Source organism: Anser cygnoides, chromosome 2, assembly GCF_040182565.1.
Source record: "Anser cygnoides isolate HZ-2024a breed goose chromosome 2, Taihu_goose_T2T_genome, whole genome shotgun sequence".
NCBI lineage: Eukaryota > Metazoa > Chordata > Aves > Anseriformes > Anatidae > Anser > Anser cygnoides.
Window position 1 is genome coordinate 123,893,259 of NC_089874.1, and position 71,829 is coordinate 123,965,087.

The 71,829-nt window shown below is 39.3% G+C and overlaps 2 protein-coding genes and 1 long non-coding RNA gene across 6 annotated transcripts; 2 read left to right on the forward strand and 1 right to left on the reverse strand.

Moving 5' to 3' along the window:
• Window positions 1-1,280: 1,280 nt before the first annotated feature.
• Window positions 1,281-14,982, forward strand: SDCBP (syndecan binding protein). The gene is made up of 9 exons (XM_048072393.2): window positions 1,281-1,434; window positions 5,227-5,292; window positions 6,800-6,878; window positions 9,386-9,495; window positions 9,818-9,976; window positions 11,297-11,472; window positions 12,738-12,909; window positions 13,301-13,392; window positions 14,264-14,982. Exons 2-9 carry the CDS (start codon window positions 5,242-5,244, stop codon window positions 14,316-14,318), a joined length of 894 nt encoding a protein of 297 aa, XP_047928350.2. The 5' UTR covers window positions 1,281-1,434; window positions 5,227-5,241; the 3' UTR covers window positions 14,319-14,982.
• A 2,844-nt stretch (window positions 14,983-17,826) lies between these two features.
• NSMAF (neutral sphingomyelinase activation associated factor) lies at window positions 17,827-55,782 on the reverse strand. Of its 3 annotated transcripts, XM_048072390.2 has the most exons (31): window positions 55,558-55,782; window positions 45,967-46,056; window positions 45,791-45,869; window positions 45,631-45,698; window positions 45,507-45,543; window positions 42,571-42,621; window positions 40,070-40,141; window positions 39,641-39,688; window positions 39,490-39,542; window positions 38,864-38,993; window positions 37,824-37,895; window positions 36,848-36,956; window positions 34,813-34,989; window positions 33,813-33,892; window positions 32,344-32,434; window positions 32,187-32,250; window positions 32,006-32,057; window positions 30,933-31,053; window positions 30,513-30,644; window positions 28,945-28,987; window positions 28,391-28,548; window positions 26,798-26,906; window positions 25,380-25,438; window positions 24,666-24,733; window positions 22,884-22,951; window positions 22,531-22,654; window positions 21,714-21,797; window positions 20,469-20,619; window positions 19,897-19,999; window positions 19,160-19,269; window positions 17,827-18,194 (listed from the first exon to the last, which is right to left on the reverse strand). In XM_048072390.2, the coding sequence occupies exons 1-31, from the start codon at window positions 55,608-55,610 to the stop codon at window positions 18,100-18,102; spliced, it is 2,751 nt and encodes a 916-aa protein (XP_047928347.2). In that variant the 5' UTR covers window positions 55,611-55,782; the 3' UTR covers window positions 17,827-18,099. The 3 variants fall into 3 exon arrangements, with proteins under 3 accessions (XP_047928347.2, XP_066849116.1, XP_066849115.1); XM_066993014.1 differs by lacking the exons at window positions 17,827-18,194; window positions 19,160-19,269; window positions 20,469-20,619 and having other exon boundaries at window positions 19,905-19,999; XM_066993015.1 differs by lacking the exons at window positions 38,864-38,993; window positions 39,641-39,688; window positions 40,070-40,141; ... (4 more) ...; window positions 45,967-46,056; window positions 55,558-55,782 and having other exon boundaries at window positions 39,490-39,508.
• Window positions 55,783-55,845: 63 nt separating this feature from the next.
• LOC125183773 (uncharacterized) lies at window positions 55,846-56,754 on the forward strand. Of its 2 annotated transcripts, none has more exons than XR_007166346.2 (2): window positions 55,846-55,985; window positions 56,339-56,754. It is a non-coding gene; the product is annotated as an uncharacterized lncRNA (long non-coding RNA). The 2 variants fall into 2 exon arrangements; XR_010829691.1 differs by having other exon boundaries at window positions 55,936-56,074.
• Window positions 56,755-71,829: the final 15,075 nt, after the last annotated feature.

Consider the following 71,829-nt stretch of genomic DNA (forward strand, 5'->3'; position numbering starts at 1 on the left):
TGCATCGCCTGGACAGCAGTCAGTGGTATATCTGCCATCTCCATGCTACAAGGGCACTACCATGGTATGGATTCTCCAGGGTGGGTACAGGGCTTCACTGCATGTGGCTCATTGCAGGATGAAGAATTAAACCCCTTTTTGAGGTATAAATCTTGTAAACTTTCCACTTCACTTATGAGGACTGGAAAACACACATTGCAACAAAAATCTCCGTTTAGCGTTAATTAAGGTTTTAATTGCACAGGTAGGTCAAATGACGAAATAGCCTGTTAGTGCCAGAAGGAAGGGAATCCCTTCCCTCTCAATCCCATTTCTTCCTCCTCCTCCTTTCCCCTGTTCCTAGCCACACCCTCCCTTCCCTTGCTCTGGCTGGCGCTGGTGCTCACGAAATCCTGTTGTTGCTAGTTTAGCACACCAGCCCAGCAGAAAAATATTATTTTTTTTTTTTTTTGGGTGGATTAGCGTTGTGCTGGAGCAGTGAGTTTAAAGTGTCCCACAGAAGAGCCTGACAATTGCTGGGACTGGCTGAGGACCAGCCAGCAACTACAGGGCAGGAGAAAGGGACTGGAGGTGGGAACAGATCTCCCTTGGGGCTGGTGAGCTGTTAAACAACATTGTTGAATGCTCAAGTTTATTTAGTTTAAGGGAAGCTTTAGGGCACTCAGCATATTTAACTAACTGTATGGTGAACAAACTTCACCATCGGGCAGTCCAGTGAAGAAAGATTTTAAAGACTGAGAATTGACAGTAGCCAAGTTAATACTAGAAGCATGGCAAATGCGTAAGAATTATGATAATTAAGTATAAAAGCCGTATAAAATTTCTCTGTGTTGGGTGTTCTTTACGTGATGGTTTCTCTAGGGGAGTTTCTCCAGCCGAGCTGTGGGAAGCCCTGCGTTGGGCGGTGAGCCGCAGGCCAGGTGATGTGGTCACGGCAGGCTCTGCGACGTCAGGACTTACGAATGCATGACGAGGGAAGGGAAAACAAGACGAGATTAAAAATAAATAAATCAGTAACCGAAACGACGCAGCAGGAAGAATTTGATTTTAAAAAGGACAATGGATATAAAACGAAAACGAGCCTTTCCTCAAGGCAACCAAGCGATGAGAAGGCAGTAAGATGTGCAACACGCCGCGGGCAAGGCACCGCATGTAACGAGGGACAAGGGCAAAGCACCGATGGCCGGGACCCCTTCCCCGTGGGGGGCCGGGCCACCCCCAGCCCCGGGCTCCCCCCCTCCGGCCACCACCGCCGCCCGGCGGCCGGGGCCCGGCCCCTTCTCTCCGCCGCCGGAGCATGCGCGGGGCCGGGCCAGCTTCGCCGCCGCCCCCGCTCCCCTCATAGCGGCGCCGCCGGGAGCTGCCGGAGCCGCTGGTGCCGCCGCTCGTCCCTGCGCTGAGGGCCGCGACCGAGGGCAGCCGCCCGGGCCGGAGGTAGGGGGGGGGGGGGGGGGTCGGGGGTCTTCGCTCCTCTTTGTACTTGGGCACGGGGCGGCTTGTGGGGAGCGTAAGGGGGGAGGAAGAGGGGGAAGGGGCGCGGCGGTATCGGGGGAAGGAGGGAAGGAAGGGCTTCGCCCGCAGAGGCTGCGCGGCCGTCGCTCCGTGCCCGGCGCGGAGGAGCCGCCGAGCAGCCATTTCGTGGGGCCGCGGCGCGCCCGGTGCCGGGGGGCGGCCGGCTCCGTCCCTCCCTCCCTCCCTCCCGGGGCTGCCTCCCGCACCGGGCTCCGCTGGTCGCCGTGGAAGGAAAAGCGCGAATAAATAAAGTCTGTGTGCGCTGGCGTCCTCTCAGTGTTTTGGGATTGGGGGAGAGGGGGTTTGGGGTCTGTACTGCCTTCTTTTTAGGGTTTTAGGGCTTTTTAGGGCCTTCTTTTTAGGGCTGCATAATGTTGCAGAGCTGGTGTGGGTGTGTTGTGCCTTTTGGGGCGAGTGAGCCCTTCTTCAGGTCTGAAATGGAGGCAGCAGATTTCTGAGCAAAGTGCATAGCAAGAGCGAATGCTCAGAGGCCGATTAGATAGTATCAGAAAAAAAACACTTTTTTTTTTTTTCCTCTTTTATTGGAGGACACCTCTTGCAAAACAGTTCCTGTGTTCGTGCTGTCTCAGCTCGACCTTCGGGAGGTTTTGTCCTTTAAAGACAAAACTTCATCTCATGGCTTTCTAGCTGTTCGGGAAGCCAAAACCAATACCGTAGATGCTGGTTTTGTGGCCTGGTATAATCTCTCTACAGGTATAAAATGCTTTTATTCCTTCCCTTTTACCCCCTCCAAATACCGTCTGCTGCCACTTTCAGAGACAGCAGTTGCCACGGACAGGTCAGACTTCGGTTGGCTCTTAGCCTACATCCAGCTCTGTTGTTTCCGACCCAACCAATGTCGGGAAGCCCGTCATCTTCCAGTCGAACCACTGTGTGTAGTAAGAGCCAGCTCCTACATACAAAACTTCCTGCTGATAGCCCAAGATTGTCACGAGTGCTGCCTGTGTCTATGGTCTCTGCCCAGTGGTCAGGCACTTCCCTTGGTAAATAGGATCCTCTTGGTGAGACAACCTGCTGGCGGGGCTGGCAGCTGGGTTTCTGAGCTTGAGGGTACTCGGAAACTGGCACTTTCTCCTTTTGCTTTCATTTCTGCTTTCCTGGAAGCTTCAGGTTACTACTATGTGTGTCCTCCACAGGATGTAGGAGCCTGTAAACAATCAGGGCAAATAGTTCGGTGTCGGTGTAGACTGGGGAGTCGCCCACCTCCCTTCCTCTCCGCTTTGTGGTTACCACTCCCCAGATCCTGCAGAAAGCCATGGCTGTTCAAACTTCGTGTTCAAGTCTGTTTTTGTTGTGAGTCATGGACGGATTCTTCCTGAGATTACTGGCAGTCCCCGACAGTGACGATTGTTGCTAAACAGTCATATTTTAAACTAAATAGGGTATTTTGGGGCGTCTCACGTTACCTAATGAGTGGTTAGACGTGTACTTCGGTGTTACAACTGCCTGCGCGGAAATTGAAAAAGCTCCTTGCTGATGTAAAAGCAACAAAGCTGGTATGCAGAGAGACAGGCTCACTGAATGCAGTGACAGGGGTGACCGTTATTCTGGCTATTTATTGAAAAACCAGAAATAGTAACCAGTGAGATTTTAAGGAGGGAGCTGGCAGGGCAGCTCCTTGGTGGCCGTGACAGACGGTTGGATTTGGAAGCTTCCAGCTGGGGAAGGGAGGTGGCCTGGGCGGCGGTGCCAGAGCGGTGGGGTAAGCTGCTGGAGTGCTTTCTGAAGTGTTTGGGGAGCTAATATATGTTGAGTTTTGCTAGTACTCTTCTACAGAAAGCTCCACGTTCCTCATAATAAAGTAGAAGAAGTTTCAGATGACAGTCTGTGGCAAGTGTGACCAGAGATCGCAGGGCAGGATGAGAGTGGTCTGTGGAGGGAAACCAAAGCTGGTCCAGGTGGAAGCTTGCCCATGTGGACGTGGTCACTGGGACCAGAGACCCAGCAGACCCTGGGTGCGTTCTGCGCTACCGTGCAGATGTTGGAGCTCACGGTGGGCTTCTGCTCCCCTCGTTGCCCTGTGATGGGACCACTCTGTCCCGTGGGGTGCTGACTGCTGACTTCGAATGTGTGCTGCAGCTGAAATCACCATGACTGATGTAGCTTGGAAGGAGATGGCCAGCCTGATGCGTGTACATCTTTATTGGTATTAGCAGCAGAGTGCAGTGCCCAGGGACTGCGTACCCGAGCAAGGGTTTTGCTGGGCTTGGGTTTGCATTTGCTGTTACCGTTTTGGTTGAGCAAAAGCATTTAATTGCTTTCAGGCCAATGCTGCCTTAAAATAGAATTTTAAACTCACTTTAAATGTGTTTAATTTTTAAGGCTTCCAGGTCTTAGCTATGTTTGGTTTAGCTGCAGCAACTTGACAAAATTGTCAGTTGCACGTAATTACAAACGCGTGGCCAGTTATGTCAGGACAGTTCAGATCCCTGCCACATTTTGGGCTCTTTTGAAGTTTTAATTGCAGTCTGACATGATACTTGAGCTCCTGGGCACTCTGCTGAACAAGAAGAAAAGCTGTTAGTGACCTTGATGTAATGCAAGGAGACATCTATTGTGTTCCTGCAATGTCATGTTAGGCATCAGATTTTTTTTAATCAATTCAGCATCTGCATGTGAAGAAGCAGTAGCTCAAGGATTTATATAGTGGTCGCTTTTAGTCTGGAATTACAGTTAATTTGTTACGCAAATGAGGACCTCTAAAGTTTGGATGAGAAATTAATCCCCAAACCAGAAGCTTTTAGTAGTGCTGCCCAGTTAACTGTGTTCTCTGAGCCATATGTAACTTGAAAGACTTTGTCTTATGTTGTTGTCTTCTGCTTCTGTTCCTCTTCTACCCTTCCTCCTCTCAGTTAAAATGTTCATATAATTTGGGGTGAAATGTCTTATTACTCTCTTGAAAAGCTCTGTTGACCTTGGCGAGAACTTGAGCGAAGGATCTCTTGAAAACGGCATTTTCTACAGCCTCTGGTGCCCAGCTATAGCAGAGCTGAGTGTCTGTATGGTGCATTACAGGATCATGTGAAGTGTTTTTTATTACTTCCTGTTAATGGTGTCACAGGGCTTTCCCAACATCACATGAGAGGCAGGCTGAAGTCCCTGTGGATTTTGAAACTCGCCACTGACCGAATCTGGCTGGCTCAGGGTCTCTTGCTACAATTAATGTGGTACAAGTGGACATGGGAAGCCAGCTCTGTTGAGTGACTCCTTTATAGGAACATCAGAAGTTATCAGAGTGTTTAGATACTTCGGGGAGTAGTGTGAAAGCTTACGCAGTTGTATATAAATTACTGTTGTACTTGTGTGGAGAAATATGATTAGATTTTTCTTTCAGTCCTCCTCATTGTTGCATCATGGCCTCCTACGCGCTTTCTTTGTGATACTTACTGCGGAACGGTTTTCTCCGTGTAGGATTTCTCATAGCCGAGACCTAAACTTTGGCATCACTAAGTATAGTAAATAAAGCCTATTATACAAAGGCTATTATTGATAATAGATTAAATAGATAGCCTTAATGGAATTTGTCTTTAGTGCTGGGTATCTGTCATGCTGAGACTTGCAGGTCACAGCTGAAGTTATTTAATGCTTTGTCTGTCTTCTCTTTTTGTTTCTTAAGTTGTAATGCTAGGTAAATACCTGATGTCTAACCCTGTGTTGTTTGCTTTCCCTGTTCTGTGTCTTCCTGCAACCCAGTGAGACTGCATCAAAATGTCTCTCTATCCTTCCCTGGAAGATCTGAAGGTGGACAAAGTTATTCAGGTATGGTAGGCTTTCATGAAAATAGTGTTGGTGGCAATAATAGATGTGTTGGTATTTAGTACAGGGAAGGGGGCAGTTCTATTGAAGTTGTGATAAAATGTTTTACCATTGCACTTCTAAGGATCATTGGAGCCTTGAAGTCATAGGCTAGGATTGTAGTTGGGACTTCTTTGTTCCATCTGCCATGTCCCACGTGCTTCCTATGTGAAGATACAATTGGGTAACACTAAATTTACCCCCCAGACAAACCCACCCTGCCTGGAGCTACAGATCAACTGCTAGAGTTTGATCTAAATGCTAAGTGTGATCTCTTTACAACTTATCTTTTGTGACCACTGAATGAAGCAGTGAGGAAATGGAAGTAAGGTATCTCTGTGTTGAGTACTGAAAGAGAAAATCTGTGTCCACAGCAAATCAGTGAGTTTAAAATGGTTGCTGGTTTAAACGTAAACTTGTTGCACTAAATATTCTAACCTGTTCTTTCTGTCTAGCATTTGAGTTGGAGACACTTCTTCTAAATATGTTTGATAAATAATGAGTCACTCTTGCTCTGAAACTTCTCTCTAAACACAACTTCCTGAAGAGGACTATGGAATCTTCTATTTTTAAACATTATTTCCGTAAAAAACATTAAGTAATTCAATGGTCTTGTTGAATTAAGTGATTCATGTGTCCTGTACAGCATAGTTTTCATTGTGCTGAAACTTTTCCCCACCTTTAATCTCTATCTTAGAGATACTGGGATAGCTGTTCTGTCATACTTAGGTTACCATGCAGAGGCCTGTTATTTTGGCCTCATGTATTCATGATCAGTGAAAAATAAGTAGCTGAGATACTGTGAGAAGGAAGGGAATTGGCTTACTTTAATAATGTCTCTTCTATTTGCAAGTCAGTCAGCAATATAGAAACTAAACTTAGCGTTTTCACTGTAGGATAAGTTGTGCATTTGGGACCTCCTGTAGAAAACTCTTAGGAGGTCCATTTTTTTTCAGAAGGTGTTAAACTAGTACCACTGAATTGTGTGGAATGTGAATTGCAACCTGCAAGTGACTATGGCAGAACTCATGACTAATACCTGTAAGCAGTGAAAATGTAGAGCTACTGCCATTCAACTGAAAAAAAAATTAATTACAAAACACTCTGCAAAGGACCTTCTTTTATAATTTTAAGTTTTAAAGTTTGTCAGCCAAGTTTAATGTATCTTTCAGAGAGATCCTAGGCTCTTTAACTTGCTTAATAACAACTGGAACTGAGGTTGACGTCATTTGTGCAGCTATTGTGTTATTTGTGCAGCTATCTCAGAGGACAGTACAAGTTCCTGTTGACGTAACTTAATACAATATGCTGCAGTATTATCAAACTATTTGTTTCAAAGAAAACAGCTGACTTCAGAGCTTCAAGATAATGGTAACAATGTGTAAAATAATGCATAGTCTCCTGGCTGCATAGTAAAGATTTCATAATTCTTCTTTTCCAAGATAACATATACGAGTTTCCTTGCTCTTAGGCTCAGACTGCCTTTTCTTCAAATCCAGCTAATCCAGCAATCTTGTCTGAAGCTTCTGCTCCTATTCCCCAAGATGGAGGTAAGGTCATATACTGTGTGGTATCCTAACGTTTTGGAAAGCAGTTATGAAACTCTATAGTTAAAGTACAGTCAAATACGTATAAACATGCAGCTATTTGCTGAGGGTGAGGCCATGCCTTTTTGGAAATGCTTCCAAGTGCAAACAAAAAAAAGTGGCAAATACGAACTGTTTTTGTAGCTTTAAGAAGCCTTTTTTTTTTTTAAGTGAGCCTAACATAACAAGATCTGTTGCTGGTACTGTTTGATCACTCAATAATGCTTACCTCAAACACTTAAGTATGTACTTATCATGTGTTTGTAAGCTTCAGAGAGCAGCGTGAGTCTGAATGTCTTCCCCACCCCCAGCATATGAGCTTGCTGGGGAACAAACAAGCTCAAATCTCTGTCAATAGGGAAGTGGAACTTCAGTATTGTCATGCTAGCAACATAAAGCTTCCTGCAGATTTTAGGGTCAAATGTCTATTGGGAAATCCATCAGACCTAAAGTTGTATTGACTGATATCTCCTCCTGTTTACCTGATGCTCATATACATCCACAAATATGCATGGGTATGTTTGAATTCTGAGCTGTTAAGTTATGTTCGGTCTAAAGGACCTAAAATCGCTAACCAGCATGACCAGCTGCAGTGCTGGAATAGCCATCAAGAATGTTTGTGGATCAGATATTAAAGCATGGTGGGTGTACCTTTGTCTCCAGTTCTGCTCTTGGAGTTGGTGCATCTAAGATCACTTTAAGGATGGATTTTATACAGCTCACCTTAAATCCAGGAAGGATCTAAGTTCTTACCTGACCTAACCTCATTAGAGTAAGTTTGTTTCAGCAGTCCCTCTCCCTGGCAGCATTTTTTTTGACTGTCTGGAGTTTGAATTCTCCTGCAAATTCTGTGTCTACTGTAGTGCTGGCCAAATGACATTTTAACATCAGCTTGTCTGGAAATTGCTCAGGAGCTGCGTGTGGCTGAAGACTGCTTATCACTTAGATCACTTTTCCCTTGGGATATGTTATTAACAATCTATAGGACATGCCAAGCCCATGGGGGATCCCTGTCTTGGTAAAAGCAGGAGAATATACATCTGACAGCTCTTGGTGATGATTTCTGCTGTTTTGGAGACTCGTTTGAATGAGAATGTAATAACAATGTAGAATGAATCTTGTTGTCTTTTATGAAGAATGAAGGAGAAAAATCAAGTCACTGCAGAAGTCTTGGGAAGCTTTAATTGTGTGTAATCATAGGGGCTTGCAAGGCAAGCAGAAGACAGCCACAGAAGTACTCATTAGAGGCTTACTAATCTGTGTCAGTGAAACCAGTTTGGAAATAAGATTGGACAGTTCTCATATGAAACAGGATGCTCACGTGACAGCTGAAAGTATTAAGGGGCAAAAAAAGTTTCTCGGTGGGATTAGAATTCCTTGTAATGGCCTTTGAGTTCCTTCTTGGAAAAGTAGCTTTCAGTTTCTGGTCAAGTGTGGATTCTTATAATAGCTGTTCTTATACATATACCCATAAATGAACACTAAAAACGTCATCTGTGTGGATCAGGGAGCCTGCGTGCTTTCAGGGCTGCCCCTTGTATCACTTAGCTCTCTGAGCAGCCTTTTCTGTCTCCGCTGATTTGGTCAAAAGGGCGTGTGTTCTGGTAACTGCTTCTTGTTAAATAGCATCACTTAATTATCTGTGGAATGTCAAGAGCAGCATCAAGCTTCTTTCCAGAGTGGCTTGACTCAAGGTCCGACAAATCTGACTTTTCTCCCATTCCCAGCCACCTGCTCCTTCTCAGAGCGGAGGAATGTCCTGCTGGATATTTTAAGGTCCACTGTTCTTTTTCTGTTGGTATGAGGACTGTATCTAAAAAAGACTTCAATTTGAAGCTATGGGAAAATGACAGCTACTTTCTCATGAAGAATATTATAGTCATGTTTGCTCTGTGTGTGTTGCTTCTTTGTATAGGCTTCAGGGGTTTCTTCTTTTTTTTTTTAAGACTATCAGATACTACACATTCAGTAGCTGTTGGTTCCATGAATTCCTCTTGCACTGCACGCTCACTTCTGTCAATGCCATTCCCTCACATGCTGTTTTCTAATGTATCCCGTGTTCTCCAGCTAGCCTGATGTGGGGGTGGGAGGGAGAATAAGTAGTTCCCCACTAATTGCCCGTAAACTTTGGAGGAAAGAAGGGCTTGTCATCGTGGACTGGAGCACAACATTGGTTTTGGAACTCATCACCATATATCTAATGTTGCTTGTGCCATAAAAGAAAGGAATGAATGGAATTACTTAAAGAATGTGGAGAACTTTTAGTTATCTCAAAAGCACTGCTCCTGTAGTTGCTTTTCTCAGCTGGGCTAGAATAACAGTCCTGATTCAGGTGGATCTTCCACTGTAATTTTCAAGTTACGTACATTATGATACTGCAAGACTTGTTTAAGTTGTTGTATGTGTGATAGCAATATACTGTTCTGTTAAATGAACACACATTAACGGTTTTGTTTTTCTCGTTCATATAGGTTTATACCCCAGATTATACCCAGAACTTTCTCAGTACATGGGCCTGAGCCTCAATGAAGAAGAAGTGCAGAGAAACTTACCAGTGGCAGCAGCTGCTCAGCCACAAGGGGTAGGTATCAGTCAAGCATGCTTTGGAAACTGAAAGCATAAAGACTAAATGTATATCTACGATTCTAGATAGTAGACTTATTTATAGTATGTACCTCACCTAACCGGTAAATGATTTTTTTTAAGTAACAGAGCCTATTTTTCTACAGCTTTAAACTGAGCAGTATACTTCCAGTTTTGGGGGGGAGGAAGGGAAGAACTGGTGTCGTGACTTGCATTTTATTTTTGCTTCTTTTCTCTTTTTTTAATCACTTCATATAAACTGACATACAGGTATTTTAAAAAGTTGAAATTAAGTTGTCTGGCTATTTTGTCTTAATCAGCAACTGGTAACACGACCTTCTACTAATTACATGGTAGCTCCAGTGACTGGAAATGATATTGGAATTCGCAGAGCAGAAATTAAGCAAGGCATCCGTGAAGCAATTTTGTGTAAAGATCAAGATGGAAAAATAGGACTTCGCCTTAAGTCTGTTGACAACGTAAGTATACAAGTTTGTTTTTGCCTTTACAGATCCTGCTGATGGATTAAGATAGTAGTTGAATTAGTGTATGGTCATGGGACTTGCTTATCTGTTACTAGAATTTGAAAACCCTCTGTTAGATCTGAAACTAGGGCATAGACTAAGATCTGATTTTATAGCGGCAATTTATTTTCATATAACACCTGGAGAATACTTGTAGTATCTCTTCAGAGTATAAAATGACCTTGCAGAGCTGCTGTGAGTCTAGTTAGCAGTTTAAGTACTTCCCGGTGTTTCCACAAAGGTAGAGATAGAAGTCTTGAAGTTCTCAACAGTAGGCAGAGAAAAGTGTGTGGTGTAAAAATACCTCTCCTTTTATAAGCTCTTGCAATATGCTACTCATGAGAAAAGTTAGGATAGTGAGGGTTTTACCTACATACAAAGAGTAGTTTCAGAATCTCTTCTTAGCTGCCAAAAGATCCAGGAGGTTGTCTGCTCTAGAGCTTTCCTGTTTAGATATTTTCTGATTCTCAGTGTGAAAAATGACACTTCTTCATTGTCTGTCTGTTTTCTTGGGGGGGGGGGGGGGGGGGGTTTGGCCAGGTCATTTATTTACTCAAGGTTTCACATAGGATTAAAATGATTCTGTAGTTCTACCCCAGGAAATACTGGACTTTTCCTAGAAAGTAGTGTGAATTCCTCTCTGTTGCCTGCCCTCACCCCATGGGAGGGTTTATCTACCTTCTGTGTTGACCTCATTTATTTGGTTTTGGGGGTACTTTGACTGGTAATAGTTTCTGGTTTTTAACACTTTTTTTACTTGAGGTGCTAGCAGTCAGTAAAAAGTTGAAAACTAATGGGTTGAGAAAGCAGATTTTTCCTTCTATAGAGTTCTTAGTATTGCTGATCTATTTCTCGAGCTATATATAGACTGTCTTGCACGGGAATTCGTAGTCAAATACACAGGCAGACATGCAAATTTAGTACCAGTCTGTATGATCTAGTTTTTCAGATTTCTTGTTAAAACAACAGTATTTACTCCTTCAAGGAAGGTGTTACTGTGAAGCTTGTGTCTCTTAATTTCAAGAAATCTAAACAGAACAGACTTGCCTGTTTCCTAACTTTATTTTAATGTGAACGTCTGTCACTCTCTTAAAGACATCTATAAACTGACTGAAATTTCAAAAATGCATCTTAAGCACTTGTTGACTGTCTCTCCTTTTGTCCGTTTGCTTGGTATTACACAAAAACAGAAAACCAAAGGGCTGTGTATTCTGTGATTGGCTTTCACATTTAAGGAAGTACATCCTGTTTCTACCATGCCCCATTCTTTTGTAGGGTATATTTGTCCAGTTAGTCCAAGCAAACTCTCCAGCATCTCTAGCTGGTCTGCGGTTTGGGGACCAAGTTCTGCAGATCAATGGTGAAAACTGTGCAGGATGGAGTTCTGATAAAGCACACAAAGTTCTGAAGCAGGCTTCTGGAGAGAGGATTTCAATGATCATTCGGGACAGGTAAGGCTGGCTACAGATACAGACTGTTATCTATCTTGGAGGTGGATACTTTGTGAAGTTGGGTCTCCCTCACTTGAGAAGCATGGCAGGCATACAAAATGTGTTTGTCTGTATACTTTACTAATAAAGATCATTAGAAATGTTCCTTTTTATGAGGAATAGTCAAAATAATATTCAAAATGGTCACCAACTCAAAGTGCCATTGCACACCTCTTGCTTGGGCATGATGAGGCCTAACATCTTCAAGATAAACTAATGAGTGATAGCATAACTTAAATTCTGAGTTCAAGAGTTCTGTGCTTTTTCTGACACGACTTTTGCTTATACTTACTGAAGCTTCTACTTATTGAAATACCAATAAAGACAGTATCAAAATAGTCGCTGTACTAATGAGCTTAAATTTTTCACTTCCATTTTTATTTAACATGGTACTCTTTTTGTGAACTTCATTGCTTACATATGAGTTCATGCCAGGCTCACTAAAAGTATGCTTGATAAACCAGTATGTTTTTAATCAATATTGGATATTTATTGTATGTAGTAGTAATGGGACAGATGCAGCATGGTCTCTAGGCTGAGAAGACAGATGATGCATGATGTGACTAAGTACATGTCTTCAGAAACTTTTTCAATGTTCTTTTGTGTTTAAGAATCAAGTTTGACCCCAGTGGGGGGTGTATGACTTCTGTTGTATTAAATCAAAATACTGTGGTGGTAGATTCCCTACTGTCTACCACTTCTGCGCCCAACTTCTGCCCTCTTGCTGGATTTCTTAAGAAGTTAAGACAACTTAAAGGTTCGTTGTCTATAACACAGTGGAAAAGTTGTTGGAGAAGCCTTTAATCTCCAGAATCATGCAGTCACCTACAGTTGTCAAAATGGCCTGCAGTGTTTTAGCTACCTGCTAACATTTGTTAGGCAAAACTTAAGTTTGAGTGGCCATTTCTGTGGTTGGCTGTTGGGGGGTGGGTGGCTTATTAGTAATCCAGAGGGTGGAATACCTATAGAAAAGGGAAAACGTAAAAACTTTAAAAACAAATTTCCATATGGAATGTGACTTCAGCCTAGAAAGAAGAGATTAAAATAGCAAGTACTCCCAAAATGAAGTTAAACCCCTACCACTTTTCATTGTACTCTTTAGAGACTCATACATCAACTACATTAACTTTTTGCAAATCAAAGGTACTGAAATAGCGTGTGGTTCTCTCTGTGGTTTGGTAGACTGAAAATGTTCTTGCATTTTAAGATTCTTCTGTTTCTTACAGGCCTTTTGAACGAATTATTACGATGCACAAAGACAGCACAGGGCATGTTGGCTTCATATTCAAGAATGGAAAAATAACCTCAATAGTGAAAGACAGTTCTGCTGCGAGAAATGGACTTCTTACAGAGCATAACATCTGTGAAATCAATGGCCAGAACGTCATTGGATTGAAGGTACATTTCGAGGGTTCTGCTTCTCTGTGGTTTCCTTTCTATAGGCAAGGCAACTCATTCTCTTCCTCTCTACCTTTTATAGTTGGTTCTCAGTTTTTAAGTTATGTTTTGCCAACAGCAGAATAAGTTTCCCCTGCCAGCCTGTGTCAAATTACAGTAGGATGTCTGTATCCCTACTCCAGTGAGTTCCTGTAAGGGAACTGTAAGGGGTGACTCCGTAGGAAATTCATTAGCACTGCAGCTTAGTGATTTGCCCTGAAGGTTAAATACTGTAAGAAAGGAGTTGTGGGGCTGTTAAGCTGCATGAATGTGTCTAGATTAAGTTCCTGAACTGCTGCTTTATTGGTTATTTCAAGTGATGTTGCTCATATGATTTCTTGTTCAATAACAGGACCCCCAGATAGCAGACATCTTGGCAACAGCTGGAAACACAGTGACAATTACCATCATGCCTTCCAGTATTTATGAGTATATAATAAAGAGGTAGGTAACAATCAAATAAAGCAGCCATGGTGTTAATTATCTCAAAGCTGATAATTATTTTGCAGGTTAAATAAAATGCAATTAGGTCTTGCCATGAGAACAAACCTGATAGAAGGACTAGTTAAGGTGAAGTCTGAAAATGTACATAATCCAATGGTTTTAATCAGACTACTGTGATTTCGTTCTGTTTTTAAACTGTTGATAGGTTAGTGATGCTCCTTTGACTTTTATTCTCTTGAAAAGCCCTCTTCTAAACATAACTGGACTAAATTTGTATCTGAGCACTTTGAAGTACATGGATAATACAAGTCTTTGTTACCTTGCAACTAAAATGTTTCTAGTGCAGCTAGTTCTGGTGCTGTGAACATGATTCTTGGCAGGATATAGTTGGGTTTCTCTAATCCTTTGGCTGCACTAGCTTTCTACAGTTAAATCTCTCCTGGAAAAAAAGTCTTAAAGCTGCTAGGAATTAATTGTAACACGTTGAATGCTTAAAGTATAATTAAGTGTTCCTCCCCACCCCCACTGTACGCTCTTCCTACAAAATTGTTTCCAGAACAGCCATATTCCCTTCCCCTCCAGCCTTTTTCTTCCCTCCTGCTTGTGATACTGCTCTGCACAAATGTCTGCATCTTGAAAGATGTTTGTATCACGACCCAGCTGCTAACAAAATGTTGGGTATTGAGGCATCTCTTACTTACGCTGTTTAGTGCAGCTTTTCTATAGCAATGTATTTGTTAAAATGGTGGAGTGAGAGACCCTTTTTAAATTGAATTAAAGGGCTAGCAAGGACAAAGATACACTGAACAGAAGCTTTTAGCAGGCTTCCACATCTGTCTTAAAAAACTGAATGACTTTTCCTTTTCTATAGGATGGCAACTAGCATTATGAAAAGCCTGATGGATCACTCTATTCCTGAAGTCTAAACATGCATCATGTACATGTGTCTGTACGTACATATGATGAGAATTCCACTAAACTTGGGCTATTATACTCAGTGATTTCTTTCTTCTGCACATGAGCCTTTCTGGAGGCCAAGAGAAGATATGCTGCATCAAGCATTTGCATCTATAATGGCTGGGAATGTTACAGTTCAACATATCTTGTTTATTCACAAACTGTAGAACTTGTAGCCTTATATGCTTGACGAATGTGAAATTCCAATTGTGTTATGACTTTTTGTAGATCTCTTCCTTAGTTTACTACTCGTATAAGCCATTGCAACTAAAGGAACCAGATATCCCTTGCAAAATTGTGTTGTTACCTAGGGCAATGCTGTGCTTTGTATGTTTAAGAGAAACAAGTATTTTTACTGCTTTCTGTTTGCAAGCGTAGATATGAAATAGCCTATTTAGAAGTATGGCTAGTACTAGTTTATTTCTTGTTCTAGTAAATTCTGTTTACACAAGTATGCCAGCTAAGCTGAATATAGCTGAAGGCATCATTCAGTAAGTATATTAAATAAGGTAGTGTACAGATAATCAAATCTTTTTATTACTTGTTATACAAATTGTAACTGATACGCTTATCTCTCGCCTTAACCAAGTTCTTAAAGATTCAGAAGTAACCAAATAAATGACTGAAACTTTAGATGGTGTGTGCATCTTCTTAGGATGAGCTGAGACAGGTTTTTTCAAGGTCACTTTCAGCTGGCAAGAAAGACGAGGTAGGAAATAAAGTTTTAAATAGCTTTCTAACAAAGGTCCCAGGCATGTTCAACTCAGGTTTTTAAGTTAAGTGACCTGAAGTGAAATGCCAGGTGGTGAGCAGTTTCTTTTTTCATGTTCTATTCTAGCTTCTAGCTGTGAAGTTGTCTGTCTTACATGTTGCAATAGCCCAACGCAACTAATTTTAGTTTAGTATAGGTATTAATAGGTGTGGGAAATCAATTTAGATTTCCTTTTCTAAATGAACCAGGATCCAAAATTGGTTGGGGAAGATGGTACCTGACTTACGTGCTTGTCCATCTAACTGAAAAATATTTCAAAAGGTGAGTGCAAGTGCAATTAATAAAACAGGTCATAGCTGGACAAACAGTTCATAGCTTGACCCTGCAATAAGTATAGTCCCAGGTATGCTAATAAGGGATTGGCAGTGTACCTAGCTGTAGCTATTCCAGCTTGTAGGAAATGCACTGGGGGGGGTGGAGTTGGGAATGCACAGACATACTTTTCTTCCTGGGAACGCTGCCAAATTTAGCACTTCAAGTTCAGCCATTTCTGGCTTCTCCAATGGAGTTCTCTGTTACTGCGAGAGAAAACCAGTATCTTACTTCAGGTTGCAGTGGTGATCAAATTCTTCCTGGGAGCCACTTTAATTGGATTGTCTCTAAAAACTAGTGGGGCAAGCACTTACTGGCAGTAGCTGATGACTTCATGCAGCCTTGGTATGGCTCAGAAGCATGGGAGTTGAACCTGTGACCTGTAGCCAGTAACCTTAAGGAACTCTAGCACAGTAGCTTACTTAGCTATGAAACTGCTGTAGCCCAAAGAATGTATGGTCTCTATCTCTAACCAACTTCTCCTTAGGAGCAGACTGTTTAGCAGGGGACAATTCTATACCCCTTCAAACTTTAAAACCCCTTATTTAAGCAAACCTTTTCAAACCTGTAAACACCAGCTTGACCAGCTTTTCACTGACTAAATTCCTTCAATTCCCTACTGAGTGTAAGTGTTATGCTTATTTTATATTACATATATATAATTTAAACAGTTAAAAGTTAGAGGAACAAACACAGATGAGCAAAAAAAAAAAACCAACATGCTGCAGAGAAGGCCCTCTAGTGCAAAAGGAGCATGCCTGTCTGAAACTTGAATGAGACAACATGAAAAAAAGGTGTGTGAAAAGGGAAGGGTAGCTCTTTGTCATTTTTCAAGCCCATTATAGTTTAAACAAAAATTGTAGGCTAGTACCTTTTACTCAGTTCCTGCTAAAATGGAAAATGAATTGCAGTGCAAATGTTAAACTCACAGTGGTATTGTATGCAGAAAGCTTAACCCTGGGGGCCAGGGATGAAATACAGTAGGGTAGAGGTAAATGAACAATGACAGGCACAATTAAAACTTTTAACATGCTGCAAAATGCACCTGAGACCTCTCCAGGCACTTGTAGAATTTGATTTCCATGTTTCTTGACTATGTACAGCTCTGTGTGGGAAACACAGAAAAGGAAAAGCAAAGAAGCAGAGTAAACACCAACCATTCTCCTGCAAGATCGAGTCTGGTAACAGAACGTGCATGTGATATGGCTTAACTTTTTTGTTACGTGTGCCTTCACCACACAATAATTGATTACAAAGTTCAATTAATCCAAATGAGCACTGTAGATGAAATAAGTTTGCTTTAACTCTATGCCATTACAACACTGAGAAGAAGGTTTAAATCCCATCATAAAAAATGGCTAAATAAATAATGCCACTGACCATAAAACAATTATTTTACAATGCTAACTAAAGAAACAGTTGCCTCTTGACATAGCTGTTAAGTCTCAAAACCAAGGCATTCAGTCCTGAGACTCAAAGGGCTGACAGTGTAATTTAGAGGAATGTTTGTCCTGGAGACATTAGCAAAGCTTCTTAGTATGAGCCATAGAGAATACCAGAGAAATAATAATCATGGGTCACACTGATGAAAATCACAGCTGCAGGTGACTATTTCTTAAATATGCCACTTAAAGGCTATTACCTGAAGTCTTTACCCTCAGAATAGTTCCTTGCAGGGAAACATAGTCTTCAGTCCTACAGGGAAAATAAGCCCAATACAACACCACTTTGACCCTAGGTTAAGACAGAAAGGATCACATAAAGCCAGAAGTTGTAGCTCTGTTTGAAAGTTGTATTGAAATGCCATCCCAAAGCCTATTTGAGTTGAAAGAAGCATATAGAAACAGCACGTAGAAAAGGTGAAGATGAATAAGAAAAGGGTAGTAACAGAAGTGATAAAAGGCAGCAGTAATAAAACCCAATTATTAGGGAAGATTTATATCAACATATTATGTGTATGTATTACTTCTCTGCTAGGGGACCAGTTTTATACTTGCCTTCCTTTCAGGCTACTACAATAGGGTGGCTTTAGGTGTATCCTTCCCCCCATTTTCTTTTTAATAACAGGAAAAAACAATATAGAACTTGTTCTTATTCTTCTCTATGCCATTGCAGATAATGACAGTTGGAAACTAGACAGCACTAAACTGACCACTGCTCAGCCCAACAGCTGCCTTAGCAGTAAGTAAGTAAGTGTTGAAAGTAGTATTTTTGCATTTTACCCTTGTATGCATCTTCACTAGGAAGATGTTTCCTACACAAGGTACATACGTTATGTCATGAGACATAACACAGAGGTGCAAGCATCCTTAAAAGACTTGAGAATGCAAAAGAGTCTTCTTTTAAACCAGACAACATGCCATTGATACAGTCTATGTAAATCAAACAATGACTGCCAGTTAAGAGATCTTTAATTACAGAAAAATAGGTCTTTAATGTTATCTCATATCACTTTAGACAAGCATTTTCAATGATAGTCCATGAAAAATACATACACTGTGGAAGTTAAGAGCTCTCAGTGAAGTCACCATAATCTAGGAAGTTGTAGGTGAACAGAGCTTCCTATCTGGTCGAACTTCAGCAGCCATCATTGCACACAGTTAAGTTCCTTTAAAAGGTTTGGTTTAAAATAAAGAGTTCATTTAAATGTCTGGAGGGAAAGGCACTTAGTATTGCAGTTTCCAGAACATGATTTGTTTGTCTTCCCCTCCTGTAATAACACTGTTGCATTGTTCATTCATCCACATGGACGTTACACCACCTGGGGGGGGGAAAATAAAATACAAGTGGTACTCATGAGAATGGAACATATCTTTTAAAAATAGTTTAGCATCATCAATATATACTTAGTACATCAGTACATACTTAATGTCTATATACTATATACTTATATAGTGTGAATGTAATGCAAAGAAGATTAGGCTGCAAGGGAGCTGTTCTTATTCACAGTAGTAATCTCATGCTATACTGCCTCGGCTGATTTTTGGAATTGGAAGTGGAATGTAAGTTCCAGTGTACAATGCAGACAACACAGTGGCAAAAGGATTCATTGGGATAAGGGGAGAAGCGTCTCCAGAAAGAATTTTCCTACATCATCTAGACTTCTCATATTAAAAGTATGTAGCATCTTATAGCATGTGCCTAGAGGCCCACTTTTAAAGATTCTCTAGATGCAGCTTGATGTACTCTGGAACTTGAGCTGTAATAGACAAGTTTACAGAAGGGAAGTCTGACATAACTTCATGAAAGCAGCCTTAAAAGCAAACTGAATAAAACTGAGATAGTTATTCCTCCTTCATACATTTTGGTTTCTCATGTATTGAAGACTATGCACATACATGTAAGATATTTGTAAATCTCTAACCAAAACAAATTTCTTTAGCAAACTTAACTTAATTGTTGTTAGATTTACGGTCTGGACAGACTTTGATATAAGGTAGTCTATACTATATTTGTACTATGAAGTACAAGAAAATATATTTTTGATGCTATATGAATTAGAAAATCCCAACTTATCTGCCTCTCTTCAGTCTTGTAAAGAGCAGTACCATTCACTACTGTTACATTTCCTAGGAGGCTCATGTGTACCTCCTTCTGGTGTTCTGGTGCTTCAGGTAACATCAGGAACCACTCAAAAGCAGAGCAGATGACTCTCAAACTTGTCAATACCAACATGGACAGAAAATTGGAAACTTCAATTCGAGAACAAGAGTAGTTCAGGTATACCTGTATGTCCTCTGATTCTTTCAGTAACTTTTCCACCAAGAAGGTCCCAAATCAGTAATTCACCAGACTGACTTCCTGATAAGATGGTATTTCCATCCCATTTGAAACACCTGCAAAGTTAACTCTAATCAGTTCACTTTAAACTTTTGTGTAAAAAGAGCTGAACAATTCCAAACAAAGCCAAAAATAATTGAAAATTGAGGTATGGGACTGAAGGAAATTTACCATTTAAGAGTCTTTCTGGAAAGGTTATTCCACATCCGTTTTAAAAGGTCATGACCCAAACTTTCTTTTCTGACTGCCCTAGACCCAGCTTCTTTCCCTGCCAGAGGGATGAAGTGTATTCCCACAGCACAAGAGGACCCAGTCAGTTGTACACGTGTGTGGTACACCCAAGTGCTCCCATGAACCACCACTTTCACTTCCATCACTTCATGTTTCTGAAGTGCAAAGATGACTTTCAGGGTAATAACTGAAGAAGTTGGTGCTGAAAAAGCAGGAGTTATTTGCTTAGATACCTGTTTGTTTTCATTCCAGTTGGAAAGCTTGACTATAATGCACACAACTTACTAGAATGTCAGCCTTTGCACTTGAGTGAAAATTAAGTATTTGATTTAATTCAGTAAAACAATCTTCAATATTATTACCCTTTCCATTCTGCTATTGCCAACCATTAAGCACCTCCACAGTTAACTAAGCTGGCCATGCAGCTTCATAGTCTGTGTTCTCAGGATTACCTCTGTGGCTCATCAGCAGTTACAGAAGATATGAGCGTTCCAGTCTGCACATCAATCACTTTAAAACAACAGTCTTCTCCTGCACTGAGTAGATGTCTGCTGTCTGTGCAAAAGAGCAAACAAAACAAAAAACACAACAAAAAAGAGCATGTTTAAACATGCAGCTCTAGTTATCAAAGTAGTCTACAGTACAGCATGCTTGCTGTGACAGGCATGACCTGCTTATTTATACAAAGTTTACTGTAAATTGTCTTCAAGCATGCAATGATAAACATTAGTCTAGACCACTGGTTTACAGTCTAGTACGGCCTTGTGTAGACTTAATAAATTCTTTATAGTGGAGAATCAGAGAATCACAGAACGGTTTGGGTTGGAAGGGACCTTAAAGATCATCTAGTTCCTACCCCACTGCCATGTGCAGGGACACTTTCCACCATTCCCATTAGACTAGTAATTTCAATAACACTATTAGACTAGTAATTTCAATAACAAGAGTGTATTACATGAAATCAGGAATAAGATTCCCTTTGAAATTCCCAACAGTGCACATTAAAAACCAAAATCCAACATACCGGGACTAAAAGCAGCATCAAACACAGTCCCAGAATGATATGGCAACTGGTGCAACATTGTTGCTGTAGTAACATCCCAAATACTAATGGTACCCTCTTTGGTTCCAGATGCCAGTATAGTATTTGCAGCATTAAGGTCGATTGTATTTACCTAGGAAGTTAAACATCCCATGATTTTCCTGTTCTTTCATGTAAGCCATCTTGAGACAGGTTTTAAACATACACAAAAAAAATCTTAAGATGCCATTTTATTTACAAAAGCTTTTACATTTAATTCTGCAACATCCTTAATTAAGTACAATTATTACCTAGAAAAAGTGAAAAATAGGTCCCTTTGACGATATTTTAAAATACTTTTTCTTCACAGAGTAAGAAATGCAAATTGACATTTCAGACTCTTTGTACCCATACCCCCCACCTAAATGCATGACTTTACCCTAATGGGTAATATTCTCCTTTATTCCTAAAGAACTTCCTAGCCATCAGTTGTTTCCAATACTCTCGGGTACTGTTCTTAAATGTTATGAAAACTGTTTCAATACTTGTTTATCTTGTGCCCTGTTAAAAAAAAACTATCAAGTAGGCTTACAATACTTAAATATCCTTCTAGAGTGACTTCAGATGCTGTAAGTAAAAGCGCACATTACACATCATTTAGATTTAAGTGTCATTAGGTGCACAGAATGTGTTTATATAATTTACAGTGAAATTCAGTGATATATTTTATAGCATGGTGAACAATTCAGAACTCTGTTTTAGCTTGCCTTTGGAAAAGATACATTGAAAGGAAGCAGTAACTATGAAAATACTTAAAAACACATTTGTTTTCAAAAGCAAACAAAATCACCCCAAACTACTAAAAACAACCTCTCTCCCCCCACCCCCCTAATGAAAACTGTGCATACAAGCTGAGCAAGGCAAATTAAAATAATGAAAAAAAAAATAACCACAAAACAAAACTCTTCACACTGTTGCTTCAGTCCCCAGGGGTGGACCTTTCATCCAAGGAAGCAGGGAAAATTGGAGAGCAGTTCAGATTAAAACAAACAAAAATAAATAAATAAACAACAAAAAACCGTAGTAAACCAAACAACAACAACAACAACAAACACAAAACAAAACAAAAAACACCCAAAAGCTAAAACCTCACAGCTAAACAAAACAATCCCCTAAGACAATCCTTGTACTTTAACACATTATCTTGACTTTCGTTCTCAGATACTGTATCTCTATCTGCATACTTACACTAACATCATGTTCTAACTCTGCAAGGAGTTCAAAGTGGTGTTTTTTATTGCTCAAGGTCTCTCCAGGAACACAGTGCCACACCTGTAACACAGACATTTCAGTTTGCTCAAGACAGCATTAGTAAAACTCTGAATTAATTTCTCCATTACTGAATTCTCGTGCTAAGAGGGCTGCTTGTGTAACTGTGGGCCTTGTCTGTGTGGCACAATACAGCAACAACAAATTGAACCATAAATCATTTACACTAAGCAGAGCAACATATTAAACATGATCATTACAACTCCAAGTAGGTTACAGAAGCCTACCTAAGTGACTGTGTATCACTGCACTGAATGTATACTTATCAAAAACCATTGACAGAAGACTTTGGGAAATTTTTTCCTGTCTGTAACTTTTAATTTTAAATTATCTTTCAATCTAACTGTAGGCATGTTCTTTTGATTAGCAAGTTCCTGGTCCACTTGGCTGAAGAAATAAGCTACAGAACTATTAGACACTTTAGAAGCCTATTCCAGTCAGCAAACAATTGTCAGTCAAGGTCACAAAACATTCACATTCCTTCAACAAAAGCAGTTCACCCCCAAAAGAGCCAATTTATAGTAAATTAGAATGAATGAAGTTCCTTTAAAGTAACACTTCAGCTTTGAAACACAGCTGAGGTAAAGCTAATGAGCTTGTATTACAGTAAGATTATTTCTAGAATAAGTATTTATTCTACTACAACAGGTGCATCCACTCCAATGTATTTGTCTGGCTGCATAATGAAGTGTCAGCAATAAATAGTTATTGAAATATTAGAAATTTGTATACAAACCTTAACAGTGGAATCCCAAGACGCAGAATATAAACGCCCATCACGCCAACAAATCTTACTGACAGCATCATCATGTCCCATTAAGATGTCTTGACGTCTTCCAAATGCAATTGAATAAAAATATCTAGTAGGAAGGGGTTATAATAGCATTATGTCTTCAGAAAATTTAAACAGTTTTCTTTGAATTTATTAAAATAACTTTGCTTCTACAGTTTCTAACAGGAATCCATTGAAAAAAACATAGAAGTACAGATACTGCATGTTAACAGTGAACTTCTGTATCTATAACCATAAATATAATTACCAAGGTACTCAATGTAATTCAATAGAGTCACTAGGAAGTAAATACACACATATGATTGTCCCATGAAGAACTTATGACAGTGGTATCTCCTGGTAAGATTAGACAAGATGACAGGGCCTGTAGGGAAAAGGAAAAAGAAAACAATGTTGTATTTTTTACCCCGAGTCAAAGAGAAGTACATTAGCGTGCTTCTGGAGAACAAGAAGCATTGTAACTTCTTTCTTAAAAACATCATACAGGTGTTACATGAACATTACTTAAGTAAAACCTTGTAAGTTGGACACTGACCATCCTTCAAAGAAAGAACACTGAATGTCAGGTAAATAGAAAATTAAAGTTCAGAAACACATGTAGAACTGATGGATCTCCTTCTTCAAAATGCTGTTTTTCCAAGTACATTGGATGTGATTCCACACTCAGGAGAAACTGGGTCAGCTTTTCATCTTGCAAGCTACTGTCAATTCTAAATGCAAGAAGAAACCAAAAACCATAGGTTTCTTTTGATGCTTGTTCTCCAAGACAGCCACTTATCTGCTCAGCTCTTTTAAACAACAGATACCTAATTTCTATTATTCTCAGCAAGAAACATTCTTTACAGACAGGTGCTCAGTTACATTGCTATTAATGGAAGCAGAAGAAAAAAAAAAACACAAAACAAAATAAACAAACAAACAAAAAAAAACACAGCCCAGTGCTTCTACTAGTATCATCTAAAACATGAACAGTAAACTGTTCTAAAAAACAGGTAGGCAGCTAGAGTGTTAAAAGACTATTGCTTCTGGCCTTGCTGCAACAGATCTGCACTGAAACTACACAAGGGGTGGCGGAGAGAGAAGAGTACAAGAGTGTACATGGCCTCCTCATGAGAAATTAAGTTTTGGACTAGGATTCAGCAGAGCTCCCTTTCTATAGCATCAAGAAGTGGCATTTCTAAGTTTGCCTTGTTAAAGCATTAAGAATTCTTGTATATAATTTCACCTGCTAGTTTGTACCACAGAAGGCACCAACCAGGGTCTTGATCCTAAAATTTGTTTGGGGACCTGCTAGAGCATAATTATGGCTTCTATCTGGGCAACATATTTGGCTTTTCTCCCCCTCCATAGAGATGAGGGTACAGAGGGCTAATGCATGCTAGTATCTTGTCTTGACAAATTGCTCAGAACGTGACCGTAGAGAAGGAATCTCAATGACTCAGCTCTGGCCACAGTGCTCAAGCACAGAAAATCAAGTAGAAAATTCCTTTCCAACTTCTGGTTTAGAAGCATGGGAAAAATGTTCAGAGGCTGCTGAGATCGCTGCTCATGAAGAAAGGATACCTCGGGTTCACACAGCATGGATTCCACTTCCTGTCCTTGGCTTTCCTCTGCTGACTGACTCACGGACTCCAAACACTTTGGAGCAGTACGGCAATGGTGGGTATGAGAACACGGGCGGCATTTACGCTTTGTGAATCCGTTCTTATACTGAATGGCAGTTCAAGGTTGTTCAGGAAGTCAACCTCTGCTTATGCCAGAGTATCTTTGTCTACCACAATCCCTTCCCTGGACACCAGAGCAACTCAGAACAGCACTAACACAGATGTAAAGTGCAAGCCTTTAATGCACCCTTCCTGTGTTCACAGAATGTGCTCTCTCTCCCTGGAGGCCTGACAGGGAATCTCAATTCACTCTACTAAATTATTCACACACAGTAAAACTGAGGAGGCAGACAGGGGAAGGAAAAAAAAAAAAAAGGCAAAAAAAAAAAGCACTGAGGTATGCTAAGAAGTGTTTCTGTGAGTAGCTTTCAGAAGATTCTTAATGATGTCCTTTTAATTTTGACAGCAACTTACCATATTTGAAAAGGACACACTTCTTTGGAGTGTTTTTGAGTCTTTGGAAAACATCTTCAAAGTTGAATCTAAGGATAATGGACAAAACAGACAAAAGATAAAAAGGACTGTTTTATATTATAGAAGCTAATAATTTTGCTCCTGTTTGAATATTCAAGTATTTTATTATAAAAAGGAGGTACAGATTTCTCAGTCTTTGAACTGAGAATCTAAAGTGAGAAATTACCAACTTCTCAAGCCTAGATATAGACAATATTGAAATCTTTGAATTAAAGATCTAAAACTTTAAAATACATGTACTTAAGCTTTTTAATTACAAGAAATATACATATTTCAGTTCATTAATTTCTGTAGTAAGTGACTTGCAAATGTGACAATCCAGAAGCAAACAGAAGAAGCCTTTATATATTGCTTGATATGTTTCAGTATTCATAAGAAGTAATTGAGTGTGAACGGAAAAAACAAGAATCTTGCATCTAGCAGATTAGGGCAAAGCTCCTTTAAAGACTGTAAAAAAACCTGAACTGATTCTGGAAAAATCCCATTTAATGTTGCCTTCCTTTTGCTCTCAGTGAAGATATTCAAGGGATTCAATCTTAACTACATTTGAAAGTTTCACGCTGTTTTATTCACAAAACATTATTTGGTGTTACAACCTATTACTGAAGCATTTACACTGCAGGTTCTAGTAAATACCTCTGCAATAATACTCACCTTGGGATGTAGTGAAAACAGAAGACCCATTGCCTGTGACTGCTATTCCAGTAATTGCCCTGTTTAATACAAGTAAGCTTATAGGTGATTTCATAGGTTTTAAAACTTAACCACCATACTGTAAATTGACTATAGCTGAAATTTGTTATTTCATCTCTGTAACAGTTAAGACATTCAGGGAGATTAAAAACACTACAGAGGCGTTACATGCCTATATACAAAAATATACCTTGATATATGTGAAACACCAGTACAGGTCCCCCATATTGTTCTGCAAGAACTTCATCCTCACCAGAAAGGACATGCCCATGTGAAAGGATTAATGATTTCACATTCCATCTTCCCAATTTGGCATTAGCTACAAAAAGAGAGTTGGAAACCTGCCTACAAGCAGATATTGAGTACCTCGAGTATTGGGATTTGGAATTCATACATTTTTTCTCCTTGAATTTGATACTGGCAGAGTCGCTATAGTCTACATATTTACCCACCAACCAACTTAAGTCAGTGAGTTAGCTGTTAGGAAGCACAGAGCATTCTGTATTGCCAAAACTCTCTTATACAGTTCTGCTTCTATTTTTTAACTCAGTATTTTTGGAAAAAAATAATGTTTAGATGCTAAAATTAAAATTTGTTTTCAGGATTAGGATTTTCTTAACCCCTAACAACCTGGTAATGGGGGACCTTTCTCACTGCAAATACTGCCTTGTTTTCTGGACAAGGAAATACCTCTTTTCTATATTAGGTTATAATCACAGAGAAGGTAGTTCCAGTCAGTAAGACATCCTCCTACTAGTCTAGCCACTAGGAAAAGGGATGGGGCCAACGGAAAACTTGTTTTTGAAAATATGTTTGCTCTTGTTCATTGTTAGGTGTTTTCAAAGTTCACCTCAAACTGTACTATTGGCTCATGGCTCCCTATGAATCCATCAGAACAGTAGTATAGTACCTGGATTACCTGACAACCTATGGCTGGAGGCTTGTCAGACTGCTCACACAGGAGCAGCTCCAGGTATGCAGCAATTGAACTTTTAATTGACTTAAACTTTCAAATCAAATGCTATGAGAAATTAGGTGCTCCTTGGCTTACAAATATACAAATAAATGGAAGTATTTATCTAGCTGCTGCTATGACAAGTTTGGAGAAAAGTAATCAATACCTGCTTCAGATACTAAAATGATAATGAACTTGGCTGTAGATCTGTATAAAGAATAAAATTAAACTGACAAATACCTTTTCTAGATTGATAACTGGTCATATACTCAAACCATCTTTTGTAGCCAAATCAATAAGATGTCTCAAAAAAAAAAAGTCACCATAAGCCCTAACCCATCATTCAGATTGACACACGGATGCCCCTTATCCCCCAGTTAAATATAACAAAATATGTGACCGAAAGGCAGAGAGTAGTACCTACTCTTTGTGAATTTTATATTGCTCATCTAATTTTAGTTTGGCAATATTATTCCAAGCAAGCGTTATACTTTCTTCTGTCAAATCTTCAAACGATTCTTCATTTGCAGAAACTGCAATAAAATGTGCCACAATAAGAGTTTCATCACAAACAGAAGTCAAAAAGATGAATTTCAAAGAGCTAGGTAGTTGAAGTTGCAAACATAAATATGAAAGTACAGAAATCATGCAGAGTTTCAGGAATACAAATTTCTGGCTACTGTAGACAGTGACCAGATAATTTTTTTTCCAAACCTTTTCCTGAATACATAGGGCTACAGTAAAAAAAATATGTTGTTGTCCTGCTCCCCTTCCCCCTCAACTATGGCTTTTAAGCCAGAGATTTTATATAATACATTTCCAAAACAGAGGGAAAAAATAACCCTGAACACTTTCTGCAGAGATGTTGTGGTGTTCCTTTGAGATGCCAAGAGCTTTCCAAATGGAAAAGTACCAGGAGAGCCACCTACTGCTACAAAACAGCATGTGCTTTTATTATCTTATTTCATTCAGTTAGGAATGTTACAAATGTATTTCACTGCAGTGTTCTGAAAGTTAAGAGATAAAAAATGCAAAGAAATTGAGACAAATTAAATATCCATTGCTGTAAAAAGGCCAAGTCTAGCAAGAATTAGGTAGTCTACCACCATAAATATTTAATACGCATGACCATTATTACAACCATACACAACTTCCAAGGCCAATCTTGCCATTCGGATGCTTCAGCTTGCCATGCTAAGTAGTAACCAACTTTACTTCTCTGCTTAAAAATGATAGCCATCAAAATGTAAGTGAATCAAGGACAACCAACTGAGAGAAGTCTTTCCATGTTATACCTGGGCTGAAGATCCAGTCCAGTTTATAGTAGACTACTATTCATATGATGAGGGCCATAACATCTTAATTTCAGAAAAATGGGCAAAGTTTCACATGAACAGAAGCCTGTGTTGCCCTTACACATCCTTTTCTTGAAGTTATTCAACCAACATTTTCTTCCATACTTACTGTAGAAACAAAGTTATTTCTTTACAGATTTTCAGTCAAGTCCTGGTAGAGTGGGGAAAAAACAACAACAACACAACACAACAAACTACAGGTTTATATCCGGATGCTCAAATTAAGTTCTTAGGGTTCACTTAGACCAAGCCAATCAAACACCCCAAAGACATCCCTGTTCAAAAACTGAACAAATCTTTATGTCATTTAGAGTGCCTGCAGAGATAGTCAAGAAGTTGCTGTCATGTCAGTTTGATTCTGAAGTGCCATGAAAGGCCAGGGAAGATAGCCCTCCCACAGCTTCAAAAGCAAAGATTGAACAGTCCCAGAGGAGACCACTGGAACATAAGGCAAAATGCAGGACCAGAGCTCCAGGACAATGCATGTATTTTCAAATTTGAAACTGATCTTGTCAGTTTTTCCTTTAACAGTTAGTTCATGTATTTATTTTGAGTTTGCTTAAAGGGCAAGTGGCCAAGAGAGTTATATAATGAGATCCTGTGGGAAAAAGATACAGAACTCCAAATCAGTTATATCATCAGTTTATCTGTTATACACTTACCTGGAGACTCAGTTATGGAAACACTGTGAATAGATGTTCGAGAGGAGCTTTTCGATAATATCCGTTGGGGATGAGGAATTGTAAACAACTGTTTTGGCGTCTGTCCAAACTCCAAGATTTGTGTCAGCAGAGCTACTTTTTCATTAGGGTCCATAATACTTCAGAGGAACAAGATATTTAATTAGGGCAAGTTGTTTGTTTCCTCCCTGGAAGCATGGATCTGTACATACAGTTACTATGGCACTATCAGCAATCACAAACTCTTACAGAACAGATTTACCACAGATGCAACACACATCCATATGACAGTTCCACTATTTTAATAATACTAAAATTTCACAGAAGTCAGACTGAAGAATCACTCAAGTTACCATCTTTTAACATTTTTTAAAACTTACAACCCTGTATCAGTTTACTGTGTATTTGGGAGTCTAAAATGGAAGAGCTACACCGTTCACATACAGAGCATTCTTACAGACAGCAGAGAAGCTGTAGGGATACTGGCAAATGTAGCTTACTACTTTAACAAATGCATTCTGATTCTTGTTAATTACCTGTTTAAATCCACTCCTCCTTCATAAGTTAATGGGTGAAACACTGGAAAAAAATAAATTCATACAATATAAATATACAAGGTTCATTTTCTTTGTTTTACATATCTACTATGAACAACTTGTATTTTTACTCAACTAAGTTATATTTTAGTAACCAAGCTATTTCATTGAGCTAGGTAGTTTGAGATCATGTGTTTTAATCCTGGGTTTCTCACTTGAAATAAAATCCAGGATTTCTAAGACACTCAGAAAAAGTTTCAGAAGTCAGTCCTTTCATAATGGTAGCAGCTGCAAATACAGTGAATTAATTTGGGACCTCTGTATCTGAATACTTACTTTGTCTTTTGATGTAAGGTCATTCATACACAGAACCCTTCTGTCTCTTGTCTACTCAAGACTGTCTTGCAAATTCATCCACATTGCAACGAGAGAAGCACGCTGTGTTTTACAAGTTTATTTGTGAGATAACATATAGATGCCATAACTTAAATGCCAGTTTTCCTCATTCAAAGCCTCTGGCATATTTTACTTGACACTTAAGGCATCCAACCATATTGTAACCAGACCCTGCAAGGCTAACATACAGCCAATCATGATTTAAAGGCATGTGAAAAAGCATATTAATATATATAAATATTTAAAATCACATCATCTGACTTTTAAAGTAGAAAGCATTGACAACCAAAATTAAGAGGTACTTATTCCTTCCCTCCCAGTATTTGAAATAAAGAATAAAATTTATCTATCTTGTTGAGTGCACGCTATCTCACATTGTCTCTTACTTGTAATCCTTCAAAAGGATCAGGGCTTCTGAAATAAACAGAGTATCTTCACCCTTTAATACAAATCTGCTAATGTTCTTTTACCAAGACGACATTTCCTTATCAAACAGTAACATACTTAAGCTAAGTATCAGACCACTGAATAGACTGATCGTTGGTATTCCTATTAGGTCTAGAGAAATTAAACATGCCAACATAGCTATCCCAGAATAACATCCTCTTTTATAAGCATTTACAATGGCTACATACATGTTCAGCATATATACCGAACAATGAAACTTTCCACAAAGTATGCACATTACACAAGGACAAACTCAGTCACCACGTATGTTTTCCTCCATTCTCACTCCTAAACAGCTGTAGCCCATTAGATACTTCTTTCCCTTGACAATTCACAGAAGAGGAGGGGGGGGAATTTTAGAACTGAAAATCTTACACTGTAATTACAGTGTAGGAACGTTAAATACACATTTGTGTGGAGGCTTCTACGAACTCCCATTCTTAACTGGGAAACACTACAACTTCAACACTACATTGCCACACCACACTGTATAAGCAAATAACTGCAATGCTGCAGAATCTTCTTGCCTACCATTTAAAATACATCTTCAAAGATGCCAATAGATTTTACTGGATAAGGCACCATTTCCAGTAAAGAACTGTATTTCCTTAAAGGATCAAGAATTCCAAGCATAATTATGAAAGCTCAAAGCAAATCAAGCATTACAGATGGCTGTTAATTTACCTTTTTTTTGGTTTTGCTAATTCAATAAAATGTATACTTACCATTGTGAGCTGCAACCGCTTCAGTTCCCTTCTGCTTGTAGCCAAATACAATGTCAATCCATTCATGAAGATGTTCTGATACATACTGACTCTCTAAAGCCTCTCGGCTCTTCTGAAGAAAATCATCAGGACCTGGCAAGAAAAAGGTTAATTAAAGAAGATATCCCTCTCAGTATTGGTATCCATTTATGTTGTTCTTCACATAGAAACCTGGGCTCTAAACAACTACAACAACAAAAAAAAACCACCAAATTCAAATTTGCTATGAAAATTAAATGTAACTATTATACCAGTGTTTAAGAGCAAAAGTTGCTTCAGAAGAAAACCGAGTAAGAGCTTTTTAGAGGAGAATAATCCCAGGAACCTAATAATAATGATAATTTAATTCATTCATAAAACAAGAAGCTTGACTATTACTACCTGATGCCCAAGGTGGAAGCTCTACGTCTTCAACTGTCTTTCCACCTTGTCTTTTTCCCAAGTCCAACTTCAAACTGTTTACTAGAAAACTAGAATCATTTTCATAAAATTCTGGAATCAACTGGTAGAAAAGGAAAAGAAAAAGGAAAGTTCTAAGATCAGCTTAGCTTTGATCATTTTAAGTACAATACAGTTAATAAAAAATAAAAGTTATTGAAATTCATATATTAAGCTCTAAAGGTGGATAGACATTTCTCCAGGCTTTCCTCTCTGTCAGAGAACACTGGAAACTTCCTTCTGTTACCCTTCCAACTAGGCTTCCTGCCTACCAACATGGTAATTGTCCAAGTTAAATTCAGAGTAGCATAAATATTTTTAACATTATATGTATGGCATACAAATCCATAATATCTAAGAGTAGCTTCAGAACTCTAATCACATAGCTGCCTTGTTACTTTTAAGACATCGGGTATGATTCAATACAAAAATCTAGAATAAAAATAGAATTACAAGAACAATTTGAGAGGTTAAGTCAGTTACTTTAAAGACCACCACAGCTAACCATTCTTAATTCCACTATTAACTATTAAAAAAATAAAAGTAGTATTTAAGTATCACTAACCCTGTTATCAAAGAAACGTTATTTAACAGTACCCACAATCTGCCAATCATTCAACATGCTCCACAAGTTTTTGTCTCTAAAATGCTCAAAAACCTAAGATAAAATTTCTGTAGTCGAATCTCTCCAGATATACTGTTATAATGCAGCCAAATCCTAATGAGATTCCAGCAGGTGAATCCAGTGCATAAAATTGTATTTTTCACCCTTAATACACTTTGATAATTTCCCTTTATTCAAGTATCATTCATACTGACATTTGTCTTAAAAAGAACGTAAAGACAAACACGGAATAACGCAATTATAGAGAATAAAAGTTCAAAACTTTAAAGGATTCATAAAATGCAGTCGATAGCCTCAATAACATATAAATTCAAATCAATGGAAGGCATCTGAGAACAGAAAGCTCAGCATAAGCACTAAGAAGGACTTGAAACATTCTCTGGCCATTTACCTCTTTGAAATCTGTGGCACCATCCAAACAATTTTTCCAGGTTTCTGCAAGACTAGACAACATGTATCAATCACACATTTGTTAAACAAAACAAAACAAAAACCATGTTAAAAGCTTTGTGCTCCCTTGATACCTATTTTAAAATGAAAACAACTTTACTATAGACAAAACATAAACACACCTGTTAAACGTTCTGTCAGCATGATCAAACTTTCCGTTCTGCAGACAGAGCATATATTCTGGAGCTAGGGAGAAAGAAAAGGTCATCAGGTGGCTTCAAACCTTGTCCCCTTCTGAGGCAATTGTCTGCATAGAGAACACGTAAAAAGCTATCTTACCAACTCTAACAAGATAAAATAAAACATAACCCGGAGATGAATAGTGGCTCCCATACATGAACTTAGGTTCTGGCATTTCCTGATAACGTGTCTGCAACATAATAAGAAGAAAAGAGTTATGTTTAACATCAGCACTCGTGCTTTCTTTCAAAATTGTACACCCATATACTGTCCCTTTATCTATTTATTAAAAAAGAGAGAGTTGAGGGTCACCTCCCAGATTTTTTTTCCTAAAGAGAAAACATATTCTAAGTACTAATAACTATGCTGCTTTAATCAGATCAGTAAATCAATAAGAAGGCACAAAGGTTTTTTATAACTTATCATCCAGAATTATCAGGTCTTAGGCTTTTTTCTTCTCTCACTTTCCACACACCATGGCAGTGACTTAACTTCAAAGTACTTAATATTTTTGTTTTTCACATGAAGTTTACTAAGATTATGAAAGGCACATATTGACTGAACTCAGCCTGGCAGATTCCCTCCTGCCTTAAGCTCCTATGTGTTACCCCCAAACCCAATTGTATTCTAAATAAAAAGCTCATTAAGTATTTGCTGTTATTGAAAAGGTGAAGAGTACAAACATCATCAGTATTACAACCTTAAGAACCATTTATGATTTTAAAGTACTTAATATTTTTATCAATAAAATGCAGCTAGTCTGGCAGTATTTTCTTCTCTAATACTTCATTAAGGACTAATGAAGACTCCAAAACACGAAACATTTTCCATAAATTATTTTGGAAGAGTCAACCTACCATAGTAGAAAATAATTTCATACAAAGAATTAAGAGCAAAAAAACTCGGGACCTTCTAACTGTAATTCAGTATTTGACTGATTATGAAAGGAAAGCGTGCCTATTTTGAGAAATGGAAGAAGTTTGTGTACTGCTATCTGCATGTGGAAATTTCAAGGAACTCTGATCTCCATGGATCCATTTTTCCTCCCCTTTACAAATTCTCCCTCAAATTCAGCATTTTTCTAACACGGAAATATTTAAGATTTCTGTTAGTTTGCCTTGTGTAATGCATACACATAGTTTACATTGTGTATTTCAATCCTTTGGTCTTGAAGTTTTGTATTTCCATGTATGTTAACAGTATTTCAGTGCCTGCCATACAAATGCAGTTACAATAGTGACAAGTTGGTGATCTTACTATTAAAAAACAAAACCAAAAAAAAAAACCACAAAAAAAAACAAACACAATATTTAAAAGTACAATATATATGATATGTTAGTAAGAGAGATGAAGCAGATTTAAATAATTTTAAATTAGTACCAGTAAAATCAGTACTCATAAACTGAAAATAAATGTAATACTGTTTATAGGCAAGTTTGCTTCTGATAAGGTTTATAGTATTTTATACATGTGCATTAACTCCCAAAGGTTGCTTGACAAATCTCCTTTTATTTCCAGTATGTACAAGACACAAAATGTTCAGTATAAAAAATTCAAGATATACATACCAATAATCTATCCAGCCTTTCCTTATTCAGGGCACCAATTGGTTTACTAAGATCACGGAATGTTTCAGGCTTTGTTAGATCTAAAAAAACATAGACAGACTATGAATTGCTCCTGCTAGGCACAAATTTATTCTGATCAATAGTAAAAACCACAACTATTGCAACAATCACCACAGAAACACCCCAGTAATTTTTCCTTCTCCCCAGATGCAAAAGAATAAAATTCTTGCTCTATGTAGCTACTCAACTCCTTCCTTCCTGGTAGACTTGCTCTTAAACCACTTGCATAAGAGCTAGTAGTTATACATCCTTGGCAGTTATTGCAACTAATGTCTTCTATATTAGACACAGAAGCAGCTGGTATTGCTTTCTTTCTGCTCAACTATTCTGCATGCTACAGTTACAACCCACCAAACAATCAGATTGCACTACCTGAGCAGGTGCTCAACACCACGACATTCCTCTACTCTACTGGTTTTAGAGGGACAAGCTTCCAAAACAAATTATACAAATATCCTTAACCAATGAGCCTATTTAGGCACAATCCTTGTTAGCCTATTCAACTTGAAATATTTGGAACTGTGAAAGAACACCTGAATCCTATACATTTCAATACATCCAGATTGTTCCACGAAAGGCCATTTTATCCATTCTTACACACTGAATGTTCAATACCACTGATTTTCAGTGACCAAGCAAATGCTAAAGAGTCTTTACGTGAAAAGTGAAATATTTAACAGAAAAGTGAAATATTTATATATTATATATAATATATTATATATAATATAACGTGAAAAGTGAAATATTTAACAGAAGTGGAAGTTCAGTTGTCCACTGAACTCCAGGATAAGGGTAAGTGCAAACAAAAACATCCAAGGCCACTAACACCAAGTGCATTTTGATGTACCTGGAACTTTTGGCAGTGTAACACCCACCCCCCCACACCTGCCCTAGAGATGTTAGGCATGATGCCCTAACATGCCTTCTTGTATACACATACCTAATACTGAACTAGAGTAGTCTGCTATGATCCAGGGAAATACAGGATACTGGGAGAGATCATTGCAGCTCCTATCAGCCAGATTGTTGAGATGAAGAAGATATTCGTAGTTTGATAGATGTCCTCGCTGCCATTGTAACATGTAACTTTCAGCTGTATGCTCTGTAATATGATTTTCTAAAATAAAACATAGCATTAAGGGGTTTTGAGGTTTGGAATTCCACCCACAAAATTATACTGTAATTAATATTAATCAATGTAAAATAATTAAGGGCTCAGTTGTTTAAAAGAACCAATCAGAATTAAGTAGAAAATTTACGTTTCAATAGCTATTATTCTTTATATATTTTGTAATACCTGTTCAGATAGGCCTGAAGTGCATTCTACGTGTCGTCCCCCCCACCCAAAAAAAAAAAATTTAAAAAAATGACCCAGAAGGAGTTTTGAAACTGAATATGGACACAATAGGTGGAAAAGAACTTGAAAGTTTATGAAGTAATAGAACAATATTTGCAGACCATGAACAGCTTTCATGGCAAACAGGCAATCTTTAAGATTTCAGGTTTCAAGAAGCAGCTCTGCTAGGAAGCAAGGAAAAAAATAAATACGTTTTTCTACTGGACAACTCAGGACGCCCACTGACAATAACTTATTGCAAGGAGTCACACACTGTAAAAGGAGTTCAGTATCAAGACAACTGAAACAGAGAAACTAGTGGAAGACAAAACTTTACCACCACTCAAGAAAGTAGGAAGTATGTACCTGAAGCATCCAGCCACTGAGATGTTACAAGCACCTTTAGAAATTATAAAAGGGTGAGCCCTATCCCTAAAGTCCAACATTGACAAAATCTTCAAGACAGAACAAAGAACTGCGCTGGAAGCGGAATAAAAGAGAGAAGACTGATTTTTCCACTCCACCCCCTTGTACATCTTTTGACCTCTTTGGAAAGTAGAGTTGGACTCAATTTATTTCCATGGAACTGGAAGCTTTGACTTCATCAGTCCCTGCACCTGGAAACTTTGTCTTTGGAAAAAAATACAGGAGAAAGTTATCCAGCAAAGTCTGAAGTGGGGTAACAGCATGCAATTAGTTTAACAGCAGAGAAAATCATGTCAAACTCTACTTCCTTTTCAAAAGGAAAATGTAAAAGACAAAAAGGATTCTCAAGTTAAGTGATCATTTCATTGTGGATTTTCCAGTTTTCTTTGTGAACACTCCAAGTTTTGATGAAGTGGGGAAAATGTCAACTGATATTTAGGCAAATTCATTATAACAGAACTACAGTTCCGGTACAACAACGAGATAGTACAAAATTTACATAAACACTTTCAATATTGGCAGTAAACATGGAGTTCCAGTGTTTCAGTTGTAGTAGCAGTCTAGAAAAAATAACTATTAGCTTTTCCTTTCATTTTCTCAGTGCACATACTAGCATTTTAGAAAGTTTGTGTTCATGATCTGCAAAAGATATGCACCACTTTCTAGGAATTAATGAATAAAAGACTTAATAGAAATGATAATTTAGTAGTTTTTGAAAGGTAATTTTCATCAACCATTGCTGCTGAGCTTGAGGAAAGTTCAAATATTTGTGTGCACAAAAAAATCCATTCACTACAGGAGCTTTCTCAACACGATTTATACTCAGACTTAACAGGGGGTAGGAATGGAATCCACCCACAAGCCTGTCTATATTCTTTCAGCAAAGCACAGTTTAGCTGAGTGGATCTTTCTTACTCCTTGCTTTGAAGAAGCTCTATTTTATTATTTTGGTTTTTGGGCACTACATATCAAGTTGCAGATTAAAGGAATCAGTTTCACTTTAATAATGTTATCTCAGCTTTCATACTCAGTTCTTCAAATACAAACAAAAAACATGCCACTTTGCAACATTCATTTTGAACTTTGCTTGCTTCTACCAAAAATTTTTAGGGCCTATTCTTCCAATTCTCCCTACAAATCAAGAAAGCCAAACCCAGACAAATTTCCCCTCACAAGAGACTGCAAACTACATTAATAAATAAATACTGCAAACCTAGATATGTTGCAATAAGGAAATAGAGCTCATCTCGATCTTGACAGCTGTAGAATTTCAAGTAGATATCAGAACATAGATCATTTTCTGTGCAAAATACTTCAAGTCCCTTAGAAGTTAAAGGGGAAGAAAAAACAAATTGAAAGCGGTTACTGACAAGGTATAACATTCATGTTTTTACAAAATATTTCAGTTACTAGTATTTAAAGCTTAAGACTAATAAGCTGGGCAGTAGTTTTGCCTACATACAGTCTAACATCTTGATCTTTTCTGTTTCCAACCCTAAAAGCATTCAATTTACACCCAACTAAGCAAACAGATTTACAGCTGTCCACAGACTGACTCCATCTAGCTTGTTTAAGGACAGGTAATATATTTTTTGTCTTAAGTGAATGAAGTGAGGCAAAGAGTTAAAGGTCCATTTAGTTTAAAGGTGTTTTGACATGCGAATTTTGTTCAATATTGAAATTTCAGTGATAACACTGAGAACACACAACTGAGGTTCCACCATGGCACTGTCGGTATCCCTCAGTCATGTACAGCAGGGCTCATCACTCCACATTAGTCTCAAACTAAACTAGTGATCAGACTCCCTCCATGAATCAATCCAGAGAGAGAAAATACACCATGAGAGGGCAATTCATTCTATCATAAGACAGGTGTTTGAGATAAACGGGATGAATTGTTCCCTGGAGGTACTCCCTTCTCCCTTCCCCTACACCGACTGCTTATGAAGGAAATTTTTCATCCTTGACAGAGTTCAATTTTCCTGTTTCCATCTTTCTGACAACACAGGTAACTAAAACACCTTCTAGTGTTTTAGATTTAGTTTGAGTGCTGTTCACTAAATATTCCACAGTTTTTAAAAACATATACATTTTACCTAATGATGCACACAATTTCAGCTGGTCAGTTTAACAAAACATATACACAGCATGCTGTTAAAATATATGTATATATATATATTTGAGCTTACCAGTGGCATTAGACCATGTCTTCTTTTATAGATGCGACGTACATTTTGCAGTGTTATTTGTACTACTGGTTTCTGTAGGGGGAATGGGTAGGGCGGTGAGGAAGAAATGACTGAGGTATTCCAGGAGATTTATATTCTTTTACATTAACCTTTCCAATCAATCTGAAGTTTCTCTGAACTAGAGATACTAGCAATATCAAAGCAATATCCACCCACGTCATTTTAGAAGTGAAACAGTGGTTTTAAGCAGTTACTTTAAAAAAAAGGAAGTTTGTCTTTGCTGTTGGTCCTTGTCTGAGTAGCAAAGCAGCTTAAGAATAAAAGAAGAACAATGCATTATCGCCTAAATCTGTTGCCAGTAAGAATAATCAAGCAAAAGATGCGCAGAACACAAAGATCTGTATTAAAAAATAAGGAAGCCATTGGGTTGCTAGGCAAAATGTTTGCCAATGGTGCCATCTAATGGACGAAAATTGAATGGCATTTTGTCATAAAAAGATGTGAAACATTTTACTTGTCTGGACACATTTTCAGGATTTTAATAGCCTGCTAGGACTATTGCTGCTATTTCTGTGACAAAGTTCCAAAGCAGTGAGACGCTGTCAATTTTCCCCTAGAGAAATAAATGCTCAGTTTAATAGAAAACCTAGCTAAAATCTTCCAATACGAAGTAAATGTATATAAAGCTCTCACCAGGTAGGAACAACACCACAGAGTAAGATTAGAACTTTACCTTAAATGAATTTTTACAAGAAGTTATTGTTAAATATTAATGGAGAATGAGCAAAGGACATTTTGTGCTTTGTCAGTAAGAGGTAAGTTTTAAGCAAGTTAGCACAGAGTCAGACTACTGAGATATACTGAATGAAGTCAGAGCAGCATAAATTAAAGGAATGCTAAGGAACTTTTTATGAGAACTGAAAATACAGTTTTTTGGAGATGTGCTGCATGTGCATTTAAGAGGAATAATGTAAAAAAAACTGTCCACTAGAGGAGCAGTGTGCTCACACCATATGCAAGACCATCTATGAGGCACTTACAGGATATCCATTAAGAGGCTGGAAGTACAAGTTAGCATCAGTAACACACACATGCCCTGGATTAGTCACCAGTGGTGTCACCATTTCTGCTTTACATTCCATATTCAGCGTTTCAGAAATGCTTTGAAATCTACAAGTGAAGAAAGGGAGTAAGTTTACCTCTGGTTCTTACATACGCAGAGCTACCCTTAAATTCTTCAGATTAGTTTATAACCATGGGATGTCAGAATGGGGACTTCGCTATTTTAGGAAAGAAGAAAGTTCTTTGTTGAGACCTCTAATTTACCAAGTCATGTGTTCTGCACCATTCTCAGAGCAGTATACCATTTCTATGTTCATTTTTCTATACAGAGCTTTATTCTGCATATACCAATGCCCAATTTGCAAAAAATTAATAGGTAAAACGAACAGTTTGAAGAGGAAAGAAATGGGGGGAAGTAACATATTCACCTTGACAAATTCTGTATTGTAGTTCTCCATTCCAGGTGGTTCAGAGTGTAAAGAAGATAACTCTCTGAATTAAAGAACTTGTGCTTCCCCAAGGAAGCACTTAAGTACTGAAGCAGGAGACTAATTGACCAGAAATTCAAATATATTTTCGCAGTAGAAAGTTATTAGAAAAATACCTGTTTTTATCAAATGAAGTTCTAGCCAAACGGGATTGCAGTATAGCAGTTATCTAATGTGAAGAAAAAAGAAAATACAGTCTATGATCCAAATACAATTAGAGTTTCATTAGTAACTTTGATATTCTGATAGAAATAATGAGATACTTACCATGGCAGCTTGATCTCCCATCTTATCTAGACAAGAAGCCCTGTAGAGCTGAAGGACATTGAACTTTAAGTGAAATAGCACAGCATTCCCACACAAGTCACAAGTCAATAGCAACTGGGAGGGCATTAGCGTTCTTAGTGCTGGAGTACTAGAAGAGTTATTATTCTTTCCTTTTAAAGTAGAACATGTTTGGTCGTTGTTATTAATTTGTCTATACACTACCACCCCACACAGTAAAAAGCTATTGAGAGTAGCTTACAACAGCTTTCAGAACTAGATGCTATGTTCAACTGCTGCATTTTAAAAAAATAGATACTCCCATAATTTCACTTCGAGAATAAGTTACTCAAAATATTTAAAGAAAGCTCCCCATCAAATACCAAAAAGACACTCGGACAAAGTGTGTGGTGATACCAAATAACCACGTACCTGATGCAGAGTTTGCACAACATCTCCTACTTTCCCAGCCACATCCAGTTGAAATAAGTGTTCTGTGGTACCCTAAAACCAAAAGGATATTTACTACAAGTAAGTTTAAAATAAAGTGCAATGAAAAAAAAAAAAAAAGGAAAAAAAACACCTAAAATTAAAATACACGAAAACCTTGTCAAATTGTTTCCATAGGTTGCAGTATACATTTGAAAGACCTATGTTAAACTCAAACTTTTTTTTCTTTACAAATCCATCTTCCCTGTAGTAAGCTTTTTGCATAGTAATTGGTCAGTTATTTAATATAATGCAACATAATAGCTTTGAAGTGCTCCATTTAATATAGTGAAAACATCAGTAAGTGTAGAACTAGTACATGTTCTAACTACTTTAGTATCACAAACATGTAAATATAGAATTAGTAAATGCTCTGACTAGTAAATGACAATACATTTGGACAGCTACTATATACAGTTTTTTAGACAAAATATTCCAGACCATTCAATCTTGAAAGACCTGGCTTTAAAAGTCATCATTCTTCTCTACATAAATAGTTTTAAACTGGAATGATTCCAAATGTAATCACATGTTTGGACTACTCATTAATAAAAACTCTAGGAAACCTGCTTTGGCAGGGGGGTTGGACCCGATGATCTCTCGAGGTCCCTTCCAACCCCTACAATTCTGTGATTCTGTGAAAACTTCATGAACATCAACCAACTTGTGTGGTATACTCATTTCTTTCCTCTACAAAGTCTTCCCAGATCTCTCAAGTGTCATTTCACTAACATTTCTCATTTTGACTTAAGTATATTAAAAGTATGCGCGTGGATCAGCTGATAGCAACTCTTACACAACTCATCTTTAGCAAAGGTGTTTAGGATCCCTTGAAAGACCCGGAATGTAGTATAAAACTGTATTAACACATTTCTGTAGGGTTTTGTTTTATCTTTGGTTAGAGTTTTAAAATAGTGATTAGTAAAACTAATTCAAGACATTGATCAGTGGGTACAACTGGATTAATTTAAAACTTAAGGAAACAAAACAAAAACCTAGAATTGCAGCAGCAATTTGGTTAAAAACTTTGTAACATTTTACAAGTACACAATTTTCCTTCAACAGGGGAAGCATAGCTCTCATAGTCTAGTGGATGGTCTACGAGGGCTGCTTATAGCCGACAACGTAGAAGCTTTCATGAGCAGTTCTCTGTCTAGCTCTCCAGCTGTATGCAAAATTAGCAACGCAGTGTTTTGTAATTGATCTCAAACAATCAATGGAAGACATGGAAGCTAAAATGTACTACCAGATTCCAGCACTCAGTGAAGCATCCAGAACTGGAAATGATTTAAGTGTAAGATACCTAGCAGCAATAAAAAAAAAATATTCTGAAGTGCAGCAATAAAAAAAAAAATATTCTGAAGTGACTGAAGGCTAACTGGACTTCTGTTTTAGTTCACAGAAACATACCTGCACTTTTGTGAAGGAAGTTGTATTGGTTAACTTTCAGGAATGATTTAGGTATGAATGACTCTTGTCTTGGGACAAACTAAAATGAAAAACCTTCCCCAAAAAAAACACTAATTCTTTTATCTTTTCACTGTTTTGTCAATGTGATAGTTATAAGATATTTAATAAATTGTGCACTTGGAGGCAAAACAGAAAATACAAGGAGCAGAACAGAAATCAGGTTTAGCACAAAGAACTAATGGCATAAAACAAATGAAAAAGGAAATTTAAGAAAAAAATAAATAAAATAGTTGAAGAGACATCAACAAAACAACCCAAACCAGTTGTTTAGAGAACAATTCAGACAATCTTCTTGTCTCTTATAGCAGTAATACATATTTATGGAGTCCATGACTCCTGAAATTTTTTACTTGAATGAATATGGCAAGAAATATAATATAATAGCCTGTTTCAATTCTTGCCTTTGGAAAGAATTTTTGGGCAGAAATAGTGTTTTAATGACTCTGCATTTTCATTTTGTATTTGTATCTTAACCCATCTCCCGTTCCAGCTGAAAAACCCTTATTTGTGCACTTTGAGGCCTTCAGGCTCAAGAATTGGAGCAGACTCACCCTATCAGCAGAAAGGAACCAGAAGCAAGCTCTGGTTTCTGCTGTGAGCAGACTTATCTGCCATTCCTTTGAACCGTGACGCATTCAGCTGGGAAATATCAGTTAGGAATCTCTCATCGCCAGTATGCTTAGAACTGAGGAGAAGCAGTGTCCTCTAAATACTAGTGCCCAGCTGACAGCTCTGTTCAGCCCACAGAGCTGCACAGCAAGGGTCAAATCTGCAGTATATCCTCCAACAAATAATACAAATACACTGAAGAAGAATTCAAACACTGTTTTTTATCCAATATACACAATTATTTATTTTTTAAGCTTTATTGTCATATTCCTCAACTTATACTCATCTTACTCTTTCCCAAATAAGAGCATAGGTCTTTGCAGAACATGAGTTCACTAAAAACAGTGAAAAAAATGTATACTTACTCTGACCGTTTTATAGGGTGCAATGATGTTTCTTTCTTTAATGAGAAAAGCCTGAAAAAGCAAGAATGTTAGTTTTAGTCTGAAAAATAAAAAAAAAAAACAAAACAAACACCACCCTAAGCAAAAAAGAACATATCCAAAAAAACAAAACAAACCCAAACCCACATCAATAATAAACATAAATCCTGATAAAGGCAGAGCTAAAAATACTGTTTAAGCAATCAAAATACTGGGTTGCAATATCCTGCTTTAACTACCCTACATGAACTGCAGAAAAACAATGACCTTTTGTAGCTGCTAACCACAAAAGGGACAAGTGTCCAATGCATTTCAGAGGCTTACTCACTTATACAGTCAATTAGTGAGCTTTTATTCCCATCATATGACCTTCAAGGAGCTGCAAGATTAAAGGCAGTAAACACAGCCACCAGTCTGGCCCCATTCAACAGAATACTCCTCCCCACCTTTTTGTCTGGCAGCTCATGTCCCCAGGGTTCTGCCTGAAGGGAATGCCCCTTCCCACAGGGGAAACTCATGAAATACCATGAGCCTTCTCAAATGAGCTCTTTCCACTGCCAAACATCTTGCTTCCTGTTCCGACAGCCACGAACCTCAGATTTCCTTTCTCATCCAATAGCTCGCTTCTGAACAGTTTTGTTTCTCTGATGCTACTCTCAGACCTGGAGAGGACCTTCCCCCCCACTACACCCCCCCCAAAAAAAAAAAAACAAAAAAAAAACCCAACAAACACATGAAACCTTCAGATCCTTCTCTTCACAGCTCCTACACAAAGGCTTAACTGTTGGCACATTGGTTTATCACCTTATCATCTGCTGTCTGAAAGGTGTCAAAAGCCAGAGAAGTCATGTTTTGCCCTGTCCATAGGAAAGGCTCAAACTTGTTAAAATCTCATGCCTGATTAAGACTAAATCAGTCCTGAACTCCACGAAAGGCACCAGACTGCACTACCAACTGTATTATTCTACACCATGGCCTGAGAGCCTTTCAACACACCAGGCATCCACATGGCTCCACCAGACCCAGTGCCTTCGTTTGCTTCCTGCAGAGAGCACCATGCCTGTGGGTCTGCATTCAAAGGCAAATAAAGAAAACCATAACCAAGAGAAATACTGTTATCAGCCTGACAGATGAGGGTAGAGCAGTGGACATTGTCTACCTGGACTTCAGTAGGGCTCAGAAGCTAACATCAGAGCCGACCTTTGCCACGTAACAACTCACAGTACGGGCAACCCAGCAGAAATTGAGCGGCATGCTTAGAAGCTTGAAGACTCAGCATGCCTCTCTAAGTGCTACATCAAATAATAATGGCAATTAGTTCCTTACATCTGACATCAGCTTTTACAGACCTGAATCAGACTATAGGAGAATAAAAATCAGAGTAAGAGACACCTGCTTTATACTCAGCACTTACTTCTGTACGATAACTAAATGTTATTCTACACTGAAAGTCCCAAATTCCAAACTATGAGGGAAAAGTCAACAGCACACATCAAAAAACATATGGAAGCAGAACAAAAAAATTAGCATACTGCATTAATTTCATATTTTGGAGGACTTTTCTCCAATTCTATCTTAAGAAAAAGTATCAGAAAATAAGTTAATATAATCTCCAATTACTATTTATATTTGCTGTTTTATAGTAATTATTTTTTAGTTTTCTTGTTACATAAAGCAAAGCTTCTTATCCAGCTATGCATTAACAAATTTGAACCCAAAGAAAAGGTGAACATGTTTAAGATGATCCAATTATTCAATATGTACAGTTTCCTACAAGACAGAAATTCTACTAAAAAAATATTCAGAACTAGATCATGATTTATCATCAGTACAACTACTGAGTGAGTATTTTATACTTGAAAGTCCCTATGCCTTTTATATAAAATACCAATATGTATCATCACAGCAAAATGTTTCAGTGCATTTCCCCAGTGACAGAAGGATGACTGGCACGCTACACGTAGTGGGACTAACAACATTTGACACTTTAAAAGTTAATTCTCTTTTCTTCATGAATGTTTTTATACTCATCTATTCTTCAGAACATCAGTGTATGGTAGATGGGATGAATAAAAAGCGTAATGAAATAAAAGACAACACTTTTTTTTGACCACCTGCAAGTTTGCATGGAACAATTAGAAATACCTATAAACAACAACTGTAAAACACTCAATACAAAAAATAGCATAGACAAAATTAAATGCTTGTGTACCTCTGACTGCCAGAGTACAAAACACAAGGCTTTCAATCTTAACTCTTGGTAAAAACATTTTACCTTCTCAAACATTCTAGCATATCTGTATTTCCCACCTCATCTCTGTTCTTTCCATAAAGGAAAACATGAGGGGTTTCTTTGTTTGTTTGTTTTAAGCATTGGAACACTTATCAGCCCCAATTTTGCAAAGCTTGAAGTATATTCTGTTGGTTAACATTAAGTACACATATGTTTAAGTTAATCACAACTCATGACTGAAACTTGAGCCCACATTTCAGGATAGCTACTGAAAATGACTTGGTGGACATACAGTAGAGTCCAATGATTTCATAAAGCTGAACTGAAAGGACTAAGATGGCTTTGCCATTACCAATACATGCTGCAGAAAGAAAAAAAATCTATATAAAACTATAGCAAGACGAAAACAAGGATGATTAATAACCACTTTGAAATCAGTCTATTTGCCTTTTTCATTCAATTCTAAAATTGCCCTAAGCTCTTTTATAAAATGCAGTGTAAAAAATTCTTTTATAGTTTGAAATTTCCAGCATCGATAATCTCATGTTAATGCTAAGGATTTTCCACACCAATTAGTTGTGTTTCCAGTCAACTCACCCTAAAATTCCAGCTCTGAGAACAACAACAATAAAGAATGTAACCTTTCATATTTATACATCAAGAATCTGTTTTATGCAGCTCTTACCTGATTACATACAACAGAAATCCCTCCGGATGTTTCCCTAAAATGTAAATAAGATATTTAAAGTGATGGGCATTTCAGCTTTTTAGAGTTAAATGCATATATACAGTAACTCAAATTCACATACCGAGTGAAAGGATTATTTGCTTCATTGTCTTCTGGGGCTTTTATACTAATGCAGTCTCTCAATGGTATCTGCAGCAAGTAAGAAAAACACATACCCCTTCTTAAAAGGTTTTTAAAAGGTATCTTAATTTATCAAGAACTTGCAAGGTTACACTGCTTACCTTGATAATGGGTTGGATATTTTCATCAGGTTCAAAAATGATTGATTTTGAACAGATTTTTAGAGAACCTCTGATTTTTCTAAAGGAACAAAAAAACAAGTAGTAGTTGTGTGCGTTTTACAGACACATGAGACTAGAACGACTAGAGTAAATGAATATACGTAAAACTTTCGTACCTTTCATCCCTGCAACCTTTATTTATGATATGATTAGCTGTGTGCTGTTCAAAGTAATATTCTTCCAGGTTAAGAAGCAGCAGTGAAAACCTACAAATAAATAAACAAAAATTATTTCTTCAAAAAGAAAACACCATAAAACAGTTAATGTTCTTAATAAAATATATCAAGTGTTTCGGAAATCTTCACTAATATATATATAGAATCACTAAGGTTGGAAGAAACCTTCAAGATCATCCGGTCCAACCACCCCCCTACCACCAATGTCACCCACAAACCATGTCCCTAAGCACCACGTCCAACCTTTCCTTGAACACCCCCACGGATGGTGACGCCACCACCTCCCTGGGCGACCCATTCCAATGCCTGACTGCTCTTTCTGAGGAGAAATGACTCCTAATTTCCAACTTGAACCTCCCCTGGCTAAACTTGAGGCCATTCCCTCTAGTCCTATCCCTAGTTACCTGTGAGAAGAGGCCGACCCCCAGCTCCCCACACCTTCCTTACAGGTAGTTGTAGAGAGCAGTAAGGTCCGCTGTTGAGCCTCCTCTTTTCCAGACTAAACACCCCCAGTTCCCTCAGCCGCTCCTCACAGGACTTGTGCTCCAGGCCCTTCACCAGCTTCACAGCCCTTCTCTGGACATGCTCCAGGGCCTCGATGTCCTTCTTGTAGTGAGGGGCCCAAAGCTGAACACAGTACTCGAGGTGTGGTCTCACCAGAGCAGAGTACAGGGGGACGATCACCTCCCTGGTCCTGCTGGCTGCACTATTCCTGACACAAGCCGGGATGCCGTTGGCCTTCTTGGCCACCTGGGCACACTGCTGGCTCATGTTCAGGTGAGCATCAATCAGCACCCCCAGATCCTTTTCCTCTGTACAGCTTTCCAGCCACTCTCCCCCAAGCCTGTAGCGCTGCATGGGGTTGTTATGGCCAAAGTGCAGGACCCAGCACTTAACCATGTCGAACCTCATCCCACTGTCCTCTGCCCATCAACCCATCCTGTCCAGGTCCCTCTGCAGGGCCTCCCTACCCTGTATGTGCCCTGTCCCCCTCCCAACCTCCAAGAATGAATTAATTTAAAATAACTTTTTAAAAGAACAAACCTGTATGGAAACCTTGTATTTACATTAAGATGATTGACTGATGCTCTTCCAAAACAGTCAAGGTTAGGTATTTCAGTCTGTTCATATGTCTGAGGTGGGAACTATCCTAGCATAGCCAGTCTTTAAGGAATAATGCTAATAATAACACTACATTTAACTCGGATCAGTGTAAGCCAGTCAAAATACGCAATGACACAAAAGGTGGAGCAGGAACTAACAGTGCGGAACGGAGAAGATAAGATCTTTCCAGAGCAAAGCTAAGTGACATTGGTTTCAAGTGTTAAGTGCAAACCACAGGCATGGTTTTTACAACACGGCTGAGCCACTCTATGGATACCCTCTAATAAAGCATTCTCCAACTACTTTTTGGCATTTTGTACCAGTGCCAGTGTTGGTTCAAACCCCCAGGAAACCTGTTTATGGGCTAATCCGATAGAAAACAAACCACCACAACAACAAAAATTGAAGACATCTTCTAAAGCATTTCATTGCAGGATCACAGTAATGCCAACACTCACACAAGGTAAATGCAAATAGGTTAGATTTGATATAACATGAAACTACATTCTCTAACAAATTAACTTAACTGCTGCAAGTAATGAAAGCTCATCAGCTCTACTAACAGGGTGAACACAGGGTCACCTATGCATTTCAGCAACAGGGAATGACAGTGAGTATCAGCGCAGCAGGCAGAGCAGCAACGTCTTATTTCCCTTCAACATACAACAGCTTGTTTGTGTGTGGAGCCAGCCAGATCTGCAGAAGTACTTAACATTTATTCACATCCACGCTTTGAGCTAAGTTCTGTATTGTGTTCATGAGGTGCTTTACAAGAAATGCTCGTGACAATGCTAATAAGCACCAAGTGTCCCCAGAGCATTACGGCACGTTTAAATAGCAAGCAGTAAACATGTTGAGAGTTCAAGAAATGAACTACATACTAAACAGTCTGCTTGCTAGGACAGCATAATTCCTACTAGAAAAAAACAGCATTACTGGAAAATACATCCTGTTTATGTAAGTTTCATGTTGTGTCTGTGTTGCACTAAATGCACCAAGACAAAGGTTTGCTGTACTTACAAGTGGATCCACATGCTCAACACCTCCTGACACCCCACGTCCAAGACTCTCTGCCCTAACACCCTACTGCTTCTACAAAAAGTCCAGTGCATTATCTTTGCCCCTGTGTTCTTGAAAACAGGTGTTTTGTGATGCCATTAAGAAACACTAATGTTAAAATGTTAGAAAACATACAGGTTACAGCAGTATAAGCCATACAAAACTCCTTAAGAAAATTCAATGCAAATCCACAAAGGTCACTTCAGCCTTTCCCCCCAGTTACCATTACTGTGTTTCTTGAATATCTCAGGTTTCCAATGGAGTTTCAGGGGCTTTGCCATCACATATCGTTTCTCAGAAGACACGGTATCAGTTGCCTTCTGTTTCTCATAGAAGGTTATTTTTCAAACTTACTGCAACCTATGAAAGCACGTCCTATCAACAGGTGTAAACTGAATTCCCAGCTTTCAGAGGCTTTGGTGCCATCACTCGCCTTCAAGAAGCTAAAATAGAAGCTCTAGCTCTGCATTTTGAAGAAAAAAGCTTCACTAGGAACATTCTACATCCCAAGGGGGTAGAGGAGTATGAAACCATAGCAGCTTCCACACAGCTACCATTAAATCCCATTTTTCAACATGTCACCTAATTGAAGTCACACGGGACAAACTTAAGTTTTCTGGGCTTTTGCAAGCTCAGATCTAGCAAGTGCTATCATATTTTTATTCAAAGCTTTTTAATAAAGCTGTGTCAGGATATGTAAACCAGTTCAACATCAGGATGTTTTTCTTTCTAGTATATATAAGCATACACACTCAGATGATTATCCACAAGCCAAAATACTTAAGAACAAAGGTAACGCCCAGATTTGTTTGAAAAATCTTCCACTTTTTTTGTCAGGGAACAGACACTATGGACACAAGGAACAATCAGCTTCACAGCAATGATGTTAAAGGTCCCATAAATCTTCTTTTGTGACAACTGGTAAATCATGTTCGATAGAACTCATTTCTGAAATACCGTAAATAAGTAGAGCCACTAACAGTAATTGTATCAACGGGGTCCCTCGTGAGAGCCTTCACCACACACGATGACAATTCAGGCTTGCCAGGAGTTTTAACAAGTATTTACAGGTATCAGGGGAACAGATCACTCTCTGGTACATGGCATCCGCAGGCAAACATGGTGTTGTGAAGGTCTGAAAAAACAGGAAATCGATAGCTATACAATTATAGCAGTGGGGATCTTCAACATGCAGCTAAGCAGATGGACTGCAGAAGAACCAGCAGGGTGATTGTCTTCCAAAGAACTACAGAAGGTATTCGAAAGACACTTGTGGTATCAAGATGACTGACACAAAATTTATGTTATCAGCTGCTACATAGTCCTATGACAGGAATTTGTACATATGTTTGGTACAGAGCTAGAATAGTAATTTGATTCTTCTGGGCATGACAAGAGAAAACAAACACACACACAAAGGAAAGGAACGATGCCCAAGATAAGAAACGGATGAATTACATAGCAGTGGAGAACTCTATCTTGGTCTCAAGCCACCGAGCAGCTGTGCTAGTCTCTGTGCTGCATAAGCCTATGACTTACCATGCTGCCCTGGAGAACAGCCTGGCTCACAAACCCAGTCTCAAGTCACGTAAGACTAGGTAAGCCTGTTCCTTTTTCCTCAAGTCTGACCCTAAGACATCAAGAAAATTCAGCCTCAGCCATTAGTCAGGCAAACATCTAAACAAGGTCTTCCAGTGAGAAGAACCAGACTGCTTCAGTAATACAATTGGTTTCACACCCCTCCCCTCCAGAAGAAAAACAGCAAAATCTATTTATGTCTAATTTTTCCCCAAAAAGCAAACCATAAGTATCAACTGAGAAATGTACAACACCACTGCCGAATCCAAAATGAAAAAGTTTTTTTTTTTCTTTTTTAATTATCACCAAGAACTAGTATCTGGAAAAAGAGGTTTTGTTCTAATGCAAGCACTTGTGTTTTTTAATAAAAAGCAAAGGATCTTCTACGTGTGGCCGCTGCTCTCAAACCTTGTATTCCTATAGCACAGTAACAATGAATACTGGCAACTACTGTTTCAGGCAAACACGAAAGGATCAAGTTTGCGGTATTTTTCTTAGCATCAGCAAGTGGCTCATTTTAATCCGCTTTTGAAATGTATAACCTCTTGGTTACTTGAAACTTCCTTGAAGTTGAATCACTTGAAACAAGTGATTTCATTAGCATTTATTAAAAATAGCATTACCTTTCTCTAAGTAGCTATCCTTTCTTGGAAAACTCATGGAAACCAACTCAAATAGCCTTTGAAATCAAGCAATGAAACTCATACCCTAGCATATTGTATGATGCATTTATGCTGGCTTCCTAATAAAGATACATTTCACAGGCTTACGTTCACAATTTTTGTGGTCACCAGGCTATTTAATTGCTTACAACAGATTGCTAAGGTCAGTAAGCCACATTTCTTCAGAAATTTCTTCAGGCATTTCTTCAGATACAATTTACTATTTTTTCCTCATACATTGAACTTGACACATTAAACTATTTTTAAAAAGCGATATATTGATTTGAAAGTGACAGAGAGGAACAAAACAGACAAGATTTTCAAAGGAAGCTCAGATGCCATTAAAATATCTGTATGGGGTAATGCTCAGTGCCTTATGTTTTAGCTTCTTAGCAGTCTGGTCTTTATCCTTGGATAAAGTCTTGCCAACAGTAAAAGAAAGCTTCTCAGAAAATGATATGTGCTTAATGCATTTGATCACTTCAAAATCTGAAGGAAAAAAGCTTTAACAGCTTCCCTGGTCCAACCCAGCCTACCAGCTTCCTCAGAGACTACTTACAGTTCAGGAGACAACTCACTTCAAACTGCAGAAGCCATCAAATTAGCAGACAGAGAAGAACAGCAGCTTCCAGTCAGAGCTGTGGAGTTCCCTCAGGATAGTTTTGCACAGGTTTAATAACCTGAATGAGTTCATGGAGGGGAACAACAAGTAACACAGACTGTACAGCATGAAGGGGTCAAGGGCAAGAACACCGTGGCCAGAAACAAGACCTTTCTGCTCAGAGGGCAGCAGCCCTGCTGTCAGAGTGAGAAGGCAGCAGTGCCCCTTCCAGGATGAAACGAATCGGCAGCCTCCACGGCCACCAGGGCAAAGCCTCGAGCTTTAACATGGGTGGAAGGGCATTTGAGCTATTACAGTTCAGATTTAATGCAAACCCTGTATCTGAAATCAACAGCAGAAGCAGCTAGGAGGGAGAAAAAGAAGAAACTTTAATGAAGGCCCTAACAGCTTTTTTGTTGGAATATCTTCGATACCCATCCACTGGTGTTTGTCCATTAACTCTTTATTCCATGAGGATCAACCTTTTAATAGCTGTTGCTTAAAACCTAAGTACCTACACTTAAGCGTAAATTAAAGCACGCTAATACAAATCTGCTCGAAGGCTTTTTCATATTCCTGTTTTTGTGTTGTCCCTGAAAAGTGACATTAAGAAAATCTGAAAAAGAGTCAAATTGAAGTGATGTGGAAGGTGTTCCCTTGTGATGAGAATCGGTATTGGTTCAAAAAGTAGCTTCAGGGAAAAAAAGAAGGAAAGGAAAAAGAGAAGGCAAGCACCTTGCCAAGACAAACAAAACTTAATCTGTAGCAGGAAGAAGAAAGAGTACCGCAGGTAAGGCTGGTACACAAACAAAGCAGTGAGAAACTCTGGTTGCTCTTTTCTAAAAAAAAAAAAAAAAAAAAGTATTGTCTTGCTTATTTTTTGCCTTTTTCAAAAAGCTCCAATATAATTGCCACTCCAAAAAAGGGCTGAGGACTATGAGTCAAGAACACACCCTAGACGCATACAAAAACTAAGCAGGACACTAAGCAGCGGGAGAACACTTGCAAAACCTAACCTCATGTGATGTCACCTCCTATGCACAAGGTTTGGGAAGCCAAATTGCACCCAAACATTCCTAGCATTGCTCAAAGCATGCAGCAAAGAAGCCAAACACACAACTCTTGATTTACCAACTACAACTTGAGGTTTGTAAGTCCTGCCAAGGTGCAATAAAATATCCCCCAAGTAGAAAGTGTGTTATATCAGGCTCAGTCTACCTGAGAATGTTAGTATTATTCTGCTTCACGTGCACATCCGTCCATATTTCAATTTGCAAAGATCCAAGTGAGATCCAGCAATACAGTGAGCAGGGAGAGAACAAAATCCAACCCGACAACAACAAAAACCAACAAACCCACAATTTATTTTATGTTCCAATGTCACCCACCACCTGCAGCACCAAATCAGGCACAGGAATGAGCGTGCAGGGACCAGCATCTCAGCAGAACCCCATTTATATCATCCAGAAGAAACAGCAGCCCATTGATCCTGCTTTAAATTCTTCATCTGTGATTGAATTGTTACCATTTCCACCACTTCACTGCACATGCTGGGAAACTCCTGGGGCAGAACAGTTTCAAGTGGTTGACCGGACACACCTTGGACAATCACTTGACCCGATACTGAAGTACAGTCCTCATAATAGAAGTACACTGCCAGGGATGAACAAGCAGGCCACCCAGTTCAGTAGCACCCTGCAGCTACACAAAACCAGCTCTAAGTAAACCTCCTCTTAGGAGCAAAGTATCTATCGGCCAGCTGATGTGTGAATAAAAGTCTTCCTTACATATACTTTGTCCTCAGAGGCTAAGATAAGGCTACATACTTATCATGAAACAAAAAAACAAGCGGACATCACACACCATCATCGATCTGCAGGACCTACATGCCGCCAGTATGTTGTCTTACATGAGTGATGTGAACAGAAAAACAGATGAACTCCTCAAACAGGAAGCCGAGCAGGCAAACCAGCAGAACTATTTATAAAAAGTCTCTGTATCAAGTGTTAGATATGCCTACATCTGGGCACACAGCCAGCAGAACCCGGAACTCTATTTATAAAGAGAGCAACAACCTTACCAAAACGCCACATCATTTAATTTGAAGTTTTGTAACTAAAATTATTAAAAAAAAAAAAACAAAACACAAACCAACAGACTCCTACTAATGCATGTTGAGTTATTTTTACGGATTAAATTGGGTCATCATGCACACAACACTGCACTAATTAGAAGAGAACATAATATCTTTCTCCGCTCTGAACACCTAGGAAAAGTGAAAATAGATGTCTAGGAATACAGGTACATTTGAAGTTAAAAATCCTGCCAAAATTAATCCAACTCATTAGGTAGATCGATTTGTTTAATAAAATATAAAGTAAACCCCATTCTTTGTTCTCAGTGTATGAACACAGGACGTTTTAGAATGATCTTCTTTTCTTCTAGAAAATAACATAGTAAGAAAAGTAGACTTACATAATCAGATATTAAATCAGTCCAAGTAATTAGTTTGGGATTTTTTCCTGATCGCTTAGAACTGATCTTCCTTCCTCCCCCCCAGAGCAACTATATAAGAAGATTAACTTTTTACCTACTGTTTCCCTGTGCTCTCAACCAGAACTTTCATAGCTTGCAGATTTGTCCATTGCTTTATATAAAAACAAACAAACAAAAACAAACAAACAGCAAACTAACAAACCCACGCATGAAACACCATTACCATAAAGTTTCAGAAAGGCCTGGTCATCTCAGTCGGAAATAACTACAGCACGATTACTTAAGAGAAGTATGAGCTATTGTTCTTGTACCAATTACCCAGCAAGAAGGCTAAAAGAAAAGCTCCCAGAGGATGTCACTTCTATTAAGCAAAATAAACATCTCTTTTGTGCTGTTTTAAGGCAGGACTGCCTATAAGGAAAACAAAAGACAGGATTTGATATTTCACAGCCAAAATCATTTTAAAGTGCTTAAGAAATGTTTTATGATTTCCTTTTTTTTATTTTTTTATTCTTCTTCAGTAAGGCACAGGAAGAGAGAGAGGAGAAGAGACACGAGAGATATATATATATGTATATATATATATATAGACGCCCACACCTGATTTCATATATACAAATTTACTCTTATTTTACACATATGTCTAGTTAGGCAAGGGGAAGAAATAGAGAAATGAGTTTGCAGATATTTAGGTGGGAAAAGCTAGAAGTGAAAATGACAACAAAATTAATCTTTCATGATGTTCTCAAACTACAAACAATAAGATAGAAGATCCTAAAACGCTTCCAAGGAACTTTCATTAACTGCAGATCAGTAACGCTGACAGACATTGATAAGTTGGTTTTGTTGTCAGGGCTTTTAGGAGAGACTTTTATACCACTTGGATCTTTAGAGCAAATCTGATGAGTTGTGGCCTCTTCCTCAGCTTCTCAAAAAAGTGGAGACAAGTTACGTTAAAACCTGAACAGAGCTATTATAGTCATACTTCTAGCTTTTCCTACAGTGAAGATGTTTTACTTCACAATTAAAAATCCTTCTCCTCCTCCACAGGAAGCTTGTCCATTCTCCCTCCAGGACCCTCACAGTTAACTGAAACCACAGCAGCCCCCAAAAGCAGCAAGGAAAAGAAAGCAAAAGAAAGCAAAAAGGGATCCAGAATACGTTTGGCCTTTGGAAACGGTTCAAAAGCTGTAGCAGCTTCATCGGCTGAATACCTATGAATCAGAATTTATATGGGCAAAGTGAGCCAAACTCTTCGTCACATGTTTTTCTCCCCAACAATAAACATCACTGTGTAACCAGCATCAGGAATTTGCACAGGGCTCACGCGGGCCCGGCTCGGTGTCCCCGCGGGCCCCTGTGGCTGCAGACCCTGCAAATCCTGCAACGGGAGGCACCCGGGGGGCACCCCGGTGCCATGCTCTTACCTTGCAGAGATCTCCTACATGGCAATACGACGGTTATGAAGGGTTTTGAAACTTTCTGACGAGCCAGGCGTAGATAAGCCACATAAAAGAAACTGTGACACAAGCTGAAAATAAGAGAGCAAATTCCGGCCGGGCGCAAGGTAAGCCTTTCTCATACGGTCAGTTAGTCACAGGAACACGAAACACAGTCAGAAAGCAGGAAGGGGGTAATTGCATTTAGAGCTTTAAGGAGCTGTCAGAGAGTCTGTAATTGAAGGACTGACGATACGCCGATCGTAATGTTCAGAAAAATAACAAACAGCCTCTACAGCGAAACAGCGCTGTGCCTCGACACCACCAACACAACCGAAAACACCCGAAACGGAGCTCCCACGCGCTGCTTCCACGCAGTTTAAGCCGAGCGAGCTTAATTTACCTCCGTTTCCCCAGCTCTGCCCGGCACCTTTCCAGCCCTGATTGCGGGCACCCAGCACCGACCCGACTGCAACGAGGGCGCAGGCGGGCACGACGCCTGCAGCCCCTTCATCCTCCGGCGCCTGCACCCCCGGCCCCTCTCACCCGAGGGGTCCGGGGCCGGTTCCGTGGCCGTGGCCGGGACTCTCACCTCTCCTTGGAGTACAGCTCCCGCTCCAGCCGCCGCCTGCGGATGAAAGCCATGGAGCCGCCCGGCCTCCCCGCCGCCGCCGCTGTCGCAGCAGGCCGGGCCAGGCCGCGCCTCAGGGAGGCGGGGAGAGCAGGGCCGGCCCGGCGGGTCGCCGGGGTGCCTTCCCTAAGCTTCCTTCCTCTTCCCCTTCCCTTTCTCTTTCCTTCCTTAAAACTTCAGCTGTGTTGTTTTGTTACCGCCGCAGGTCCAGAGGAGCAACCCGCGTCCCCGGCTCGCAGCAGGGCCTGCAGCAGGGCCTGTGCCCAAACTGGTGTCGGAGGGCATAGGTTGGGGTTGTCCCTCTCCACGGGGTGCGTTCAGGGCAGGAATGGAGGTGCCGTCCTCCTGTCACGGGTTTAAAACCTAAAAAACCTCCGTGGGAGGAAGAGGTAAATAAAATCCCACATGCTTCAGTTCGTGTCACTGCAGCTGCATCTGAACAATCCGTAACGTGTGCGCTGACACGGTTTCATGTGAGGTAGGAAAACAGTGTTGTTTGCATTTTTATAAATAAAAAAAAAAAAAAAGTTGAGTCACGCAGGGAATGTGATTTTTCACGTAGGAATAAAAAGAATTATAGGCTTGTAGGCCTCGAGTCTGTCTGATCTAATCTCTGCACTGAGGCTGATTCAGATATGTGTTGATCAGTGTTACTCGGTTTCAGTTTGTGGACCCGTAAACATGAATATGAGAAGTGCTGTATATGCTAAGAATTGATTTGCTTTTGCCATTTGTCTTTCAGGGACCTCTTAGGAGTAGTTCACAAAATCTAAGGAGGCTGTGGATCATGGTCTGAAAAGTGATATCATCCATAAAAAATATTTCTGTAATTGATTTATAAAAACACCTATTTGAAGGAAATCTACAACTCTGGTATGTAGATCGCAGCGATATTTAACTGCATTTACGAAAATGTATTTGCCTTGTATCCCACTTTATTCTTTTACCGCATTCCTTGCTGTCAAACTCAAAATGGAAACGGAAAATATTTTTATATTGTTCACGTATGTTTTTATAAATCTGTGTGTAAATATATATAGATATTTATTTATACAAGTGTTTGTATGTGTAGATATGTATACCATCTTCACACAGACTACACAGTTTTGTTCATTTTCCTCCCAGACTACATTCATTAAATGATTTATTCTTACTGATTTTCTCTAGTTTCTTTCCAGTATGGTTTTTGCCTTTATCTTAAGGTGTGAGGCCCCTTAGAGCAGTTCAGCTGAGGACTAACACCAACTAGAGTGTAAGAATTACATCCTATGTATTACACAAAAGAGGAACTTCTATAAATACATCGCAGAAATAATTTGCTTTTCTTCTGACAGTGTTACTTCTGCTGAGAACCTTTTCTAATGTACTGCCACCTAATTCTCCCAATTTTAGTCTGTGCATTTGAGTTTTTCTCAGATGTAACGTTTTGCCTTATCCCTCCTTCTAACTTTAGATACTTATCCAGGTAATAGAAATAGTTTTGAACTCTGACTCTGCCTTGTAGCTCCCAGGTTGGTGAAAAACATTTACTTTTTTTTTTTTTTTTAAATATATATGTATATTCTGTTACATCTTGCAGATCATTGAAAGAAATATTGAGTAGAACAGAAATGACAACATACCCTTATAGGATGTCCCTGAATATGCTCTTCAGGTTTGTTTTTTGCAAGCAGCATGCCAGTTGGTTGTGATTTCATGAAAACTGTATTTCCTTTGCTTTTTGTTTTAATAAAACTGTTGTGGGACAGTCTCCAAATTACAGTAAACTCAAGGTCTATGATACCTGTTTTTCTACTGAATCAGTGAAATTGATTGTAAAAGAGGGCAATAGATTAGTGTGAGATTATTTGTTCTTGACAAACCCATGTTAACCTCTTTATAAAACAATTTTTCTGGAATATCAGGATTAAAATTAGCATGTATAGTTGTGGACCTGCTTACCTTAGATAGACACATTGTATCCTTTTCTTGTCTCCTGGAACCCGCATAGTCTTAGCAATTCAGAGATTACTTTTGCTGTATTATTAAACCAAATTCTTCAGGCTCTATTAACTCAAACTTATATCATCTAAATAGTTTTTAACCCATTCCTTCTCTAAATTCTTTGTAAGATAAATTTAACTAAGTATCTGGGCACATTTCCTTGTTGCATTTTCTATCCCTTTTTACCTGTCACTCATTTTGTACTGTAGGCTTTGTGATTTTATTCTTTTATTCCTATTCTTTTAGATTACTCTTCAGTTATGTCCCTTTATTGTGGCCTTTTTTTTTTTTCAAAATCCTTGTATGACTCCTAATGCAACTTTAACGCAGTATACCTAAGCTTTCTACAATTCCTTTTGTTCACATCAAGATAGCTTGCTATTGTATGTTTAATTAAAAATGAGTCTATTGTTCTCTGTAGAAAATCTAGGTTAGCTTTAAATGACCGAGCACAGGCTAGACCGTACAGAAGGGAGGTTAAATAACTCATATAGGATGGCATGCTGTTATGATGAACCTGCTTTTAGTACCCAGATTAGCTTGATTAAAGCTAGTTTAGCTATTTCTACATAACAATGCAATCTGTAGTTGGCAGTGGCAGAATGCTTTTTCTTCCTCTTCTTAGAATAGAGAAGCCTATTTTGCTAAAAATATGCCATGATTGCTTGCACCCGGTTTACCTTCTCCCTTTAAAGTCAAAATGAATTCTACCCTACCTGTCATGAAATTCAAGTTAGTAATGCCTCTTTAACTTCTGTCCCTTGAAGCAAAAGATCATCCCTAAAACGTAACAAGAACTTCATGGACCATTTTTGCTATGGTACATAATTATTCTCATTTTCAAGTAGTTGAAATCCACTGTTATCTCAAGGGCGAGTTTCTTGTATACCTCTATTGCTCAGAATAAGTCAGAAGAAAAGCATGAACTTCCTCTTTTTTAAGAGAGCTATAGTCTGTTATGAAAAGTAGACCCCAGTGGTGACAAACTGCTACTTCTGCCTTTTCATTTTCACCAAGATACAATCTCTCTCTTCCTGGACTTGATACAAAATGAAACACCTTCTCTTGCTTTCCTTTGCCCATTTTCCTTAGCAAGCTGCATTCTTATACACATTCTTATACAGCTATTGTTGAAGTGTGCCAGCGTATCTCTGATGATACTAAAACCGTATTATTTCCACAGGTTTGTTAGATCCCTGACATTTGACTTCAAATATCCCTACGTGTCTTTCATGATTTTCTTTTCTCTCTTAATGCTTAATCATTTCTTTCTTCTGTCTTCCTCTCTAAGATTTCTTCTCCTGGCTTTTTGTGGCAAGTCTCTTTTTCAAAGTCTCTCTCTCAAGTTGTTAAAAGATCACCTCCCTGCATATGTTAGTCAATGACCTCAGATGCTCTTTCCTGTCTTTGTTGAATTGACACAATTTCTTCCCAATATGGAAGAAAAATACTTAAGGAACAATACCCCATGGTCGTGTCGTTCAGACCCCCTGTCAAACCATCCACAGTTCTGTGCTGTTAACCCCTGTATTTGTAACAGAGTAGCCAATGCTCAGTCCTCCATCATAGAGGACTTTCTTCTTTCTTCTGTCAATGTCCTGCTATAATCCTGGGTAGCTTTCTCTATTTTGTATTTGTGTCATGTCAGCATCATGCTAACGATGTCCTTGTCAACCCTCCTATTTCCCAGGTAAACATCCCTGCTCATTTTCCTTTTCCTGAAGAACCTGGTGGAGGGCAAATAATTGAAAGCAGCAGAATGACAAGACCTACTACTATTATGTTTTCACAACATTACTGCCATTTTACATAAATAAAGGGCTCAGTTTAGTCAACGTCCATGTATCAGCACAGACGTTAAGGCATACACAGATTTTTCTTTCAGGACTGGGGAGAACATATGAATGTATATCAGCCAGTATCATTGTGAGTACGGGAGTCATATATTAGGTGTAGTATCATATGTACTGTGCCAGCAGTTTTATTAGGGAGGGTTTCTACAATAGTAGGCTTCTGGAAGGTATTCTTCAGTAAAGCTTTGTCCTTCAAGTACCTAAAAAGCTTAATGAAATACAACATTCAAGTATTCCATGTCAATCCATTCTGTTCTATGGAGAGTTTTTAGACATGTTCAGGAGAGGCTTAACCTCATCTGTTGAAGTCAGTGAAATTCCCACTGAATTATTGGGATTGTAAAAGGCTTCCTGAGTGCATTTCAAGGATCCATCCAGTACTATATTTATGCTGTAGTGTATGGTAATGGCCAATCCTTGATATGTTAATGAAAACCGGAACTTGTAGAGAATGGTCTAGCTATTATTGATAGAACTGGTGAGAAAACAGAAGCGCATTTTTCATGGAAAAAAACATAGTCACCTCTCACTGTTTTTCAATGACATTTAAACTATTTAAAATAAGTTTGCCATTTTGTAAAGTTAGCTTTTTTTAAAGGTGCAAGCAAATACTTGCAAGAGTTTAGGGCAGGTTAAATCCTGTAAAGCAGATGCTAGCTCAAAGTTCTTTGTGGTATATGCTCTCTTTTCATTGTATGTGTACTCACAGCCTAGACTAATATATCTCTAACTGGTACATCTTGCTTCTACCACAGTAATAATAATAGAATCAACAACATCGGCAGCAACAATAATTAGATGTGCCATGGCTTAACTGTTGTCCTGATCTGAATGATGACTTGGAGGTACATGCAGAAATTCCACTAATTTGAAAATAATCATATAAAATTTGCCCTGATCATACCATTGCAAGCTCCAGTGTGAACACATTTAAACTAGTTTGTAATCGGCTTATTTGTACTAAATTCTGCAAAGTTTTTTTGAGCTAGTTGTAAGTGTGCACACAAAGAAGTTTGCAAGTGTTTAAGTGATTTAAAATCAATTTTAATTAAACCAATTTTGTCAATCAACAAATGCATAGTTTACCATTTTACTTGTAGCAAAACAATCCTATAGGCAGATCTTTAGAGTCAGCATTTAAAGCTGTTCTATAAGAAAAAAAAAAGTGAAGACAAGGAAGAGAGAATTTTGTACAAGTATTTTACACGACAATTTAAATTGATGATTTCATACAAAAGTAATGTTTCTAGTGAAATCCCTCCGAATGACACCAATGATTAAATGGAGTACTTGACTAAATGGTTTTTATTTCACTGACATCCTCTATCTGGACTTGTGCAAAGCATTTTACACTGTTCCCCGTGATATCCTTGTCTCTAAATTGGAGAGATGTGGAAGTAAGGAATTGGCTGGATGGTTTCACTCAAAGAATTGCAGTCAACAGATCAACATCGAGGTAGAGATCAATGACGAGTGGTGTTCCTCAGGGGTCAGTATTGGGACCAATGGTGTTTAACATCTTTGTCGGTGACATGGACAGTGGGATTGAGTGCACCCTCAGCAAGTTTGCCAGTGACACCAAGCTGAGAGGTGCAGTCGACACACTGGAGGGAAGGGATGCCATCCAGAGGGACCTGGATGAGGTGGCCCTGTGCAAACCTCATGAGGTTCAACAAGGCCAAGTGCAAGGTCCTGCTCTGGGTCAGGGGAATCCCAAGCAGAAATACAGGCTGGGAGGAGAATGGAGAACAGCCCTGAGGAGAAGGTCTTGAGGGTGTTTGTTAATGAGAAGCTCAACATGAGTCAGCAATGTGTGCTTGCAGCCCACAAAGCCAACCGTATCCTGGGCAGCATCAAAAGAAGCATGATCAGCAGGGAGAGGGAGGTGATTGTCCCCCTCTGCTCTGCTCTTGTGAGACCCCGCCTGGAGTGCTGCGTCCAGGTCTGGGGCCCCCAGCACAAGAAGGATGTGGACATATTGGAGCAAGTCCAGAGGAGGGCCATGAGGATGATCAGAGTGCTGAAGCACCTCTCCTATGAAGAAAGGCTGAGAGAGCTGGGGATGTTCAGCCTGGAGAAGGGAAGGCTCTGGGGAGACCTTAGAGCGGCCTTCCAGTACCTACAGAGTGCCCACAGGAAAGCTGGGGAGGGACTCTTTGTCAGGGGGTGTAGTGACAGGACAAGGGGGAATGGTTTTAAACTAAAAACGAGGATAGGTTTAGATTAGATATAAGGAAGAAAGTATTCAGAGGGTAGTGAGGCACTGGGAAAGGTTGCCTGGAGAAACAACTGTTGGAACTAGATTTCCTTTAAGGTCCCTTCCAACCCAAGCCATTCTATGATTCTGTGATGTTAGTGCTCACTGAAAGGTAGTCTCCTTTAGGTCTCCATGTGCTTTCACTAACATTGCTAGGAGCTCTTTATCACAGTTTCAGCCATGGAGAATATCAGGGCTGCATTCTCAGCCTCTGGTTTGGTCAGTTCAGCCTGTTTATGAGCTATAAAGTGGCTGATGTAGTCAAACATGAAATGGCACCTCTATAGGCAAGCACATATCATTAAAGGATAGTTGTCAGAGAGTGCAGGCATCTCTTGAAACACCTGCAGGGGCATTTTAGGTAATGCAAGAGGTATGTTGTCACCGAAGTCTTCAATTGCTTTGAGTTGCAGATGTCTGCTATGGTCAGAGGTGAAAGCTGGAGAGGCATTTTGGCTTTTCTTGCTGCTGAAGCTTAAACTGGAAGTCTCAGAGTGAGGTGAATTACTGTTTAATCATATTATTATTTGCCTAGCACTGAAGGTATGACAGCATAAGAGTGATGCCCAAATCTCAGGCCATATCCTGAGTTCCCAGTTGGCAGGTCATGGAACTGTACCTACTAAAGACCTATGAAGGTGGACATCTTGCATGTGCTGCTCAGCCTCTGCTGTCTGCATACAGGCAGATCCCTACAGTCTCATTATGGAAGTGTCCTGAAGAGGACTCGTAAAATAGTGCAGGGTGTATGCTTATCCCAAAATAATCCAGTACACATTTATACATCCGCACTGGTGGGGTATACAGCACTCAGTACAAATTAAGTTTCTTTACAGGCATGTAAGATTTAAAGATCAAAGGCAAAACTTTAATGTGAGTATATTTACTATATTAAAATAGGTTTAGAACACATGATAACTATACCAGGAAAAAATGTAGATTATGTTCATCAAGTAAGATCCCTCCTCACAACCTCAGTGCCTGGGTAATTCATGGAGCAATGACTTTGCTCCCCTCCAACATCCATAAATCATGTCATTAGATCTGTAGAAGTCACTCTGATCCGACGTAGAAATACTGAATATCTTACTGCAGACGTTAGTTTGAAAAATAGATGAGTGGTTGAGTCATTTCCTTGTTTAACCTCTATTTTAAGCCTTTCAGTAACCTTATAACATATAGATATAGACACACAGTCCTCAAGACAATGGAGCTGTATTTCAAATAGCAGAAATGAAAATTAATATGAATAGTAATGATGAGTCAACCAAAAAAGTCTAGGGGAGTGAGGAACATCTATTCAAGACAGATACATTATGCAAAAGTAGTATTTAAAAATACAACCTTTCGGATTAAAGTCTGATTTTCACTGTATCCCCCACCATAATATGTAACTTAATTGTACTTACAGGTTAGAAAGAAATTTACGATATTGCTGGATTTTACCGTTTTTTTTTTGTATGGGCAAAGTTGATTTTTTGGCAGAACATCAGTTTGCAAATGAATACACTGGTTTTTATTCCTGTTGTGAGCAAGTGCATGTGACAGTACGTTTAAGAATGTGTATGTAGTATGTATGAAATCCTATGGCAAGGGGAAGTTCAAATTCCACTCTGCGAATGCTAAAGTCTTAAGTCTCCCTTTTTTGGTCAACAGTTTGAACATTCTGCACGGAAGCACCTTCCCAGGCAGGGGTGGTTTGCTCAGATGTAGGGGATGGCAAAGAAAGCAAAAGAAGAACCGAGATGCAGGGCAAAGCTATGTAATTGGATTAGTTAGGCTGTAGCTGAAAACTTCCCAAGATCTTGGCTAAGGATATTTTAAGTGCCTATATATATATATATTTTTTTTTTCCATAGCTCATAGTCCTAGGTATGGTAGGCCATTTATTAATCGACGACTGCTACTCTGTATCCAACACCATTCCTGCTGCAGTAGCAGAAGCTGTGATGAAATAGCGTTCATGCTTCCATTTAAATTAAGTAAAATGGATCCATAATTTAGATTAATTTTCAGATACACATGCAAGCATGTAATATTTCTTTGATATGTATTTTAAATTATTGGTTGACTGTGTCCTGCTTTACATATATCAGAACCCACTTCCGCAAAGATAAAGAGCAAACCTATGGTAACGTAAGTTCTGTCTAAAACCTAATACTGTATGATTGTCCTGGTTCCAGTTAGGACAGAGTTAAGTAGCTCATAGTAGCTGGTAGGGTGCTGTGTTTTGGATTAGGATGAGAAGAGCGCTGATAACATGCTGATGTTTTAATTGTTGCAGAGCAGTGTTTACACCAGGCCAAGGACTTTTCGGCTTCTCGCTCTGTCCTGCCAGCGAGCAGGCTGGGGGTGCAGCAGGAGCTGGGAGGGGACAGACCCAGGACAGCTGACCCAAACTGGCCAAAGGGGTATTCCATACCATCTGACGTCATGCTAAACAATATATAGGGGTGGCTGGCCGGGGTGGGGGGGCCGGCTGCTCGGGAATAGGCTGGGCATCGGTCAGCGGGTGGTGAGCAATTGCATTGTGCATCACTTGTTTTCTTACACATTATTATTGTTAATACTATTACCATTATCACTATTATTATTATTATTGTTATTATTATTTTCCTGTCTTAATAAACTGTCTTTATCTCAACTCACAGGCTTCACTTTCCCGTTTCTCTCCCCCATCCCAGAGAGGGAGGGGGGAGGGTGAGCGAACGGCTGTGTGGTGTTTAGCTGCCAGCCGGGTTAAACCACAACAATGATGAACTGGGGAGGTATAAGATCAGCTCAGCCAAAGCCTAAATAAGCAGTCAGACTGCTTACCCTATAGTGAAGACCACAAAACAAAGATTTAAGGGCCCTTCCTTCAACAGCATTCCCATCCAGAAAACATGACACATTTTATATGATGTGTAATGCTCATGTGCTGTGGATGTATTTCTGAATGCAAGACAAGATTTTTTCTTGACTGGAAACTTCTGTCTCCTCTGTCACCAGTCAACAGAGTTATATTTTATTTCAGAGCAGCTGCAGAAGTGACTAAAGGATACAGCACTTCTATTCAAAGGGCTTGTTCAGAACAGAATTTCTTCAGGAAATAATTGTAGTGCAGGCACTAAGGGTGGATTTTTCTCCCCTAAATATAGCCATAAATATAAGTTGAGCTTGTAATCTGAGATAGTCTTCCATATTTCTACTGTAGATCATAGAGAGAGAGGTGATTCACCACTCTTAGCTCAGACACCACCGCTAGGGAGAATGCTTTGCTTCCTATGGGATCTGCATTCACTACGACCTCCTGAATTTTGACGGGCAGATGTGCCTGGGCAGGCTGTCCACCGGGCAGCACTGTGAAGGGATAGTTCACTGGCCATAAAGCACACTGTTCTTACAGCTGCTTTGCAAACTGTGCTTTCATTTGTTGTAGTGGAAACAGGGCTGCCAGCATCTGACTGGTTAGAAGGAGAGGGGAAGCAGTCTTTTGTATTTCATGGGGACTGCTTTTAATCCAAGAGCAGAGGTGAAATTCTAGGTTCTTGCGTGATCTGAAAAAATTCCAAAATCAAACGAGGGCTTCTGCTCGGTACTCATAAGCATATGGTAATTTTTACAGTACCACATTTAGAGTTCCCACTTGGTATGATTTGAAAGAGAAAAATTCAGTATTTGATACTGCTGCCTCATTATAATAGACTGACTTCAATGGCCTTCTGTTCAAAGAATTGGAACAGAATAGGTGTGAGAAACTGCTTAGGACTACATCACTCCGCAATATGCAGGAAATAAATTGAACAGCTCTTCGTGCTGTATTTCTTCCAAAAATTATTATGATTGTTATTATTTTTAATTCTTAAAGGGGAAGATCATTGATGAAGAAGCTGTTTAACTTCAAGGTATCTGAGCCCTTCTTTCAAAAACATGTTTGAAAGATGGTTTAGACATTGAAACAGTGTTTGGATTTTAATTCTGGGGATATTAAAGGGTTCATCTGTTGCAATGGCATACTTTAAGTAACTAAGAAGAATTTTTAAAAAGTGTAAAGCAAAAGATACCTACTCCTTTTCTGAGGTTTTGAGCCTGAAATCCATTGCTTCAAAGGAGCTTGTGTGCTCAGCATCACTACTGATCAGGCATAAAAGAATCCAGCACTCTGGTTTACAACTTTAGCAGTTGTGGTGTTGATTTCAGAAGAGGGAAAAAAAAAAAAAAAAGCCAAGAGTATGGTTTATCACCACAGGCGTCCAACAAGTGGGATGCATTCCTCCAGTCAATTGTACACGTGAACTGGATGTTTTTGACTCATTATTTTCCTGTCTCAGACTGTAAACATTTTTAAACTTTTATGTTAAGTAAACAGTAAATTCTTTGGGAAATGGAGCATCTTTTGGTTGTGTTTGTGTGATATGTAGCAGCATATTGTTGTCCATAACATTAAATACATTTCAACAACAGAGGTACAGTAGTTGATGATGATGACAACTGGACCATAAGAAAGTCCAGAAAAACAGCAAGGCACACGAAGTATAAATTGTTTTGAGACCATAAGCAGATATCGTTAGCAGAAGGGAGATATGTTTAGAAGGTAAAATTTTGCCTCGGAATTACTGGTAGCATCTGATTGGCATTCAGCTTTTCCTCTACACTGACCACTGCTTCTCAGTCAATCATCTGTATCTGAACCCCTCCAGAATCTGAAATCTTGTGATATAGGGATGATGTTTAACTTAATTTCATTTTATTTTTTATTTTTAATTTCTGCTTGCATATGAGTATCTCTGACTGATCTCACCTTCTGGCTGTGCTCTTTGTGGAATCACAGAATGGCTTGGGTTGGAAGGGACCTTAAAGACCATATGGTTCCAACCTCCCTGCCATGGGCAGGGATGCCACCCACTAGATCAGGTTGCTCAAAACCCCATCCAACCTGGTCTTGAACACCTCCAGGGATGGGGCACCCACAGCTTCTCTGGGCAACTTGTTTAGGTGCCTCACCACCCACATAGTAAAGAATTTCCTCCTTATATCTAATCTAAACCAACCCTCTTTTAGTTTAAAACCATTCCCCCATGTCCTATCGTTATCTGCCTGAGTCAAAAGTCTCTCTCTCTCTTTTTTATAAGCCCCCTTTAAGTACTGAAAGGCAGCTATGAGGTCTCCCTGGAGCCTTTTCTTTGGGCTGAACATCCCCAGCTTTCTCAGCCCTTCTTCGTAGGAGAGGTGTTCCAGCCCTCTGATCATCTTCATGGCCCTCCTCTGGACCTGCTCTACAGCTCCAAATCCTTCTTGTGCTGCAGGCCCCAGACCTGAATGCAGCACTCCAAGTGGGTCCTCAAGAGTGCAGAGCAGAGGGGCACAATCACCTCCCTCACCCTACTGGCCTCTCCTCTGGTGATGCAGCCCAGGATGCAGTTGGCCTTCTGGGCTGCAAGCACACACTGCTGGCTCATGTTGAGTTCAAAGCCACTGCATGGCTCATGCTTCTCATCCACCAGAATCCTCAAGTCCTTCTCTGCAGGGCTGCTCTCAGTGAGTTCTCCTCCCAGTCTGTGCTCATGTCTGGGATTGCCCTGACCCAAGTGCAGCACCTTGCACTTGGACTTGTTGAACCTCATTAGGTTCACATGGGCCCACTTCTCCAGCCTGTCCAGGTCCTTTTGTTTGGCATCCCTTCCTTCCGTTGTATCGGCTGCACCACTCAGCTTGGTGTTGTTGTCTGCACAGGTCTCCAGATATGTAACTTAGATTTGTTTTCCTCAACCTTTTTTTTCATAGAGAATTAAAAGCAAACAGTTGTTAGTTTAACAGAAGCAAATAGAAGAAGCAAATTCTATGAAGAAGCAAATAGTTTTTAAATTATAAATTTTTATAGCTTCATAGGAAAGTGAGAAACAAAGCAGGAAGAAGTTAAAAAAAAGGAAGTTATCATACATTTAAGTATGTATTTAGAATGTAAATAGCTTGTAAATATTTCAGTACTGATTACACAGTGCATTCAGGACACTCCCAGAAAACATGAAACCACTGTAAAAGCTAGGGACTATGTGCTGAGTTTTTAATTCTTGCAGGCTTTTCACAAAAGAGATCCAACTGTAAACCACAGGCTCTTGTGAAATAGCAACACCACAAAGGTTTGTTCTTCCTTATATTTCACCAGTAGCTATAACCACAAGTGCTAACTGTCTGCACATGATATAGGAATTTGTAAAGGCAGAGGTGCTGTGAACTGTCAAGGAAAGAGTTTTACAAAATCATCTATGGTGTTATTTCTGACCAGGGGACTATTGATCAGGTAACAAGCATGGTTTGTAGTCACACTCTGTGCTGCTCTTGACCACAGCCAAGCTCTGGCAGACCAGTATTCTCAGCCTGTTTCTCACTAGAGCATTACCTGGGATTTTTAAAATGCTTGATTTTAGTGTTCTGTCTGCAGATCCTCAGCTCTCCCAACTTCTTCTCAAGCATGTTTTGTAGTTTTTGCACATCCACGGCACTTCGTCCACTTGGTAAGGCTCACGTTTACCTGACTGACTGAGAGCTTTGTCTGCTGGTGCGAAGTTAGCGCAGTGTCCTTGAGAGTTGGTGCCTGCACCTTGGAGAAAATGGCTCAGGAGGGATCGGTTCTGCCCTCCAGAATGAGGTTGTGTTTGACTACTACATTAATGATCACTAAGAAGTTGATTTACAGGTATATTTATATAAATAGAATCTGGAAAAATAAGTTGTAGAAATGTTTTCTTGGAAGTTTACATTACATATGCTTGTTTATGCAATGGTCATTCATATAATAAGTGGACATACTAAAACCTAACCATTTTCCTAGCTATATCCACTTCAATCCACTTAGGGTTCATGTTTCTGACAGAACTAGCTACTGCATTTCAGAATAAGGATTTATACACCAAGTTTATGATATCCTCAATTTTGACCATGAGCCAGCAGTGTGCCCTGGTGGCCAAGAAGGCCAATGGGATCCTGGTGTGCATTAAAAGGAGCGTGGCCAGCAGGTCAAGGGTCAAGGGAGGTGATCCTCCACCTCTGCTCTGCCCTGGTCAGGCCTCACCTGGAGTACTGTGTCCAGTTCTGAGCTCCCCAGTACAAAAAAGGCAGGGATCTCCTGGAAAGAGTCCAGCGGAGGGCCACAAAGAAGATGCAGGGCCTGGAGCATCTTCCCTATGAAGAAAGGCTGAGAGACCTGGGTCTGTTCAGCCTGGAGAAAAGAAGACCGAGAGGGGGTCTCATCAATGTGTATAAATACCTGAGGTGTGGGAGACAGAGGGATTTGGCCAACCTCTTTTCAGTGGTTTGTGGGGACAGAACAAGGGGCAATGGCCACAAGATAGAGCACAGGAAGTTCCGCACCAACATGAGAAAGAACTTCTTCACGGTGAGGGTGACGGAGCACTGGGACAGGCTGCCCAGGGAGGTTGTGGAGTCTCCTTCTCTGGAGATATTCAAGGCCTGTCTGGACGCCTACCTGGGCAGCCTGCTCTAAGGAACCTGCTTTGGCAGGGGGGTTGGACCCGATGATCTTTCGAGGTCCCTTCCAACCTCTACAATTCTGTGATTCTGTGAATTAAAAAAGCCAGTATCAGAAACTCAGGATATCACCATGGGATAAAAAATTATCAAGACTTGAAATAGCTGAGACCTCCTATCGAATTACATGCAGCAAAGATTTCAGCCAGAAGTTCTTCAAACCTTTTAAACTGAGAAAGCAGAGGAGGATTTGATATGTCAATGTATGGAAGAAATTTTGAAGCTAACTTTTAGATTCTTATGAGAAAAGCCCTAGAAGTAACACATCAAAACCTTGTGAAACTATTCCCTGTACCTATATTGAAAGCAGAACAGGTCAGCTTTCCTTATTAAAAAAAAAAAAAATCAGAAAGAAAAAAAACACCCTACGAAACAGAAGTGCTGTTTCACATTTTTGGTCACTTGATGGCACTAAACGAACACAGTATACATATTAATCGCCAACAGCATAAGAATATTTCTGTGCCAGTGTATTTTTTTAAGGCTTGGCCTGATGAAAGTGCTTTGTTTTGTTCCGGACAGATTTCAGACATAAAAGAGATTAAAAATAAACAAACATAAAACCAAGAAACAGTTGTGAAATCTGGCTTACCGTGTTCCTTCTGTCTTGCTAAAGTTCATGACATACTACAAATACCACAAAGTAATGGAATACATAGCATTTCTGAGCAGAAAAAAAGTCCCTTTTCTAATATAATGTACTGAAGACCAAACCAAGCCTTCCAGCATCAAACCTGATGGACATATCTGCAGACCTTGAGCAGTAGTTTCCTCCACAGTGTACAGCCAGCAGGTTGTTTATAGCCACCTGCATTAGGCAGAGAGCACACGGACGTCCTGGCCCTTCACATATCTCAGTGTCCACAGGGAAATGGCTAATATTTCAGGGCTAAATGTCAGGGTTAACTGCGTGAATGCAGAGGTGAAGGGGGGAGAGCTTGGCATGGATGATCTCAGTCCTCGTACAGGGAGCTGCTGGTGTGATTGATGGCTAAAGATGGGATTGCAGCCTGCTGTGCCTCCCAGTAAAGACAACTCCTCATGGACTGTCCAGCACAATGGCTGTATTCTCTTTATTTGCAGTTAGAAATCTGAGAGAAATCTCAGCTAAATGGAGCCTTTTTCAGGACTTTTTAGGATGCGACTACAGTAGTAAGGGAACATTTTTATTTGATTGATAGACGTTTTAAGCTTTAAAAGTATTTTCTTATCCTACAAAGGGAGAAAAAATAATTTTTTTGAAAATTTTTAACAGACCAGGAATCAAAAATGCTTTGGTTGGATCAAAGAAAGTAGTTTGTTATGATAATGCTCTTTCTCTGGATGTTTTTAACTTAAACAGGAAGTCACTTGGATTTCAAAACCTCCAAAGGTTTTGAAAGACTTTTTACAACCTCCAAAGGCAATCTTTTATTTTGGAAATCTAAAGCAGGATATTACAGCAAGTTAAAATAAATGGGGGTGGGTGTGGGGGTGGATTTTTTTCTTTTTCAAATGGAGATTACATTCAGTCCTTTCCCATAAATAGGCCTTAATGAAAGACAACAAGCCATGGCACAAAATTCCCAGGCAGCTCTAGAAATGATGCTGCCGATTGCAACCACTCTCCCTCTGCCTTTTCAACAGCCCTTCTGAAAGAGCAGCAGTGACTGGCTGAGCAGCACTTGTGCAGAGGGGCTTTCACAGAGCTGAATTTGGGAAGTCCCATGACGTCACATGCATCTAGCTTAAGGGGAAGGAAATGTGGTCATTGTATTTAAAGGCGATTTTTTTTTTCTTTTGATAATTTTAGGACTTACAGATAGAGCATTTTTTACTTGTTTCCGTTCTTCTTTTATTAACCTGTTGTGTCTACTTGCAGTATGGGGGACTTGGATGGTACCCATCCCAAGGGGAGAAAAACCTCCATGACTTCACCACCACTTCTGGAGCACTGGAGCATTGATTTGCAGGTTTTTTGCATTGTCACTGTCCAACTGCTGCAGAGAGAGGGCTCTGAGGGACTTCACTGTCATATCCTCTCGCTTTCCTTTTCCCAATGATTCTGCAATGATCAAGAAGTATGGTGCTTGCTGGGGGGTTGTGAACTTTGCCATGGCTTCTGTTAAGTGGTAATTTGCAAGGTGCCAGCCAGTGAATCCATTGCCAGAATTTTGGTTGAATTTATAATCTCATGTGTCCTTAACCATGTTAAGTTAGAGGAAAAGGATTGGCCAAAGCAGTGGACTGATTTCCACAATATGCAAAGCCAATTTCTGCTCTCTCTTCTATTCATGAAAGCGCCTAGATTTCCACAGGAGGTAAATGAGCACAAATTTGGATTTCTTGGCTTAAAATACCTTGTTTCATGGCTATTTGATTATGCACTCACTAAATTTAATCCAACTACAACAAACTGAATCTCTTCATGAAGTTGGATAAATGTGAGCTAAGCTAATATAAGCCATGTGAAAAATGACACTGTTCTATATAGTACCAGTCAAACTGTGTTTGGAAATACATATGGAAATATGGAAATATGTATGATTATCTTTTCAAAAATAATAGATGCAGTTCTAGTTTTTAGATGCAGGTCTAGGTTTTATACGATAAATATAAGAATAGAATACT

Bases quoted from the DNA above. Each gene is read 5' to 3' on its own strand.
- SDCBP (XM_048072393.2), top strand. From the start codon at position 5,242: ATGTCTCTCTATCCTTCCCTGGAAGATCTGAAGGTGGACAAAGTTATT. The intron at 9,496-9,817 runs GTAGGTATCAGT...TGTCTTAATCAG, and splicing joins CAGCTGCTCAGCCACAAGGG to CAACTGGTAACACGACCTTC. The intron at 13,393-14,263 runs GTAGGTAACAAT...CCTTTTCTATAG, and splicing joins TATGAGTATATAATAAAGAG to GATGGCAACTAGCATTATGA.
- NSMAF (XM_048072390.2), bottom strand. From the start codon at position 55,610: ATGGCTTTCATCCGCAGGCGGCGGCTGGAGCGGGAGCTGTACTCCAAG. The intron at 46,057-55,557 runs GTGAGAGTCCCG...ATTTATTTGTAG, and splicing joins GAGCTGTACTCCAAGGAGAG to GTTTTCACTGCTGCTTCTTA. The intron at 31,054-32,005 runs GTAAATGGCCAG...CTTTTCTACCAG, and splicing joins GTGCCACAGATTTCAAAGAG to TTGATTCCAGAATTTTATGA.